At 43.1% G+C, this 72,089-nt stretch overlaps 2 protein-coding genes across 5 annotated transcripts; both read right to left on the bottom strand.

The window, feature by feature from the left end:
* Positions 1–46,375: 46,375 nt before the first annotated feature.
* Positions 46,376–53,467, bottom strand: hebp2 (heme binding protein 2). Of its 2 annotated transcripts, none has more exons than XM_080453714.1 (5): positions 53,381–53,467; positions 52,858–53,016; positions 49,661–49,799; positions 47,171–47,351; positions 46,376–46,830 (listed from the first exon to the last, which is right to left on the bottom strand). In XM_080453714.1, exons 2-5 carry the CDS (start codon positions 52,933–52,935, stop codon positions 46,644–46,646), a joined length of 585 nt encoding a protein of 194 aa, XP_080309840.1. In that variant the 5' UTR covers positions 52,936–53,016; positions 53,381–53,467; the 3' UTR covers positions 46,376–46,643. The 2 variants fall into 2 exon arrangements, with proteins under 2 accessions (XP_080309840.1, XP_080309841.1); XM_080453715.1 differs by having other exon boundaries at positions 52,858–52,965; positions 53,381–53,429.
* A 493-nt stretch (positions 53,468–53,960) lies between these two features.
* Positions 53,961–68,591, bottom strand: cmtr1 (cap methyltransferase 1). 3 transcript variants are annotated; one of them, XM_080454186.1, is made up of 24 exons: positions 68,153–68,591; positions 67,421–67,540; positions 64,970–65,121; positions 64,435–64,593; positions 64,097–64,189; positions 63,917–63,988; positions 63,377–63,471; positions 63,175–63,247; positions 62,886–63,084; positions 62,534–62,652; positions 61,483–61,579; positions 61,191–61,323; positions 59,846–60,025; positions 59,321–59,377; positions 59,037–59,094; positions 58,101–58,169; positions 57,861–57,992; positions 57,516–57,641; positions 57,131–57,222; positions 56,948–57,016; positions 56,783–56,830; positions 56,540–56,652; positions 55,514–55,622; positions 53,961–55,265 (listed from the first exon to the last, which is right to left on the bottom strand). In XM_080454186.1, exons 2-24 carry the CDS (start codon positions 67,536–67,538, stop codon positions 55,130–55,132), a joined length of 2,499 nt encoding a protein of 832 aa, XP_080310312.1. In that variant the 5' UTR covers positions 67,539–67,540; positions 68,153–68,591; the 3' UTR covers positions 53,961–55,129. The 3 variants fall into 3 exon arrangements, with proteins under 3 accessions (XP_080310312.1, XP_080310314.1, XP_080310313.1); XM_080454188.1 differs by having other exon boundaries at positions 62,886–63,081; XM_080454187.1 differs by having other exon boundaries at positions 68,393–68,591.
* Between the last annotated feature and the right edge of the window lie 3,498 nt (positions 68,592–72,089).

The following is a 72,089-nucleotide window of genomic DNA, read 5'->3' as shown; positions in this document are numbered from 1 at the left end:
TGTCAGGTCCAAGCGGGTCGAAAGCGGGTCGAATGGTCCGGGTCGAATAGTCCTGGGTCGAAATCTCTGGTGACCTTTTGGGACGACCGTTCCAGCTGCCCATGGAATAAATTGATGAAGTAAAACTCAAATGTTTTCGCTGCAGCTGCGACCTAATAATGTTGTTTTCATTTATTTTTGTTCACGTATGCTATTAAAATAATGCAGCTACTGCAGTATTGGGCCTTAACATGTGATTAAAAAATGTATGTATTTGGCCCCTCATATATAAAATAAATGTAAAATCTGATTTAAAATTGAAGCTTGCAGCTGATCAATGCGTTTCTGCGTTTACGTGTGGACAGGGATTTTTTTTTAAATCTTTGTCATGTGGCCAGGGATTATTTTTAAAAACTGAGGACTAAAATACCTGTTTAGAAAAAGATCCATATAAGTGTAGCCGGCCAGCAATCCTCGGAGCGTCCGTTCTCCTGGACAAGTCTGGGCTTAACCATGACATGCTTATTAAATGACGCTATAGAATAGAATCATTCATTTTATCCCGCAGGAGTGAGCTCTTCTCAGCACCAACCGTGGCCGAATTAGATATTTGATAGGTCATTTTTGGACAATTCTGACAGCACTACTAAGCACGGACATGCGCAAAGGAATGCATGTATTCCAAACAGAGAGGAGCGTTCAGAATAAGGTGTTTACATGGTCAATTCCAATTGGTATATACCGATTCAAACGGTCTATACCACCCCTCCTAACCCGAATGAAAATTAATTCGGGTCAGACTGGAATGGAATATTCTATTCCAATTGAGGTGTTTACATGAGCATTTCTATTCTGAATGAATTCATCCATTCATTCATTCCGAATAGAAGTGTATTCATTCCGAATAAGACTGTCCATGTAACTGCAGGTCGAGAGAGAGAGAGAGAGAGAGAGAGAGAGAGAGAGAGAGAGAGAGGGAGAGAGAGAGCGCAAACAACGGAAATAGATGAGATAAAGCTGTAAATCTAAAAGAATAATTAATTCATGCTCAGACACAGTACATCTAAACAAACAGGCAAATGAGTCACCTTTGGTAAAAAAAAAAAATATAAACAAGTGATAAATTACACTCATTTATTTATCATCATTTCTCCCCACAGAGTTGATCATTGTTGTCCTCTGTGAAGGTAAACTAAAGGGATAAACACTAATTTCAAAGGTATGATGATGCTTCTTTCTAAGGGGATAAACACTCAGGTATCAAAGGTATGATGATCGTTTCTTTCTTGTCACATCTTGTGTGAATGTTTAGGCTATTCTTTCAGTATGACTTTTGGGGCTGTTATTGACATGCATTACTAAGCTCTTTATATGTGACAAGAAATGCAACGTTAATAACTGTGACATCATACTGTCACGACTGCCACACCCACTCTACCTTTCTCCCCCTCTTTCTAGTTCTCTCATCTGATTATAGGAGTGGAGACAGGGGTGCAAGACAGGAGGCGGAGACGACCAATCAGGAAGTCTATAAAGCCAGGCTCAACTCTTCATGCTCTGCCAGATCATTAGTCTCTGTTCGACCTAGTCAGTCGCTTTCCACCTGGGCTAGCAATATTCTCAGTGTGTATCCTGAATACTTACCTTTCTCTCCTGTGCTTGTAGTGACCATCTGAACCCTGGAAGTCTGCCTCTGCTCTGCTGCGACCCTGTATCCACCACTGCTACACTCGGCTCCACTCCTGTATCTGCACCTGGACGTCTGCCTCTGCCATCACTGCTGGGATCCACCATTGCTTTATTCAGCTCCACTCAAACAGTATCTGAATAAATCTATATTCTATAACTGCAACTCCATCCTGTCTGTCTCCGTGTTTGCACCTGGGTTCAAGGAAACTTACAATATGACACAAACAGAGGCTCTGGTTCTTGGCAGTGGTGGATCCCGAACAGGCCTAGTGGGCCCCAGGCCCAGGGGCCTGGGGCCCACTAGGCCTGTTCGGGGAATCAGGGGGGGGGGGCCTCTAGAACAATGGGCCGACTGATACCCACTGTTCCAGAGCCCGACCCTTAATTAAATTAAAACGAAATAAGCCCCAATATAGAGAGCCCCCCAGTCCAAAAAATGGACTGGAGGACTTTCTCAAGGTCTATGTTAGAGAAAAATGGATATCAAATCAAAGCTAGAAAAAAAACCCGGATTTTTTTCTACTGCTTTTACCCGCTTTTAAACTTAAAGGCAGAATCAAACATCTCACCAAGGTGTATCACATTGGGTTTAACAAGTGTGGACAGGTTGCCACAGGGACACAGAGGGCATTTTAGAACCGAAGGGGACGCATGTGCGTTCCCAGTGTGTGCGCGCGCATCACAATTTACTTTAAAGGGACTACACCCCGCTTGATTTAGGCTCAAACCTTTTGAGGGACATAAACAATATGATATAATTTTTTTTTTTTTTTTTTTCATGGTGTAGATCCTTTAATGTGGTTAATTCAGTACAAAAAACTCCATGAAGTGTAGAGGTTTTTTCTTTTTCTGTTTTCTTCATCCCAAAGTGGGTGGGTGGGTGGGTGGGATACCCCCCCTGAGTATGTTCAAACCCCTCCTCCCCCCTCGTGCATCCCTGGGTTGCCAAGACCGTTAGTATTGTGATGGAGTGACCGTGAGGGAGCCAAACAGGACAACTTCCAGCTTGCCTTCATTGTTGCATTGTTGCAGCTGTACAAAGGTGTGTGCCATGCAACACTTGATGTCCTCAAGGCAGGTCATGAGCCTGACTCCAGAGAAAGGAGTGGTTGTTGGTTTCAGGGAAGATAAAGCTGTAAATCTTACCATATCGTCTCAGGTATTTGTTTTGATTGTATTGGCATTGCGTGAGAGCATACACAACCTTCAACAACATGAATTCATGCTCAGACACAGTACATCTAGTGGTCATACCTCCAGGCTAATTTCATAGAACCTCAATGAGTTCGGTAAAAACACGATAAAAAAGTGTTACATTACACTGATTTATCTGTCATCATTCACTTTGGTTTTCACCCCACAGAGTTGAAAGGCCTATTGCATGGAATATTTTCCAAGGTAGGTGATAAACACCCACTTTAGATCTTGTGTGAATGTTTTTTGAATGTTTAGGCTATTCCTTCAGTATGACTTTTGGGGCTGTTATTGACATGCATTACTAAGACCTTTATACAGTATGTGACTAGAAATGCAAAGTTAGCATTTTTTTATTGTACAACCTACGGTTCAAGAGTTATAGGCCAAAAGTTAAAGTGGGCTGTTGCATGGGTCCAGAGATCATATGTACCGAATTTTGTGAGATTTGGACACAATCTGTAGGAAGAGGAGCTAAAACTGTGTTTTGAAGAAAATTCTAAATGGCGGAAAATCTATCCAGACGCAAATGGGCGTGGCCTGTATGGGGAGCTGCGTCATGACCCAAGGAATCCAGGGGAAAAGATGTTTTGATTCGACGACCTACGGTTCAAGAGCTAGGCCAAAACGTAAAGTGGGCTGTTATAGCGCCACCATGAGGCCGGTTGGTGTAATTATTTTTTAAATAATTTTGCACTGGACTATGAACCTCCCCTCCAAGTCTTGTAACTGTAGCCCTTACGGTTTCTGAGATAAAAATACTTGAATGGGAGTTTTTTCATTTTCCCATTAAAGTGGATGGGGACATTTAATGCACTAATAAATCAATATCAATTAAACTTGTAATGGCAATTTTAACCTTCAATTTTTCCTATATTGCCCATTACTTCAGAGGAGTGGTGTATGGAGTGATCCATTTAATATTGCAGGGTTATTTCAGTGACTCTTTGTATTGTGGTTCTGTCTGTTTTCCCTTGCTGCTGGTAGAAACGGTGTGACTCCTCACCACCCTGTGTCCTCTGTCCTAACTAATCAGTGCACCTGTGACCCCTTAAGTAACACCCAGTGCTGTTCAAACTAGAGCCTGCCACCCAGTGTCGAAAAGTAATAATGCCAACTAAGAAATAATATACTACCATCAAAATGGCTCCTACACACCGGCCCCTAATTGTCTTAAGTGTAATGACACAATTACAAAACAAAACAAAACATGGGAGCCATATCCAAAGTCAATTTCTTTGGCATTTCTTCTATTTCTTTTTCACAATTTCTTTGCCAATTTCAAAAGAAAACATAGGCAAATAAAACAATGTGTAGGCATTCAATCTTTAAACTTAGGTTTTCAGTCTCTTAGGTTTCAGTCTCTTGGAGTAGACATATCTTTGTTATTTGTCTCTCCAAGATGTTGCTTTTAGTCTTTAGTCGAACTGTGCGCGTACAAGACCTTTTGTGTCAGAAATGGTATCCAATATTCTGCCCAATAACCAGGAGCCTCGTGGTGCAGTGGGATCAACCACCAGAACAATGTCACCTGGGGCAAAACTTCTCCTTGCTGTTGACCATCGTTGCCGTTCTTGGATTAAAGGCAAGTATTCTTTTGTCCATCGTTTCCAAAAGAGATCTGCCATGTATTGTACTTGTTTCCACCTACGTTTGAGGTACAGATCCTCCTTTACAAAGAATCCAGGTGGAAATACTGGCTGTGTTTTCAACAAAAGAAGATGGTTTGGGGTCAGCGCTTCCAGGTCCAATGGGTCATCAGAAGACTTGGTTATGGGTCGATCATTTAAAATTGCTTCTACTTCACACATTAAAGTTTGCAATCCTTCATCATCGAGCACTTGTTGATGAACAACAGAACGTAGTACACTTCGTACCATGCGGATCAGTCGCTCCCAAACACCGCCGTGATGGGATCCTGCAGGGGGGTTAAAGCTCCACTTTATCCCTTGCTGAAGCATAGCATTCTGGATTTTATCCTGATTCAAACTATTCAGTGCTTCCCTTAATTCTCTTTCCGCTCCTACAAAGTTTGTGCCATTGTCTGATCTCAAAGACAAAACTTGACCTCGTCGACAGATGAATCTTCGTAATGCATGGATGCAGGAGTCTGTGTCAAGTGTATGTGCAACTTCAAGATGTACTGCTCTGCTTGCCATGCAGGTGAAGATTACACCATACCTTTTAATGAGACTTCGTCCTCTCTTGATTTCTATAGGACCGAAGTAGTCTACTCCTACATCTGTGAATGGAGGCTTGTCTGGTTGAATCCTCTTCAAAGGCAAGTCTGCCATTTTTTGCTCTCCGACTCTCCCCCGCTGTCGTTTGCACATAATACAGTCGGTTATGATTTTTCTTGCAGCGGAGTTAGCTTTGATGATCCAATATTTTTTGCGGAGACAAGACAGCATATAATTTCTTCCTCCATGTCCGAGTTGTTTATGGATATGTCGTAACAATAGTGTGGATATGTGAAGGTTCAGGCGACCACCTACTCTCAGAAGTCCATCATCCAGCACTGGATCCAATTTGTACAAATGACTGCTTCTTTTGACATCTTTACCGGTTTGCAGAACAGATATTTCTTCTTGGAATCTTTGTCTTTGACTGAATGAGAGGATTGCATTTTCTGCTTGGCTAAGATCTTCAGGAGATAAGCACTGTCCACGAAGTGTCGCTTGAAAGACTTGCATCTCCTCTTCAACCTTCTCCTTTAATTTGACAGGATCATTTTCACCACTACTCACGGCAGTTTGAATGTCATTTCTCCTTCTAGCCAGTTGCAAGAGTGTGGTCTTCACCTTAAGAAGCCAAGCTACAGCAGTCTTCAGTCTCATCCATGATGAGAAGTAGTGGATTAGATAGTTGGTTGGGTTCAATTGACTTTTGACAATGACATTTACTGTGATGTCAGGTTTGATTTCTGGATCATTAGCAGAGATTGTAGATTCAAAGTGCAAGTTTGGCCATTCATCATTTGATCTACAGAGAAAATCTGGTCCTCTGATCCATTTTTTGCAGCTTAAGAAGCGATCTGCTGTCAGCCCTCTTGACGCTGCATCTGCAGGATTTTCCTTTGTGCTCACATATCTCCATTGTGATACATCAGTAGCATCCCTTACAAAAGAGATCCTGTTTGCTACAAAAGTTTGAAAGCGTTTAGTTTCATTGTTTATGTACTTCAGCACTGTAGTGCTATCCGTCCAGAAAATGGATTTGTCCAGTGGTAGCTGCAAGTCCTTTCGCAGCATAGTGTCAACTCTGACAGCCAGGACTGCCGCTGCCAGCTCCATTCTTGGAATTGTCATTTGTTTCAATGGTGCCACTCTGGATTTTCCTATTGTGAATGCAACATGCACTTCCCCGTTGTCGTTCTCCAGTCTTAGGTAAGAGACAGTTCCGTAGCCACTCTCACTGGCATCCGAAAAATGATGCAACTGCGAGTGTGTGACTTGACCAAAGTTCTTAGGCTTCATACACCGGTCCACTTTGAACTCCACCATTTGCTTGAGATCTGCTAGCCATCCTGTCCACTGCTGAGCGAAAACTTGGGGTATGGCTTCATCCCATCCAAGCCTCCTCCTGCAGAGCTCCTGCATCATCAGCTTGGCTGGCAGAGCAAATGGTGCCAGAAATCCCAAAGGGTCATATATTGAGCCGACCACAGACAAGATGCCACGTCTCGTGTGTGGCCTCTCTGGTGCAGCAACTGTGAACCTGAATACATCTGTCTCAACACACCAGTGTAATCCCAGGGCTCTTTCAACTGGTAGACTGTCCTTGTCCCAAGTCCAACTCCCTGAATTCCTTGGCTCTGTGCTCCTGCGGAACAGATGCCAAAACAGCACGGCTGTTGCTGATCCATTTGGATAAAATGAATCCACCCTTCTGGCAGAGAGCAGTCAGTTCTTTCACCAGTTGTACTGCTTCTCGCTCTGTAGGCATGGATTTCAAGCAATCATCCACATAGAAGTTGTTGTTCACTGTGTCCGACACCCCAGATGGAAAGTGGGCTCGGTTGTCTTCAGCAGTCTTCCTCAAAGTGAAATTTGCACAGCTAGGTGACGACACAGCTCCAAAAAGATGTACCTTCATTCTGAATTCAGCCAGATCTTGCTGCACATCACCATCAGGCCACCATAACAACCGCAGGTAGTCAACATGTTTTTCAGACACCTTAACCTGATGGAACATGGCCTTGATGTCTGCCATCAAGGCAAACGGTTCCTGTCTGAATCTGATGAGGACTCCAATAAGTGAGTTGGTAAGATCGGGACCCTGGAGTAGTTGACAGTTAAGTGATGTTCCTTTAAAGACTGCACCGCAGTCAAAGACGACTCTCAAGGTGCCTTTCTTTGAGTGATGCACACCATGATGTGGGATATACCAGAGCTTTCCATAGGGTCATGCCTATGTTCCCTCAGCCTTATGTTCCCTCAGCCCTATGTTCCCTCAATAGCCTACCTAAAACATTTTTTTCATCCAAATTAGGTCCTATGTTCCCTCAGCCCGATGTTCCCCCATCTCAAATTAGACCCTATGTTCCCTCAGCCCTAGGTTCCCCAATCCCAAATTAGACCCTATGTTCCCTCAGCCCTAGGTTCTGATGTGCCGTGATGTACCTGTCACTCTTGGTTCAATAAACCCTAAAGTCCAGTTTATAGACGACATACACAGAAATTACCTTTTACATGCGCAAGGCATCTTTATTGACAAACAAGGGAGATTCCCTCTATACTATGTGAATAAAAGAACAGCAAATTAATGATATTAAAACAATACGACCTGATATATCACGAAGGCAATTCGCTCCACATCTAAGTCTGCATGCAAACAAGCGCTCGGTTGAGCGCCTGGAGAATTCTGAAGTTCTTATCTATTACATTCAGTATATCAACGCTGTGGCTATCAAGGCCTGTCTTCTGACTGCACTCTATAAAGTAAAGGTTGACGGCCCAAGGTTCCACAATGGACCATCAAGCCCTCCTTGGGTACGAATTTAGTACCCACAACAACACAAGATTAAAATCTAGACAGTACTTTATAGAAATTATCCATTAGCATAACATACTTCATGTTTAAAAAAATCAGGTCCCATTTTTCTCTTTTTGAGTCATGTGAGCCGAGGAAAACCCTTTTCTTTGAAGGGGAAACTCTGAACTAGGCTGGGGCAGTCCCAAACCTACCATCTGGACATGAGCTCTTATTGGGGACAATTACATCATTTGATTCCATATCGCATTGCTAGACTTAGGGTCCCTCAGTGGGGCATTCCCACTGAGTTTTCCTTTACAAGCAACTATTCTAACATGTGTATTATTATTATTTTTTATAAAAAATAAAAAAAAATCTTGTAATGTGTGTGCATTTTTGGTTTCTTCTCCAATTCCTCTGGTTGAGGTGGTCACTTTTCCGAGCCCGGAGGAGGAGGTTCCGACAGAGCCCAAGACTAGGCCCCCCCCCCCAACCCATCCAGTGCCATTAACAAATGTACTTGGCACTGAATGAGCTAAGAGACGGAGGTCCCACTCCCGAGCCCCCGGGTCCGTACCCTCCTGGGGCCTGAGACCGGAGCCCCCCGTATTATACACAGGGGCCCCAACCCCCAAGCGCCAGTCAGATCCGTACCCTCCTTGAGGTCGAAAGTCGGGGCGTAGATATTGTGCAGGGGTGTTCTTCGTCAAGTTCAGCATGGGGGCCCAGGTGGCAATATAATGTTTCTGTGGTGTGTATTGGGATCACTCTGTCACTGCTCTCTTATCACTTGCCATTTGCGAAGGGCAAGACAGCCTATATTTAATGTGCCTAAAGCTGCCAGGGAGATCGCTACGATCAGATTATGTCCCCCAACATTACTATCAAAATCAAAATCAAAATTAATATGTATTCTGGGGTCGTTCAGTGGCCTTGGGCAGCATAGATGTACCCCATGAAACAATGGTATGTTCCTGTCTGGCTGAGAGTGATATTGGTACTACTCAAATTAAATGTGTAGTGTCCCTCCTTTATCTAAAAAAAAAATTGGGTGGGTGTTTGATGGTGAGTCTTTGATCTCTATCATATTATTTCCCTCCTTGACCTGACACCCGGCAGGGCACACAGCATAGGAATGTGCAGAGGCCAGGGTGCCACCCTCCTTTACCTTTTTTGACATACACAACAACACATACCATACACAAAATGTAATTGGAAACACAACAAAACAACTTTCCTGTGCTTTATGCACAGGTCAATTGACATTATTCTCGGGCTGTACAAGATTGTACAATTCTCTTCTGCAACCCATGACCTGTTTCAGAGAAAGCCAGAGCACAAAAGGAGCCAACACGCACACAGCATGTTTCCGTTCAGTTAACTAATTTGACATTGGCCTGTATAATTTAGTTTAATTTGAATATATATATAGTTTGATTGTGGCATTCTATTTAACACTACACATTACAACAGTTTCACTTCAATTTGGTTGTTTTCTCTGATTAAGCTATTATAGTTATTTTAGTCTATGATGTCACTATACATCAGATGTAATATTATATTACTACTGGTGAAATATTATTATGTGATCTTTTGAAACTTTAATCTATGCGAGTCAAAATCAGGTTTACTCTATAATATATTAGTGCAACTAATTGTTTGTTTGTTAAAGCAGAAATACATTTGTTTTAAATTCATCTAATATATATTATTTTTTTTATTGTGTCCTACCCAGAGCGATAGAAAATGTATTTGTTTACACATGTCGAGGCCCCAACAACAACGATTAGCAGTAAGTCAACCTTGCTTCAGATATTCCCACTTCTTGCTTAGAAAGTGTGTCCTTCTCCATGGCATAGTAGTTCCAGTGTCTGTAACAGATAAAAGTTTGTCACGCAAGCTTTCCCAAGGCTTGCTCTCTGGATGCCATAGGTGTCATCGGAAGTGAGTCTCGTGAACACTGCAGTTTGCAATGTTGGTGCCCCTCTGCCTCAGCATGTCGATCAGACAGAATTATAGGGCCTTCCACTGCATGTTTCCAGTTCATAGAAAGAAATGACCGTCCGCCAACCAGTGTTGCAGTCCTTGAATGTGAAACCAACCCATTTCTAAAGTCTGAGATAGTTGTAATAAAAAAATATAGATATACTAATGTAACAATACATAGAAGCGTTTGGGCTTTCTGTCCACTGTTACATTCTTAAAATCATTATAATAATAATAATTATTATTATTACTTATTTTAAATATAACCTATTTATTTTACACTTACACTCTACTTACTTCTCCACACGGTCAAATTGGCTTTTTTCTTTATTATTATTATATATATTTTTTTTACTGATATTCAGTTCAGAGTCAACAATCACTTAGAAGAACATCACCTTAGTGCACTTGCATGTTGTTTCTGGTCTGGTCACTTCTAAGAAAGTAAACTGTTGGTTTTTGGGATTATACAAATCATAGGTATACAACATATTGCAGACTGTGCATGAAATTTAACGAAAATAGCAGATCTACAAATTGATACAATTATTACGGATAACGCTTAGTTTGGTCACAGTACATTATTTCTGCATATAAGATCTGATCAGTTCACAGGGTCCCCCCTTTTTTTCTATAGTGCTGCGCCAGGCTCTCTCTCTCTCTCTCTCTCTCTCTCTCTGAGGGGAGTGACTCACTTACTGTATGGAAGCTATTGTTTTTTTCTGTTTTTTTTCCTGCAGAATTCTCTGAAGAAACTAATTTATTTGAACATCATATTTCTCTCCTCGCTTTTTTTCCTCTTTTTCCATCTTCCAAAATACCTGACTCCAATCTTTTAATCTAAGGGCTACCACTTAGTTATCTGTGTCCTTAATTTCTGGGATTACGAATCATAGTTATAGCGTATTTCAGACTGTTCATAACTCTAACAACAATAGCAGATTCTACTAGCACAATGAGTCACTATTGAGCTAGCCTAAACAGCCACGGTTTCCAGTAATCATACTGGAGTAAATGTACAATGTCGGCTTCTGAAATGTACACTTAAGTAGAAGTAAAAGTATTGAAAACTGGAACCACTCTAGTGAGATACAAAATGGGACCCTCAAAATGTACTCAAGTAGAGCACTTGAGTAAATATACTTCGTGACCTTGGCTTCCACCACTGAACCCCGTGCAGGCGGTTATCTTCCTTGTTTAAATTCCTAAGCAGGACAAAATCTCTAAACAAAATGCTTACGGAGCAGATTACACTATCCACTGACATGTACTTGGGTCAAAGTACCAAAAACAAAAAATGGTATCGGAGTGGAGTGAGACACCAACGTGAGAAGTGTTTAATAGGCAGCCTGTCCCCATGCACAAGTTTCCCTTTGAAAATAGCAGATCCACAAGCACGAAGTGCTTGAGATGAAATAGCTTGTGAGCTTGTAGATCGGCAATTTCCAAATGGCTGAGCTGTATGCAGGGCTGAAGTGGTTCTGCAGCAATTATCTACCACTTCAAAGTAACCAGTTACCAACGTTCTCAAGGTGTTTTGCAGGGGCAGAAGCACACTGTCTGCCTCTGAGATGTATGCAGTGGAAGTTAAAATACAGATAGCTGTAAGGGCTTTTTAAAGTAACAATACCTCAAGACTGTACTTAAGCACAAACCTGGACCTCAGGAAGAATAGTCTCCACTAAGGTGTAGACTAGTGGATGCTCCTTAAAAAAAAACAACAACAAACAAACAGACAGGACTTACAGAGGCCTTCATTCATTCGGAACACATACATATAACATACATATGAAGACACATATGACACACTGTAGTACTATTTAGGGGGCAACCCTAGGCTGCAGAGCCAGCCGTTCACGTCACCTCGCTCGGATGCTGGAGCTAAACATAACGTGCATGTAACCTGTAGTATTTTTGGGGTCGCCCCTTAGCGGCAGTCTCAGCTTAAACATAATATAACCTGTAGTATTTTCTTAGCCGCAGTCTCAGCTTTCACATAATATAACCTGTAGTATTTTCTTAGCCGCAGTCTCAGCTTTCACATAATATAACCTGTAGTATTTTCTTAGCCGCAGTCTCAGCTTTCACATAATATAACCTGTAGTATTTTCTTAGCCGCAGTCTCAGCTTTCACATAATATAACCTGTAGTATTTTCTTAGCCGCAGTCTCAGCTTTCACATAATATAACCTGTAGTATTTTCTTAGCCGCAGTCTCAGCTTTCACATAATATAACCTGTAGTATTTTCTTAGCCGCAGTCTCAGCTTTCACATAATATAACCTGTAGTATTTTCTTAGCCGCAGTCTCAGCTTTCACATAATAACACATAACGACACATAACGTACACAACTTAGGCTACACGCTATCTTCTCCCATGTACCCGGCGTGGTTTGCGGTTTAGAGATCCTAGTAAAGGCCACTTATTGTATTGTCTCAGTAAACTGTTGGATCATAGAATACAGAGAGACAGTGTAGTGTCTCAGTAAACCATAGGATCATAAAGTACACTGAGACAGTGTGGTTTTTCAGTAAACTATAGGACCACAGAATACAGAGAAACAGTGTAGTGTCTCAGTAAACTATAGGACCATAGAATACAGAGAAACAGTGTAGTGTCTCAGTAAACTATAGGACCACAGAATACAGAGAAACAGTGTAGTGTCTCAGTAAACTATAGGACCACAGAATACAGAGAAACAGTGTAGTGTCTCAGTAAACTATAGGACCATAGAATACAGAGAAACAGTGTAGTGTCTCAGTAAACTATAGGACCATTATGACTATTGTAAGGATATATTCATGCAGGCACACAGACAAACCCCCAGCACCTAGTGTAAAACTAATATTAGATAAATTCACCCGCACCGAAAACCAAAGCGTGAAAAAGTGGTAATTCGAGGTACAACAAAAATAAATCCATATATTTATATATATAGCCATGCATTGCTCGAACACCCAAGTTGGATCGTGGGTTATTCTAGAGGCCTTGACATGAATATATATATAAATAAAGACAAATAACTGATAGTAACAGCTGATAGTTAAACATCCGTGTAAAAAAAACGTCGGGGTGTCTCCGGTGGTCTCATAAACATATACAGAGACAGTTGCTGGGAGGATCAACTCGGTCCACCCAGCCACGCTAACAGGACATCATGGGGTATAGGAAGTACAGAGCCTAAGTATTACACACAAAGGTCATTCAATCTGCTGTTCTGTGGTGACTTCACATGTATGCAATCATATTTACACATTGTCTTTAATAATTGACCTAAATTTGGTATAATACAATTCACATATAGCACCGTGTGTACCCTTCCTGGGGCCCCAAGGAATTGTAGCACATAGTGTATGGGCGAATTGTTATTTGGATCTTATGGATCCAGCGGTCGTCTGGACTGGACAGGGTCACGGTCGGGGTCACCAGCTGATGTGCCGTGATGTACCTGTCACTCTTGGTTCAATAAACCCTAAAGTCCAGTTTATAGACGACATACACAGAAATTACCTTTTACATGCGCAAGGCATCTTTATTGACAAACAAGGGAGATTCCCTCTATACTATGTGAATAAAAGAACAGCAAATTAATGATATTAAAACAATACGACCTGATATATCACGAAGGCAATTCGCTCCACATCTAAGTCTGCATGCAAACAAGCGCTCGGTTGAGCGCCTGGAGAATTCTGAAGTTCTTATCTATTACATTCAGTATATCAACGCTGTGGCTATCAAGGCCTGTCTTCTGACTGCACTCTATAAAGTAAAGGTTGACGGCCCAAGGTTCCACAATGGACCATCAGTTCCCCAATCCCAAATTAGACCCTATGTTCCCTCAGCCCTATGTTCCTTCAGGATCACACATAGCCCTTTGATTGATTGATTGATATCTTTATTGATCATGAAATAAAACATATGTCACATGTAACACATACATCTGAGCCACCATAATCAAAATTATTACACAAAAAAGCTTACAGTTTGTTTCCATTGCGGTCCCTTCCATAATGTGTTGGTGAGGTCACCTGTTGGGGTCCTCTGAAAGGGGGTGCAATGATGCGTCTCGCCAGTCCGGATATTACGTTTGTGACGTCGACCCACCATTCACCGTACGCATTAGGCAATTTTAATGTAGGATAGGACACGTTTGATTTTATTTAATTTCGTTGGCTATCCCTTGGCCTTATGACAAGGGATAGCCTAAAATGTGTAGAATAAATACAAAGTTTCAACATTTTTGTCAACTAAAACTAAAACCGGCGTGTGATTCCAAATGCATAAAGATAACTGATAGTGGGGGGAATTATGTGAAAAATCATTACGAGGTGGATACAGGCATGACATTTGGCACACATGTAAACTGTAAACATGTAAACTCAACATCATGTGTGTGCATGTCTGTGTATGTAAGGGACACAGGGAAACTGTCAGAACCTTCCCTAAAACATCCAGGACAATGCTCCATACATCCCAGACTTCCAAACTGTGGAACATACACAGTGTGTGTGTGTGTGTGTGTGTGTGTGTGTGTGTGTGTGTGTGTGTGTGTGTGTGTGTGTGTGTGTGTGTGTGTGTGTGTGTGTGTGTGTGTGTGTTTGTGTGCTTATTTATCTTACTTTCTGCATATTCTTATTTATTTTACTGTCTGCATATTATTTTATTTAGTATTGACTCATGTGTGCCATTTGATGCTCTTACTAGAATGCCTCTCTACCCACTAAGCTACGGCCGCCCCAAAGGACAATTTGATATACAGTACTTCCAGCAACTACAGGCGTCTAATCTATAAACTGTAAACATAACAACATCATTTGGTGCAAATGTGTGTGCATGTCTGGGTGTACACAGGGAAACTGTCAGAACCTTCCCTAAAACGACGGTCCATAAGTCCCAGTATTCCAAAATGTGGAACAAACTCCCCTTTGCAGTTAGAACTGTAGACTCACTCCCAATTTTCTGAAGACATCACCTCAGACTCCACTTTAGCCTGTAGTACAGGTTAAAATGTAATTTCCTGTAGTTTGTATAGTTTCAATGTACATATCATTATTTTTTTATATATTGCACTGTGTAGACTGATGATAGGTTCTTGGTTGACCTATAATCCTATTACTGAGGCACTACACTTATTGTACGCTCTGGATTAAGAGCATCTGCTAAATGCCTAAATTGTAAATTTAGTCCACAGCGGGACAGAACGAAAACATACTCTCCACCTCCGGCGGAGACAATAACTAGAAAGTACTGTTCCTGAAGAAACAGTGTGGATCACTAAGAATGTTGAGCTGGTATTGAGTAGTAGTGTTATAGTAGGGTCATAATACAGTGACATCAGTATTATGACGTCACTAGAATGGCATTACCATTCACTAGAATGGCATTATGCATTATGACGTCACTAAATGGCACTTCTCCATTGAAATGACCCAAAAAACGGGGGGAATAATAATAACTAGAATGGCATTACCATTCTCTAGAATGGTATTACGCATTATGACGTCACTGAATGGCATTTCTCCATTGAAATGACCCAAAAAACGGGGGGGGGGAAATAATAATGATAATAATAAATAGTGAAGATAACATTAGTGTGATCGCTAAAGCGATCCCACAATAATAAAAACCAGGGAAGAAAAGAAAAAAAAAGAAAGAGAGAATGCAAAAAAGAGCCAAAAAAAGAGAACATCAGCATATGTACACGTGCAGGATATGCAGAGATGGTGGATGCAAAGAGGCAGGGGTTCTTTGCACGGCATAGGTTTGTGGTTAGGTCAAAACTGGCACATCTTCCATTTATCTGTGCATGTGAGACATGACATTCTGTGCCCACGTCTTCTCCTCTCGTGTTGTCCTCATGCAACCCGCAGACAGAGCTGTTAGTTTCTGTTTCACCAACATGCACAGCCCTCCTCATGCTGTAGCTGTTATTGCTGGAGTGGAAAAACATAAAGCTTCTTGTTAAATGGTTAAAAAGTGAATCCTAGATCAAGACTAAATAAATGACAACAATTAATTAATTAAGAAAAAGCTTTTAAGAAGACATTTAAAAGAGGATACTGAGTTTTCCTGAGATCCCCAGGCCGGGAGTTCAACAGCAGCATAAAGCAGCTAAAGCCCTGTATCACTGCTGGATGATCTAAGGCAATGCCCAGGCTCATAGGGAGCTAAAAGATCACACAAATAAGTCACAGCTTTAAAAAAAACAAGCAGTAAACACATTAAATTAATACTAAAACTCACATATAATCAATGAAGGGCAGCAAGGACTGGTGTAATGTGCTCACTTCTCTTGTGTGTCAAATAGTATGTGTGTCAAAAGCCTAGGAGCAGCGTTTTGTATCAATTGCAATATTTAGCTTTCTGATACCCGAATAAAGTGCAGAAAGGAGATTAAAGCATGGATGACCTTTTCTAGGTTTGCGGCAGTAAGGACTGGCCTGACTTTAAGATAAGAAGGGCCCAAAGGAGTGGTCAGCAAGTATACATGTGACAAAAATAAATGAATAATCAACCATAAAAGGCAAAAAATGATGTACCATTTCAATTTACAAACTTACAAAGCTTATTTATATTGAAACATCTCTCTACGTCGTCCTCAGACGAGCCCTCCATCGGCGTCCCCAGTCATCTCGGTTCTCCATACATCTGGCCAGCTCCTTTGTGCTTTCTGCACCAGCATCTTTTCTTAGTACATCCACGTAGGTAGGTGTGGGACGTCCTCTTGATCGATGCCCGTGTGTTGGTTCCCACAGTATGAGCTTTTTGACCGGGAATTCTCGGTGTCGGTGTTGATTCTATTTTGCTCAGGTAATCCACAAAATGTGGAATCAAGGTAATCCTGATTGTTTGGGATCAAACTGATCCCAATCATATGTTTTTATTTTGAACTACTCAAAATAAAGATTCGACCCAGATTAAAGCTTGTTGACCACTGCCTGTCATCAGGTTGGCCTTGGACTTTGCTTTCCTCATGGACCTAACTGTATATTATACCAGTACAAGTTACTTAAAGGACGGCAGTGGCTCAGGGGTAGAGTGGCCAGGTAGAGTGAACTGGAAAACCGCAAGGTTCCCACTTCCCAGTTCGATCCCGGGCTGGGGCGCTCCACTAGAGTTAGTGTCGAAGTGTCCTTGAGCAAGACGCTGAACCCCTAATTGCTCCCGATGAGCAGGTTGGTGCCTTGCATGGTTTCCTCCGCCATCGGTGTATGAATGGGTTAATGGCACAATCAATGTAAAGCGCTTTGGATAGAAGCGCTATATAAATGAACCATTTACCGTTTACCATTTTACTTTATGTGGACTATGTGACACTTTCTCACGAGCTCTCTCGAAGTTAGTACTTTGTCACTGTAACCTTTAGTTTTGGATCTAAGTATGGCAAACAATAATAATCATATACTATCCTAATGGATTGATTAGATGCTTATATTAACCACTTAAGCCCTATTTTATACTTCAGTCATATACGATTATGTCACACAAAAATAACTATCTACAAGCTCACAAGTCAGCATTGTGATGTGTTGTGTTCGTTTTAAGGATTTTTGCAATTAATGAACATTTCTGCCAATAATTACATGACAAGTGTCCTCTCGAGCTTTGCTTTACATCAGCCAGAACTGAATATGTTTTCGATTCGATGGTGGTTGCAGAGAGGCAGGTGTTGTTTGCAAGGCATAGGGATGTGGTTAGGTTGAAGGTTTCACATCTGTCATTTCTCAGTATTAAATATGATCTACAGCCTTCTTTGTGCCCACTTCCTCTCCTCTCGTGATGTTCTCTACACCACAGCAGACAGAGCTGTTAGCTGCAGTTTCATATGTACCAACACACACAACCGTTAACTTCACCTTGTCAAAACAAGATGGTGGTGCGACATGCACAGCGGCCAACTTCACTTCATCCTGTGAAAACAAGATGGCGCAGAGACAAGTGGACTTACATGGTCTCCACACAACGTTTTATTTCCTATACTAACAATGAGGGGTCAGTCTGGGGTCAGTCTGGTGTTTCCCAGCTGAGGAAAGACCCCAACCGAAAGTCAGAAAAATATTCTTCTGGCTGCTTCAAAAGTGTAATAAATCAACTTGAACCCCATCAATTTCTGATAGTTTGGACAACAAGAAAGAATGACATAGATGTCATGGTGGATGGCACAGGCCCCCCCCCCCCCCCCCGCAAAAAGAAAATAGCGTTTGGGGGTACAAAATCATGGGATGAAAAAAAAAAAAAAAAAGGAGGTCCTCGGTCCCCCCCCCTTAGGGATCCCTGGAGACCCTTGGGGGTCCCTGGGGGTGACCTACAGACACGGCGAAGGAAAACTGTAAAGCCACAGCCACGCATGCAAGATGTTGCACATGAACTCTGCAGCCGCACTGAGCAGAGATGCTCATAGGCCTGCGTCGTGCGTCGCTGACACACAATATTGTGAAAGGACGCATTCATGACACCGTCGTGGCGTCCATGGGACGCACTAGAGTTGTCACCAACAACAGAGAAAAATATAAAAATAATTCGCGATAAAATGATTAGTGCACGATAAGTATCGGCCCGATAATTATCGGTTCGATATCAGGAATAAAACCGATAACATTAATAATAGCTCCGATAATATATAATATTTGTCAACTGTGATCTGCATGGACTCTCGGTTAGACACCGTTGTACTGGAGAAGTATAACTCTCGGTTAGACACCGTTGTACTGGAGAAGTATGACTCTCGGTTAGACACCGTTGTACTGTAGAAGTATAACTCTCGGTTAGACACCGTTGTACTGGAGAAGTATAACTCGGTTAGACACCGTTGTACTGGAGAAGTATAACTCGGTTAGACGCCGTTGTAACTAGTTACCATTACTAGTTACTTCATTTAAAAGTAACTCAGTTACTTTACTAGTTACTTACACCAAAAAGTAATGCGTTACTGTGAAAAGTAACTTTTAAGTTACTTTATAAAAATAAAAATAAAAGGGCTCCCATTATTGCCCTTAATTTCAGTACTGTTATTGCATTGGAGAATAATACAATCTGTTGATCAACTTGACATGCATTTGCATCACTGAACTCTGCTAAGCAATGTGGTCTATACCAGGGGTCGCGCTATAGGATTGTAACCTGCTGGTCCCAATGTCCGGAATGAATCAAATTTATCAGACATCTGATAAAAAATACCAGTCATAATTATGTTTAAGCATTAATTACAATTAAGCAGGTGCGTAAATACAGCCTAACACTTAGGCCTACAGCATTATATTTTGGATTGAGCTATTTGAACATGAACCATGATGAACGAGTAATATACACATTTTATATACAGTAGCAGGGTCATCTTGCACAAATACATTAATTACCTACGCTACCATTTGCGCCTGGCAATCTCTGCTTCTCACCCATTGACTTGCATGTTAAATGATGGCGTTTCCCCTTAAAAATAAATGATCATTTCAGGAGCAAGAGCTTAAAAATCTCTTCTAAATCTAGTCAACAAGGCCTGCAGTAGGCTATGCACTGGACAAATATGCATGACATTATTTCAATAAACTAAAAACATGGGAAATGTTAGAGGGAGTAATAGCCATGGATACACGACGGTCGACTGTCACGACCGTCATGGATGAACTTCAACCTGGTGTTTGCACTTTCTCCATTTATGGCCCGTACATCTACATAAACGTTCATATTTCAAATATAAAGTGCTTATCCCATGGCGACGGAGGTTACATGTATATACGGGCTCTCAAAAGTACCTGTATCATCCGTATTGTTCAATAAAAAGCATTTTAATCTGATCGGTGGCCATTTTCTCCATGTGCTTTCAACTGAGTGACCCTATCGGTTGGTAGGTGTATTGCACTCCAATACATTCTGAAAAAATGGCCACTGATCGGATTAAAATGCTTTTCATTGAACAATACAGAATATACGGTTACTTTTGAGAGTCCCGTGCATAATGGTAATATCCGTGGCCATGGGGTAAGCACTTTATATTTGAAATCTGAACGTTTATAGAGATGTACGGACCGTAAATGGAGAAAGTGCAAACACCAGGTTGAAGGTGATCCTTGACTGTAACAGGACTTTTCATGTACCGCAGGGACTGCAGTAGCAGACGCAGTTAATAAATAGACGAACAAATGAATTAATATAATTTAACGTGCGGAATCCGAAACAGGCAGCGCTGTGATTCTGAATTTTGTTACGATTACGGTGATTAGTAGCCTATTATTGACACCACCTGGGCGAGTGAGTCATGTAACTTTCCTGGTTGCAGCCTTGCAGTTTAAGTGCAGATTTCAGCTTGGGAAAAGCAGCCTTTAACGGGTTTGGGTACGTGGTTCATAATCACCATTGCGTTATCGTGGTATTCCTACTACTAGTCCCAGAAACACACACACGCTGTTAAGAGAGAGAGAAAGAAAGAGCGAGAGAGAGAGAGAGAGAGAGCTTGCAAAGCCATCACAGCGGGTCTCCGCAACACAGACTGGTGTAAAGTCAATAAGTACATTTACTCAAGTACTCTACTTAAGTACAATTCTCAGTCACTGTTCGCCTCGCTGTATATATAATATATATAAATACTATATAAAAAATAACGGAGTAACGCACCATGTAGTAACGGTAACTGAGTTACTGAATTAGAGAGAGAGAGAGAGAGAGAGAGAGAGAGAGAGAGTGGAGCTCAGTGGTAGCCTGGTAAACACCCCCTCCCTCCGGAAATCTCATGCATTGCATTGCATTTGGTTTCAGGAAGGAGGGTCTGGGATTGCTCACAGAGTAAAGCTGCCCGAACCGCTGCGCATACGAACCAATCAGCGGCTGCTAGGGGCGGGATCATCCAATCACCTGCCTAGTAACTTGAAAAAATGAAACTCCGTCTGTCATCGATTCTGCGCCCGAAGTCTCAGATGCAAGTACGCTGTGAAACAAAATGTGTGTCGCAAGCTTCTTCCATTTGACGGAGTGAGGTTAGCTCAGTGGTGCTTAAACGAAGAAAATGTGCACAGAATATCATCTAAAACTATGCTAAATAAACCCCAAAAGAATATCAAAAATAAAGTCGGACCTTTATCTAAATTACCTTTATATTTATTGGACACTTAAATGTTTTAGGTACATTCTGTAATTGATGAAAATTAATTTTAAGGTGACATTTAAATGCTCTTAAATGAACACAGGATCACAGAAAATCACCTGAAACTATGCTAAATATGTCCAAAACATATCAAAAATAAAATCGGGACTTATTGTGGCTTAAATAGATTCAAGTTGACAAGTTTTGGTGCATTCTATAATTTAATAAAACATTCTGATGCCTCCATAGTCTGTCTACTAGTCCCTGTGACAACAATGGCGGCTGTTCAAAAAAATTCTGAGCAAAGAGGGGGCGTCTCCCTGCATGAATCCAAGTTGAAGCAACCAATCGGTGGACGGACATTTAATGATGACCTCATTTAATGATGACCTCCTACGGGAGGTGTTTTTTGGACATAGCATACCACACTTGAGCCTAAATAAAATAATCATATTTTTGTACTGGAAACACGTCTCTCCTCCTCTGTCCTTATCAAACCTGTTGTTGGGTATTTTAAACTGAATGTATGAGGGGAAAAAAATACCTTAGCCTTAATGGCAAGAAAGACAGTATAGAACAAGTCAGATAGGTTATCGTGGCGCTATAATAGGCTAATGTGAAAGCGGACACTGCATTCATGATTTGAGGCATTTTGTTCCAAAAATGTGTTTTGCTAAATTAGACCTGCTGGTGGCGCTATAACAGGCCACTGTGAAAAAGGTGGCATTTTTTCTCGGCCTAGTGGGAAGGTGTGCGCAAAATTTCACGGCAATTGCACGCTGCGTTGATGATTTGAGGCATTTTGTTCAAAACGAACCAATCCTGCAAACTTTGGAAGCGAATCTTAGCCAATCAGGATAGAATATAGAAAATCGGACAGATCCGTGTTGATCACATGACTATATAGATACTGTGTACCGATTTGCGTGAGGTTTGGACAAAATCTGTAGGAGTGATATCCAAAAATGTGTTTTGAACAAATCGGCCTCCTGGTGGCGCTATAACAGACCAATCTGAAAAGTTCGGGGCAGAGCTTCGGCTTTGGCATCCAGGGAGTGTGTGTGCACAGTTTCGCAGCGGCCGGGCTAACGGTGCCGGAGATTAGCTGTTCACAGACAGACACACGGACGGACAGACACACAGACGGACACACACACACGGACGGACAGGGGGTAAAGCATACTCTCTCGCCATGCCTTTCGGCCTGGCGGAGACAATAATAATGATAAGTAGTGAAAGCTCATCTGTCAATCAAATAAATACAATAAAATAAATACAAATTAAAGGGCCCCAGCATGATAATCTAGAGGGCAAGACCCCTACAGTGTTTTTTACAAACCAGTATTGTACTGCACATGGCTTATGAAACTATATCACATTTTGACACTACTTGCCTTTTACGTTGTGGGAGGAAACTGATTACAGAAAGATAAAATAATATAGAAGTGAGCAGTTACAGAAGTGGTCAATTTCATCATCAACTTTATGTTGAAATTTGTGGACCAGTAGATCATATTTCACACTAATAAAAGTAAATGGTACTAAATAGCAGTAAAAGTGGTTCTCTGTGTGTGTGTGTGTGTGTGTGTGTGTGTGTGTGTGTGTGTGTGTGTGTGTGTGTGTGTGTGTGTGTGTGTGTGGGATTCCGTTAGCCGGTATTTACCGGCCATTGACCGGTAAATACCGGACATGTTTAATTGGCCGGTAATTATAAACACCACCGGCCACCGTGGCCGGTTGGGAAAATGCTGTTTTTAGGCAATTTTATCATTTAAGCCTATTATTAATATTATTATTTGGATAAAATAGTTGTCTACAACCATTAATATCATAATCATTTAAAGTTTTTTATCATGATCTGACTGTGTGGTTTAATTCCGACAGCCTGTTATAGATTAGCCTATTCGTTGTACGATGGTGTCGGGCGTTGAAAATATCAGAGCTACAAGCTCACAGCACGTCTAAACGCGCCGCGTTGTGAGCTTGTATATCTGCTATTTTTGATACGCCACAACACAACTGAGAGACACAGCTGTGTCTCCTCCTACTCAGTGCTGAGTAGGCTGGTTCGCTCGGGTGTTGATAAACAGAACCGGTATTGAAGATTACTCTGTGTTGTAAATATTTCTGCTGGGACCTCTTCACCCAGGACAGTTACTCCGGTAAAAGAGCAGACGTGGACTCCAGAATTACTTTGTTTGTCTATATATAAAGATTTGCAGAAGTACATGGGAATGGCAGATTGGATCATGGGTGATGATATGAATGTTAGCAAAGGACTGTATTTGAGTGGTAGTTCTGTAAACAGAATAAAATAACAAATGTACAATCATTTCAACTGGAATTAATTACCACAATACATGAATTAGCTACATCACTAATAATGTATGTGAATTAACATGTAGTTATGATGTACAATTAACAGGGTAATGAAATTCCTTTACAATTAATAGAATGGCCACAACTAGCTGGCCAGGCTAGCTTAAATTAGCATGTGAGCTAACCAACCCAACAGCACAGAAATGCACACACATATGGCCTTAAAAAAGTCATGTACCCTACACAACATTCTCTGCACATAGCATTAAACATTAATACAAGTTGTGCAATACAGTAGTAACTTACTCTTCATGAACGCACTCATAAAATACAAGGGACGTGAGACGCTGCGGACCGTCTCAACGTGAGTTCAATGTAAACACTGAGGACCCCAACACTCGCAGGGCTACCTAAAAGCCTGACTGAAGTGGAAAACTTAGCTGCCCAAAAAGGTGCCTGAACAAAACAAACGTAACATGAAACTCAAGACAAAAGAGAAGGGAATTTATAACACACAACTGAGAGACACAGCTGTGTCTCCTCCTAATCACAATGAGTAGGCTGGTTTGCTCAGGTGTTGATAAACAGAACCGGGATTAACGTTAACAAAACAAAACAAAACCTACTTTTGCATATCAAGGATGAATGAAAATCGATGTAAAGCCCAAGATATATATTCATTTGTTTATACTGTGCGACGGTGTCGTGCAGGGAAAGGCTCTGGCGCAGCGTAATCGGAGGACTCGCCCCCATTTTTCAGGCGGACCAGCGGTTCTTGTATTCTTGTATTTGTTTTACTGAGGATAAGGGTAGAAATAGGTTTAGGATTAGGCATAGTTTTACTGAGGTTAAGATTAGGAATAAGGTTAGGTTTAGGCATAGTTTACTGATATGTTTAGGAATACCAGGCAAATACCTCCGGATTTTCCCCGGGGCGACTGTGTTTTGGGGCGAGCGGGCGTTTTGGTATTTGTCGTGCAGCAGTTCACTCAATGCATGCCCTCTTTATTCATTTCATTTTTGGCAAGCGACATCTCTGCATGATATAGTAGATCATATAATTTAGTTATCTATAAAAACAGGGACAGATTGCATCTGTGATAAAGTGGAAAGAAGCGCAGTTCTAATGTAACAAGGTGTAATGATCAGTTGGGTGCATGTATGCAGTGCAAACACGCATGTGACGTTAATTATAATATATGGCCGATAAATGTATTCTTTGGCCGGTAAAATATAATCCTGCCATGGTGGCCAGCCCCAAAAATGTGTGTGTGTGTGTGTGTGTGTGTGTGTGTATGTGTGTGTGTGTGTGTGTGTGTGTGTGTGTGTGACGGGACGTCAGAATAATGGGCTGTCTGAATAATGACATGGCACTATGCTAACACTTTTAATAACACACAGCAGCAGAAGGAAATGGACACAATGTATCATACATGTGGGTGTGAACTGTGGTTTACAATATATAGGACATCATTCGAGTCACACTCAAAAGTGTGGACTTGGTACAGTACGTTCTGCTGACAGGCTTTTTAATGGGTTAAACTGTAAAAATGCTTAGGGCTTATCAATAAATCATTATCATTCATTTTTCTAACTTCTATATAAAGTATGTGCTGGACTGGGCCTATATTGTTTAACTTCTCTGTTTTCAAAATGTTGTACTTTTTGTGACATGACATTGCCACACCCTCTTTTAATCCTATCCTATCCTATTATATATTAGGGCGCTTTCACACTATGGTCCCGGGTGCGCACCCCGGACCACATGGCAGATGTTGTGGTAGTGTGAACGTAGCGAACCGTTCCCCGTAACGCATCACCGTACCGTACCCGAAACCACCTTGGGAGGTAGTCTCGGGTCCGATTGCTGCGGAGTCGGGAACGGAACGCGGCAGTGTGAATCCATCCGTTCCAAGAGAAGGAAGTGGACTGCTAATCATATATCATTTATATATTTTTTATAATGACACATTATTTTAGCTGGGTTATACCTTCTCATAGTTCTACTTGAATGTTGACAAGAAATAATAATCCCGCTAGTGTTTGAGTAGCGCGAGCCGTGAAAAATAAACAAAAAACACATGTGTGGCGAACGTATTTATAAGGATAAATACACCAAGGATTAGTCTGTGACGTCACACCAAGGATGCGTCCGTGACACCAATATCATATTAACAGGCGACGTTACATTTCGAGGTTTCAAAGACCAGTGCACACACTGCTTTGGTTGTGTATTGTTGATCTGTTGTTATTATAACTCAAGACAACGTCAGGAACACAGTCAAACTTTATTATTCACTCTAGAGTGACTTTTCTTCTGTGAATGACATTCGCTCTCCCAAAGCCCCATAGTCAACAGCGCCCCCATGAGGCACATATTTACCATTACTGTTCAATGAAAATGGTCTCGAGTGCGTTAGAATCTTGGCCAGTGTGAATGCTGGCCAGCCAAGCGTACTCGGGAACAGTTTGATTCAAACGAACCCAGTCTGAAACCGCCCTAAGGAAACCTCGGTCATCAGTCAGTCTGTCTGTTCTGCATGTTTTTCCTCAGTGGGTTGAGCAATTGACCTGAACTTGCACACAGGCATTGACCATTAGCATATGCAGACAGTGACGTGGCCCGTTTTTCACATTCCCCAAATTTAAGCTGTTTATTAACGTTTTTGTGTAAACACCGGAGATTCAGAGTTTGGGCTATAGGATCTGTTGTCATGGTTACATGCTTTTACACCCATGACGCCAGAAAATGCCAGGACAGACAGACGCTGCCTGCAAACTTATAAAGGACTGTTTTAGGACGGCGCTTTAGATATCATCTTCATAGCACTAGCACGCAAACTGACACGTGCCATGTTCGAATCCAGGTTGTGTTATTAGCATGTCGGAATAACGGCGTAAACTTCTCATGGTTGTGGGTGGCAACAATTCCACATCGGGTCGTAAATGATCGGGTTGTCACACACACACACACACACACTACACTTCAACAGGATTAAATCAGTGTCCAAAACATAACTATACATACCAAGCGCATAACACAAAAGTCTGCATATAGTTTGTCTGCGCACATCGTGACTGTCTATAACTTTTTGAGATATCTTGCTAAAAGATATCTGATACAGACAGACAGACAGACAGACAGACAGGTAGGTTAATGAACAAACAAACGGGAGCAAAAACATCAGCTCATTTGTACTCTTCCGAGGGAACATAGGGCTGAGGGAATATAGGGTCTAATTTGGGAAGTGGGAACATAGGGCTGAGGGAACATAGGGTCTAATTTGGGAAGTGGGAACATAGGGCTGAGGGAACATAGAGCTGAGGGAACAGAGCTGAGGGAACATAGGGTCTAATTTGGGATGGGGGGGACATAGGGCTCAGGGAACATAGAGCTGAGGGAATATAGGGCTGAGGGAACATAAGGCTGAGGGAACATAGGGCTGAGGGGGAACTTGAGTACGCTCCCCTTTCCATCACTTCGATTCAGCTGGTCCACTGGCACCAATTCAGCATAGCCACTGTTTATCATATCTGTGAGGAAAGATGTGTATTCGTCATGGAACTTTTCATTTTTGTTGAACTTGCGTTTCAGGCTCTGGATGCGTTGCTCTGCGATACAACGGTTGTTTGGCATGATGGGATCTTCTTGTTTGAAAGGTAAGTTTAGGCAGTAATGTCCATCTTTTATCCTTGCTGAGTGGTTTACAATATCAAGGAATTTGACTTCTTCTCTTGACATTTCCTCTGTTTCTTTACTGGCTCTTTCACTGAAATCCTGATTGTACTGTTTGACAAGTAGCTCCTCTAGGTTTAGAATAGATATTCTATTGACAGCAGCAGCAGGGCAGCCATTCTCATCCCTGATGGTGTTATCACCTCTCAAGGGACCATACATGACCCACCCCAATAGGGTCCTCACAGCATATGGTCCATCTTCCTGGCTATTTACCACCTCCCAGGGTTCCAGTACGTTTGAGGCGTTTGTGCCGATGAGGAGGTCAATGCCAGAGTCTATTTCAGGTATTGTGATATGGTTCAAATAGGGCCATTGTGACAGGTCTTGTTGATTTGGGATGATATGTTGTGAAACGGGCATGCTTTTATGAGTAAACACATCAGGCAGTTGTATGAAATCATTCGTGTCCATTTTGGCTATTTCCAGACTGGTGATATGGTAACTGGACTCAGGCTTCACTTGGTTCATGTAGAATATTGTTTTTTTGTCCGGGAATGTTCAGCCTTCTCATTAGGTTTTCAGTGCAGAATGTGGAAGTGCTTCCATGGTCCAAGAATGCATAGGTTTGCAACACTGTGTCTCCCTTGTGGCTCTTCACCTGAACAGGTACGATTGAGAAGATGGAAGTTTCATCACCGGCCCCAATAGGACCACAGGTGTGAGGCGAGACGACAGCATTGTTTCCTATTGATTTCTGTTCTGTTTGTTCAATGTGGAGCATATCAGGATGGTTTTGTTTACATTTATCACAAGTTAGACGACTTCTGCAGTTTCTGCTTATGTGTCCTCTCTTCAAACAGCCAAAACAGACTCCCTTTTCCTTTAAGAAGTCTATCTTCTCTCTGTGTCTTTTCTTCATCATCTGTGGACACCGCTCCAATGTGTGACCACTTTTATTGCAGAACAGACAATAATTATGAGAGCTGATGAATACATCTTTCTCCAATCCATTTGACTCCATGGCTGTTTTTATAGGTGATAATGTTGTTGCAAAACTGCTTCTTTGACTTGACCTTTCTTTTGGCTTGATGATGGTTTTGCTAGTTGGGCTCCTAGCATCCTGGATGTTTCCAAACAGCGGGTCAGACAGTACTTTTACATGTCGTTCAATGAATTTTACCAGGTCTGAGAACTTAGCACGATGTCCATGCTTCTCCAGTAGCTCACATGCCTTGTTCCTCCAGTTCTCTCTGAGCTTGTATGGCAGCTTCATTAGAATGGTCCTCATGTGTGAAACGACATTCAGCTCCTCCATATAGGCTATATGTTCCATTGCATTGCAACAGCCTCTTAGGAAGAGAGAGAATGCCTCCAATCCTTTCACATCCTCTGGCTTAATAGCTGCCCAGTTAAAAACCTTTTCCATGTATGCGGTTGCAATTTTGTGCTCATTTCCAAAATGTTTTTTTAACAGATCTTTTGCCCTGTCATAGCCTTGTGATGATGGTAGATGTTGGCAGCTGCGGACCAGTTGTTTTGGATTCCCTCTTGTGTATTGTTCGAGGAAGTGTAGGCAGTCACTGTAATTGTCAGTCTTTCTTTCCACTCCTCTTTCAAATGCTCTGATAAACCCTTCATATTCTAATGGGTCACCATCATAAACAGGAATATCTCTTGGTGGTAAAGTGGAATACAGATTCTGTTTAACCAATAAAGCAGTTATGTCATTCTGTTTCTGTAGCACATTGAAAACATCACTTGCAGGGGGTGTAGTATGAATGACATGACTTTGAACAGCCTTTTTCCCATGAACCTGTACATTTTCAGTTTGATGTGTTATATTTTGGGTTTGAACATTTTGCCTGGGGAGAGAATATTGCATTAGAGGAGTCATGTAATGAGCTTTGGCAGATTTTTCTTGAAGTGGTTGTTTTGGCCTCACAACCTGTGGCTGGGAGGGAGGCATTGTGGTTTCCATTGTCACATTTATTTTTTGTTGATCAGGTAAGTATGTATTTGCATTGAATGTGGTTGTTTCCCTTGGAGCAGCAGCTCCTTTCTTCGAGTTTGTCCCACTTGACACTCTAGATGAATTCCTTGATCCCATTGTTTCCAGTATGTTTGCTTTTGCATTTGCTGCTGCCATTTCCAATTGTTCCTTTTCTCTTTTCAATTGTTCCTGTTGCATTCTGAGTTGTTCCTGTTGTGCTCTGAGTTGTTCCTGTTGTGCTTCAATTTGATGTTTTTTGTGTAAGGCAGCAACCTGTTCCATGAGAGCAGCCTTTTCAGCCTGAGCTATGATGCGAGCAGATGATGTTGAAGATGTTTTTGATGCAGTGGATTTGTGTGTGGATTTTGACTTTGAAACATTTGATATGCTGTCATGGGGTCCAATATCATCAGAATGTACAACACTCAATATTTCACCTTCAGCAGTGACCTGTGTTGGTGGTTCATTTTCAATAGTGATATGCATTGGTGGTTCATTCTGAGCAGTGACATGCATTTGCCGTTTCACCTCGGATAGCCACAGGTGTACATCCTGTACAAAACCTTTGAGAATATCAATTTTTGGTTGAAACCATGTATTTTGCCTTTCAATTTCCTCCTCAGGCAGGGGCAAAAACCACTAATGAGGAATGACTTTCCCTTGCTTCTCCACACAGATTGATTAATTCCTCCAAATGACATTTTACTGCATTTACATTTAATAGAATTCATGAGCTCTTTCAATGTCTCTCTGGATTTAGCAGCCTTTTTTACACACAAACATCTTGTCTTCTGACATTTTTCAATCATCATTTCCAAGCCTCTTGGGGTATGTTTGACAACTCTTTTTTCCTTTTCAGGATCCTGTCCAATGTCGCCATCTTGTGGCTGGGCATCGCCATTGCCCTCAGACATGATTGTTCATTCACAGTTTTCCAACAGCGTCTGTCTTCACAACTCACTCAGTAGAGCTGCGCAGGTGTTTCCAATCACCCTAATCGGCAGTAGCGTTGGCTGTGATACAATCCGTCCTTCTGCAGTGACGTCCAATTTTCACTCGTCCTTGTAGAGCGTCGTTTCTACTGAATGTAATGGCAATTTTAACCTTCCATTGTTCCTATATTGCCCATTACTTCAGAGGAGTGGTGTATGGAGTGATCCATTTAATATTGCAGGGTTATTTCAGTGACTCTTTGTATTGTGGTTCTGTCTGTTTTCCCTTGCTGCTGGTAGAAACGGTGTGGCTCCTCACCACCCTGTGTCCTCTGTCCTAACTAATCAGTGCACCTGTGACCCCTTAAGTAACACCCAGTGCTGTTCAAACTAGAGCCCGCCACCCAGTGTCGAAAAGTAATAATGCCAACTAAGAAATAATATACTAAAATACCAAAATGGCTCCTACAAAACTATACAACATATCTCTTAGCAAAGTACAAGCCTTAGAATCCCGATGAAGCCGGTGAATTTTTGCCTGGTAAACCCTCCCTCCGGAAATCTCATTTCCATTTGATTTGGAAATGAGATTTCCGGAGGGAGGGTTTACCAGGCTAGGTGAATTTGACATATGGCACGAAATTGGGAAAAAAAAACTGTGGGAGAAATAGCGCGCCAAAATAAAGTTTATCTAGAATAATGAAAGAACTAGACGCGTCGCAATTCTTTTTTCTCTCTTCTCTTTTATCCCTCGATTTTGTAACCCTTTTTTTTTCACCCAGTGCCAATTTGGTAAGTGATCCTGGGCACTACGCTCCCCCCACCAGCCTAGGGAGAACAGCATGAGAGCCAACTGACCTTCTTGTCACCTGACAGGGGGGAGTTTCCCTGGTTGGACGTAGCGCGTGGAAGGAACACGTTATTTCAACCAATTCCCTTCCCCGACTGACCAGGGGGAGGCAGTATAGTGACCAGGATTACTACATGTTTTTGTGAGGGTATTAACTACCCTAGGAGACACGGGGAGAACATGCAAACTCCACACAGAGTAGGCTCTTTCTAGCTGTGAGTAGGACCTTCTAGCTGTGAGGCGACAGCGCTACCGACTGCGCCAAAGACATCGCCTGATTGTCGAGGTCGGAGCGCTATAATATCAACGTTCGGCCAATCAAAGAAAAGCACACGCACTGGGAGGACGGGATCGACTCCTGCCCGAGCCAACTTTGTTCAACTGTGGCTCTGCTTGCTTGTAGCATATATACTGTACATATAATGTAACATACTCTTGTATTCATTGCATTGCGTCTGTCATTCTAGACTTACAATTGATGAGATGATCAAAGCATTAATAATTACCACGAGCCTCCGAGGGCACGTTGAGCCACGAGTTCAACGATGCTTGTAGGCAGCCAATAATGTAACATTAACATTAACCTGATCAAAGCAGAACAAGAGCTTTTACTGGCTGACTTAATGTTCCTGCATGGTTTCTTTCCGACATACAGCTAAACATTGTCCAATTTTATATTAAGTGTATAGCCTACATTATATTTTGGCTATATGTGATAAGAAGAAGAAGTGTAATACAATTGTAGAGTGTGATTGTGAACGCTTTCCCGTGTCGTTCAAACGTCTTAATAAAGTGTGCACACGAGATCCTTATGTTATTCCCACAATGACATCCTTATGAGAGCCTATATACTCACCTTTACGCACGGTGGATTTACTTGGATTATGCGATATAATAGCCTGTGCGACAGTGTGCGTCCATCCTATTCTTTATTATGGTGAACGAATTGATGCTATTATTATAATACTAATAATTATGATTATCGTTTTGTCCTTGTTGGTGTACAGTTGGTTCTGGTTGCAATGGATACAGTAGCTGTCGGGCCGGGCGCACAACGGCACAGAATGGCAACATACAGATCAGGCTCTCTCTCTCTCTCTCTCTCTCTCTCTCTGCTAATTCTCGACGAAAATCTGTGATTCTAATTTTCCTATGATCACAAGAAGTGAATATGTTTTTTTTCAAAGGAAATCAAAGGCTACAGCTTATGGAGCCAACATCGGTATAGTGTCCAAGCGTCTCAGAAAGAGTTTTCACCGCAACATAATTCCATTGCTCAGGAAATAAACAACGGATTACAATAATATAACATTCCCTATAATCAGTAACATGTAGGTGATACCTATGTCTATCAAATATGGTTTTATTGAAAGGCAATCAAAGGCTAGATCAAGCTTAGAAAGCAAACATCGGGTAATATCCGACGCTATACGGCGGTGCCTCGGTGCGGCTGCTGAGTAAGACTATAGGACACTCATTTATGACATTGTGCCATTTGTTCAACACTCAACTCGACCCCTGTAGTAACTACGAGGACCCCCTAGGGCCTAGGGGTCCCGGACCCCCGTTTTTACATCATATCAGACGGCAATTTATTTTGTTAACTCTGTCTTGCCTGTCTAAGTGACTCTATAGGTAGCCTACATTATATTTTGCTTAGTATAATGTTGACACTATGACGAACTCTTGTTTCCCCTAACCTAAACATTTTGCAATCGTGTCATTGTCATCCAAGTTATTGCTAGTATGACGAACTCTTGTTTCCCCTAACCTAAACATTTTGCAATCGTGTCATTGTCATCCAAGTTATTGCTAGTAATCAGTGGTGGAAAAAGTACTCAAACTTTTTACTTAAGTAAAAGTATCAATACCGCAATACAGAAATACTCTGTTACAAATGAAGACCGCATGTCTTACTTAAAATTCACGAGGATATGCAAATGAGCCATGCGGTCTTACTTTGCTTAGCCTGGTAAACCCCCCCTCCCTCCGGAAATCTCATCTGTTACCGTCATGGATGAACTTCAACCAGGTGTTTGCACTTTTCCCTTACTGCTTCATTCATCTACATAAAAGTTCATATTTCAATATAAAGGGCTGGCCATGTTAGAATTATGTTCGGGCCCTCAGAATTACCCGTATCCTCCGTATTGTTCAATAAAAAGCATTTAAATCCGATTGGTGGCCATTTTCTCATAGTTATAACGTATCGGAGTGCAATTCACCTTCCAACCGATACGGTCGCGATGTTGAAAGCTTATGGAGAAAAATGGCCACCAATCGGATTCAAATGCTTTTTATTGAACAATACGAAATGTACGGGTACTTTTGAGGAAACGTACATAATTGCAACATCCGTGGCCTTGGGGTGAGCAGTTTATATTTGAAATCTGAACGGGTTTACTCTATCAGCAGCGTGGTTTCTCTTGAGACAGGGATTGGCTGTCTGTGGATTCGGGGAGGCACTGTAGCCTACCACAAACAGCAGATCGCAGCATGACGCGTTGTCAGCTTGTAGATCGGCTATTCTCAGTGAATGTACCCCCCGGATGCTGGTTATAGTGAAAAAAAAGAAAAGAATAATAAAAAAAGAGAGAGAAAATCTCAAATAGATTTGTCGGACCCCCTGTACTGTAGTAACTATGAGGACCCCCTTATGAAGACCCCTGCTCTAGCTATGGTTTAAAACATATGTTTTAAACCATAGCATGTTACCCTAATATAATGTTGATACCCTAACTCATAAACTCTTTTAGTTATGTAGTGATAAATAGCCTACATCATTGTGAGCTTGTAGATCTGCTATTTTCAAATGGCTGAAATGTATATAGGGATGAAGTGGTACATGTATGTTCTGTAATAATAATTTTATTTATTTTTATTTTAACTTAAGTTTTCAAATAATTGTAGTGGAGTACAAGTATAATATTTGCCTCTGAGATCAGATTTAGTGGAGTAGAAGTAAAAGTACTGAACATTGGAAATACTTGGAAAACTAAGGGTTACTTACGTAACCCCGGTTTTGTAAATTGCGAACGAGTTGTTCACATATGGGAACAGCGCCCTCTGGCGGTGATAACAGAAGCTTCACATTAACTCCCTCAGGGCCAAACCTAATTTTTGGCCCGATGGGTCTTCCGTCGCTTTCCGGTAGCCCCCTCCCGAAGGTATTATAGGCGACCGGAATGCGGAAGTCGTTCTCTTGATACACCAGCTTCCTTCTGCCTACGGTGAAGCAAAAAGAAGGGTGTTTCTGTGAACAACTCGTTCGCAATTTACAAAACCGGGGTTACGTAAGTAACCCTTAGTTTTGCTACATTGCTCTCTCGTTGTTCACATATGGGAGATATAAACCCCCGGAATGTATCTACAAACAAGATACCACAAAAACCTGCCCCAGCACCTGGGCGCCAGGGCCACGCCCCCCCTGGGACGTGACCCCCTGGCGCCCAAGCCCCCCCAGACCCACCGGGTCTGGGGTAAGGAACAGGAAAAGAAGTGGGGCCCTGACAGACCTAAATCTGCCTCATAACTAAAAAGCAGGCACAGCCTGTCTATTCTAGTGGGGGGAGGGCCCTGACAGACCGAAGTCCGCCTTATTCATCTAAGGCCCAGACGTCGGCCAATCATACACTAAATTACAGGGGCATGAACAGATCCTACGGCCGTTCTATGCACCTACCCACCTTCAGGTGGAGGCCACACCCAGGACAGCGTGCGCCAGGGAAGACGCCGCCACGTCCAGGCTGTAGAACGCAGCGAAAGTCGAGGGAGACGCCCAACTCGCTGCCGTGCAGACGTCCTGAATGGAAACCCCTCTGCAGAGGGCCCATGACGTCGATACACCCCTAGTAGAGTGTGCTCTCAGTCCGTCAGGCACTGGGGCTCCCCTACTAGTGTACGCCAAGCGAATAGCCTCCACAATCCATCGGGAAAGCGTAGACTTAGCCACCGCTTTTCCCCCAGGCCCAGGGCCCAGGGAAACGAACAGCTGGCCGGGTCGGTCCCGGGCCGCAGTCCTCTGGACATACAGCCGCAAGGTCCTCACTGGACAGATACAGTGCAGCCTCCGATCCTCCTCTGAGGCAAACGGAGGCGGATGAAAAGCCACCAGCACGGTCGGTGTCACCACCGCCAGGTGGTTCTTAGGGATGAACGCCGGGTTGGGTTTAAGAACAACCCTACCGTTATCACCAGCGAACCTCATGCACTCCGGAACTACCGATAGGGCATGCATATCGCTCACCCGTTTCGCTGTTGTCAGCGCAACCAAGAGCACCGTCTTGAGCGTGAGGAACCTAGGTTCCACCGTCTCCAGTGGTTCAAAAGGAGGACGAGAGAGTGAGTCGAGCACCAGGACCAAGTCCCACGTGGGAAACAAAGCCCTGGAGACAGGGTGTTCCCGCAGGGCACCCTTCATGAACTGGCACACCATTGGTTGTTTTCCCACGGTTTTCCTACCGAAACCAACATGGTTGGCCGAGATGGCCGCCAGGTATACTTTGATTGTGGAGAAGGCGTTTCCCAGATCCAACCTATCCTGTAGGAAGGTCAGGATGTCTGGGACCGAAGCCTGGAAAGGGACCACAACCGGGGACCGGTCCAGGCACCACTCCTCGAACACACCCCACTTAGCTCCATAAACGGACCTAGTGGAGTGTGCCCTAGCGGCCTGAATAGTCGCTACCACCCTAGGTGGAAGCCCGGCTGCAGTCAAATTTTCCCTCTCACGGGCCAAACCCACAGATCTAGGTCTGCGGGCCTGGGATGATGAATCTCGCCCCCGCCTGCTGCAGCAGGTCCTCTCGCAGCGGGAGGGGCCAAGGCCGCTCGTATAGGAGGGGAGCTATCTCCGACCTCCAAGTGCCCCATGCTGGAGCCACCAGCAGCACCGTGAGGTCCCGGAGCCTGATCCGTTCCAGAGTAGGGTGGATCAGCTCCATCGGAGGGAACGCATAAAGTAGCCCCCTCGGCCACTCGTGCGCCAGGGCGTCCAACCCCAGTGGAGCCTGGCCTTTCATTGAGAAAAACAGCGAGCATTTCGCGTTCTCCTCTGATGCAAACAGGTCCACCCGGGGCCGCCCGAACCTGACCCAGATCTGGTTCGCGACCGCGGGGTGCAGAGACCATTCTGAAGCCTGAGTCTTGCCTCTGGACAGAAGATCGGCTCCCCTGTTCAGAAGACCAGGGACATGAGAGGCGTGGATTGACTCCAAGTGCGTGCTGCACCATAGTATCAGCCTCCGTGCCAACCCGTCAAAGGTAGGAGACTTCAGGCCTCCTTGCTTGTTTATGTAGGCCATGGTCGTAGTATTGTCCGTCTTGACCAAAACGTGACAACCGCTGATGCGGGGTCTGAAGTGCTTTAACGCCAAAAAGACCGCCATCAGCTCCAGGTAGTTGATGTGGGCCGCCCTCATACTGCGGTCCCACACACCCCTGGCCATTCTGCCCTCGAAGGTGGCGCCCCAACCTGTCAGACTAGCGTCGGTGGTTATCATCTTCCTGGAGATGATCCTCCCCATTGGAACGCCCTCTGACAGGAAGGAGACTACTTTCCATTGTTGGAGGGACTGTATGCACGCTGCGGACACCGTTACCCGGCGAAAACCCTGAGTTACCGGGACCCCGAGGGAGCCCACCCATCTCTGAAAAGGGCGCATGTGCAATCTGCCCAGGCGTATCAAGGAAATGGCCGAGGCCATGAGCCCCGCCGCCCTCATGCAGATTTTGTACTGGACCTTTGTACTGGTCCCAGTTGAAACATGGCTAAACATCTCAGAAAGGAAACTCTCCTCTCCTGAGACAAACGAGCCCTGAGAGAGACCGCGTCCAGCTCGATACCTATGAAAGTAGCGCGACGGGACGGCGTGAGCACGCACTTCTCGAAGTTCAGTGTGAACCCTAGGGAGGTCAGGTGCGACACCACTGTACTGGTGTGAAGACATGCCTCCTGATACGAGTCCCCACTCAGTAGCCAGTCGTCGATGTAACTCGCGATGCGAATACCCCTCTGCCTCAGGGGAGCTATCGCTGCCTGAGTACATTTGACGAACACCCTGGGACTTAGTGACATTCCAAACGGGAGGACCAGGTATTCGTACACATGACCCTCGAACTCGAACCGCAGGAATTTCCTGTGCGGTGGATAAATAGGGACGTGAAAGTAAGCGTCCTTGAGATCTATTGAGCTCCACCAGTCGCCCTGACGGACCGAGCGTAGTAACGCCGCCGCCGTCAACATTTTGAACTGAAAAGTTTTCAAATACCTGTTGAGAGCTCGTAGATCCATGATGGGACGTAATCCCCCCCCTTTCTTCTTGACCAGGAAGTATCTCGAGTAGAAACCGAGCCGGCTTTCTCCTGGTAACACTTCCCGTACGGCGTTCTTGCGTAATAGGGAGGCTATCTCCTCTCGTAACGTCAGCGCCGCTTGACCACTCGCTCGTGACAAAAGTACTTTGTCGGACATGGGTGGTTTTGTGGAAAACTGCAGCCTGTACCCCTTTGCTATTGTACGAAGCACCCAGGGGTTGGCGTTGCATTCTTTCCAACGCTCGATGTGTAGTGTTAAAGGATTGGGGGGGACTGTTATTGTATTCGTACTCACATGAGCCGCCATCTTGGCTGCACTCGTTGGCATGGCTACCGTGCTTGTTGTTACATTCGTGCTCATGGGCGCGGCCATTTTTGTTTTCCTGGCTGCGCACGTGGGACCGGCCTTCGCTATTGTCGACACGTGTCTGCAAGTGGGGGCCGCCATCTTGTCTAGCGACACGTGTTGAACAGCTGAGGCGGCCATTTTGGCCCCCCCCACTGTCATTGCGACAATAGTTTGACTTTGTCTTACCTTGTGGCGCCGAGGAAAAATTTGGCGTGACCCATGTAGCATGTGGCGGTTTTGGCCCGCCACAGGCCTTTGTTCTGTCCGGAGACCACCATGGACCCCCCTGGGGGGGGTCCGTCGTGGTCTCCGGCTCATTTTCATTTCGACTGTTTTCAGTTGCAAATTTTTGTTGGTCTTTTTTAAAACAGGAGCATGTAAAAGCACAACATCGGCAACAACAACAGTAGAAATAGCATGCACACTCAGACGATCTGCTGTGGCATGTGTATGTGTATTTTGCAAAACTTTTCTCTCTAACATATGCACACTCAGACAATCTGCTGCGGCACGTGAATGTGTGATTTGTGTTTTGCTCTTCTTTCTTTCGGTGCTTGGCGAGCGATCTTCTGTCGCATCTGCTAGCTCCTCCTCTTCCTCGGTGACCCGTACATGAGGCCCGAGGCCACTAGATACAGGCGCGAATCCCCCGTCTGAGGGGAGAGGGAACCGGGGGAGAAAACTTCCCTGCTTTCCACGCAGGGAGTGACAGTGTCACCGACGCGTCCTGGCACCGCGACCCTTGTTGGAGCCTCTCTGGCTGGGTCTGTTCTGTGGGGGGCGAGGGCGGTCGTCCTCCCTTCGGTCCCGCTGTTCTCTGGCAGCAGGTGGAGCGGAGGAAGACTGGGCCTGTCGAACTGGGCCCTCCTGACGATTCGGCGGCCTACCTCGGTCTGGCTGTCGTCCAGGACGGGACTGGGGTCTGGGGAGAGGTGCTCTGGATGGGGCTTGGATGCAGGACAATGCAGCCTCATCTTGAGCTTTTCGAACCGCGCTGCTCTCCTTCAGGTAATCCATGGCGCCCTGGAAAAGATTTCCTGGGGTGACTTTGAGGTTCAGCAGCTTTTTCTTGTCCTCGGGACCGCGGAAAGTAACATGGTCGAGCCATCGTGCTCTTTCGTGGGTGACGCAGAGCCCCAGCACTCTGCCCGTCCATTCTATGGTGTGTTTATTTAAAGAAATCATCTCCTGAGTGAGGCGTCGCATCTCGGCCAGCTGCTCGGGTGTGGCGGCGTCTCCCGCCTCGCTCAGAAGCACCTTCAGGGAGCCCTGCAGAAGAGCGGAGGCATTGAGAGCCCTGCCGCCCGATGTTGACGCCCTGTAGACGGCTTTAGAAGCCAGGGAGGCAGCGATGTCCTTTTCATTGGTGAAGATAGGGATGTCTTTCACCGTGGAGAAAGGTGTTTTCTGGCCGCGAGGCTGGCTAAGGCAGAGGGAGCTGGCTAGGGTGCGATCCATGGGTGGGGGGGGGCCGAGGCCCAGTTCACCCGCACCCACACAATCGATGTCGAACCGTAGCCTTCTGGGATCCGCGTCGGGGGCCGCGGGAGCGCTCCAGGACGAGGAGAGAGCCGAAACGAAACCCATCGCCAGTGGAAGTTTGCTTTTCTTGGTGATTTTTTCCTCCACTGAGTCGAGTCCCTGAAACTCCGAGGTGTTAATAGGGGTCTCGTTGATCTCGTCGCCTGGCCACTTGAGGCCACATCTGACGGTGGCTTTTTTATAGAGCTCCAGAAGAGTAATCTCACCTATTATGGCCGGTGGGGGGGCTGTGAGCGCCTCAGCGTGAACAAGGACAGTGTGGAGGGTCCCAGCTGGGGCTGGGGGGGTCGGGGGGTCGCGGTCCGTGGTGAGAGCGTCATCCCTGACGACCACCCCGTCCTCCGCGACCTTGTCAACGACCAGGTAGTCTCCTACGTCCTGCGACTCCTGCCGCTCGGCTTGGTAGGGAGTGAGGGCGTGTCATCCACCTCATAATCGCCGACCGAAACGACGCTCCCCGGGGTGGAAGAGTAGTGGGAGGCCGCACGGTGTTCGGTGTGGCCACCGGGTGGGGTGGGGGGTGGTTCGACGCGGGGCTCAGTAACATATTCGTTCCTCGGAGGAGAGCGAGAGCGGGGGTGTTTTGGTGGCTCCAGAGCCCTCGCGCAGCTAGCTGCTGCTGAAGCATGAGGCCGACGAGCAGCTTGGCTAGCAGGTGTGCGGTCCGCAGATCGCCGGGAAGCGAAGTAATGGCGGTCGCCGCCGCGCTGCTCCTCATAGTCCTCGAACAGGGGCCGTGAAGGAGGCTGGAAAAGATTTCTGGCCTCGTGGAACCGGTTCTTGCGCTCGGACGAGTTGAAAGACGCACAGTCGGAGCATCTCGGGTGTAGCTCGTAAGCAGCGTCCTCAGCGTGGGCGAGACCCAGGCAGGAGACGCAGTGGTTGTGTGTGTCCCACTCGTCCAGGAGTTGAGGACAGGAACGGGAGCCGCAGCGACGCAGGGGGTACTCCTGACGGTCAGAAACGGCGGTACGGCGTCGAGCCATGGAGAGGAGGTGGCGAGCTAAGCTACTAGCCACTAAGGTGGAAAGCTAAACTAGGCCGCTAGCTACTAGCGGAGCCAACAGGTGGCTAAGTTTAGCGTTCTCTTTTTCTTTTCTTTGAAGAGCTGTGCTTTTCCTCGTCTGGAAAAACACAGTGGGGAAGAGGGAGAAGAAGAAGGTCTGGGGAACTCTGTGGACCGCGAATCCTACCAGTCGCTATAGAGTTGTGATGACCCGCAGAACTCGTTCTTTTGTTTGTTGAAATGTTTGTCGATTTGCGAAGCTCCTTCACCGAAGGCAGAAGGAAGCCAAGAGAACGACTTCCGCATTCCGGTCGCCTATAATACCTTCGGGAGGGGGCTACCGGAAAGCGACGGAAGACCCATCGGGCCAAAAATTAGGTTTGGCCCTGAGGGAGTTAATGTGAAGCTTCTGTTATCACCGCCAGAGGGCGCTGTTCCCATATGTGAACAACGAGAGAGCAATGTAGCAAAACAAACGCCAGCCATGGATCAGACGGTCGTCTGTTACCGTCATGGATGAACTTCAACCTGGTGTTTGCACTTTCTCCCTTTTTGCTCCATACATCTATATACACGTTCAAATTTCAAAAATAAAGTGCTTAGCTCATGGCCACACATGTTACAATTATGTACGGGCCCTCAATAAGTACCCGTATTTTCCGTATTGTTCAATAAAAAGCCACCGATCGGATTAAAATATCAGATCGGTGGCCATTTTCTCATAGAGTTATAATGTACCAGAGTGCAATACACCTCCCAGCCAATAGGGTCACGTAGTTGAAAGCATATGAAGAAAATACGGGGGAAAGTACATAATTGTAAAATCCGTAGCCATGGTACTTTGAAGGCAGTAAGCTAATCAAAATAGAAAAGATTGTAACTTCCTCTTGCAATGAACAGCCAACTAATTTCCAAATGGACTGCAGGTTATGTAAAAAAAAACGAATACAATTACTAGATCATGATGTACCATGGAATGACAAAAGAACAAGCTGACAAAGTGTAAAAATCAATCAAATCAATCTTTATTTTTATTTAATCCTTTCTGTGCTGTTTCATCATGCTCCTCCTTCTTCCTCATCTAGGAATGGGGTCTGGGAGTTGGGGGAAAGATTTAACTGGTCAGTGAAACAATAAATCCAGGACCGAGATTTGCCGCTGCTGACGTGGGGCGGGTCCGGGAGTTGGGGGAAAGATTTAACTCGTCAGTGAAACAGTAAATCCAGCAGAGAATTACGGACCACAAGCAGTGAGTGCAGGACCGTGATTGGCTGCCCAGAAGAGACAAAGAAGTTACTGCAGGCTCCACCGTGCCCCCCTACGCGTCGCAATTCTGGGAAATTGCAAAGTGTGGTTGCGCCGACGCCGGTCGCGGCCGCCGGGACTCGAGGAATACGACTGGAGGAATACCGTCGGAGGCCGCGCGACGTGCGATTCGAATTCGGTGCCGATCGGATCCCGCGTTCGTGACGCGTGCCGTTTTGATTTGAGGAAATAGGCCCCTCCCACTAAAGAAACAGGCCCCTCCCACAAATGTAGCGCGCCAATTATATAGTCACGTCACTCCTGAGATCACTCGCGTTTAATTTTGAAAGGATTGATCCCTTCAAAAATCTGTTTTTTGCATCAAACGTTACGTTTTGCACATTTGTGGCGCCCCCTATGGATCAAAGTGGAAATGCTTTTGGGGATTCGTTGAGTAAACCACCCTTGACATGTGATTCAAATTTGGGATTGACCGGACGTTTCGTTCGTGATTTTTGGCATTATTGGTAAAACGGGCCCCTCCCGCTAACTTTGGAAGCCAATTACGGACGAACGGTAAGGACTATCAAATGCCGTTTGGGTATGTTTATTGCTACGGTCCAGAGATCATGTGTACCGATTTTTGTGAAATTTGGATACAATATGTGGGAGGAGGAGCTAAAAGTGTGTTTTGAAGAAATTTTTAAATGGTGGAAAATCTATCCAGACGCAAATGGGCGTGGCCTATATAGGGAGTTGCGTCATGACCCAAGAAATCCAGGGGAAAATATTTTTTCATTCTACGACCTACGGTTCAAAAGTTATAGGCCAAAAGGTAAAGTGGGCTGTTATAGCGCCACCATGTGGCCGACTGGTGTAATTATTTTATTATTAATTTGGCAATAAACTATGAACCTCCCTTCAAAGTCTTTTAACTCTAGCACTTACGGTTTCCGAGAAAAAAATACTTCGTGATTTCTGGCATTTTTGGTAAAACGGGCCCCTCCCACTAACTTTGGAAGCCATTTATGGACAAACAGTAAGGACTATCAAAATGCCGTTTGGATATGTTTATCGCATGGGCCCATTGATCATGTGTACCGATTTTTGACCTAGGAAATTTGGACAAAATATGTGGGAGGAGGAGCTAAAAGTGTGTTTTGAAGAAAATTCAAAATGGCGGAAAATCTATCCTGACACAAATGCGTCATGACCCAAGGAATCTAGGGGGGAAAATATTTTTATTTTACGACCTACGTTTAAAGAGTTATAGGTCAAAACGTGAAGTGGGCTGTTATAGCGCCACCATGAAGCCGACTGGTTTAATTATTTTTTTAATAATTTTTGACTAAATCATGAACCACCCCTCCAAGTCTTGAAACTCTAGCCCTTACGGTTTCTGAGAAATAAATACTTGAATGGGAGTTTTTTCATTTTCCCATTAAAGTGGATGGGGAAATTTTATGCACTAATAAATCAATATCAATTAAACTATGTAACCAATCTCTTAGCAAAGTACAAGCAGTCTGGTCCCGGTGAAGCCGGTCATTTTGACATATGGCACAAAATTGGGAAAAATAAACTGTGGGAGAAATAGCGCGCAAGAAAAAAGCGTTTTTCAGTTTATCTATAACAATAGTCTGGTTGCCCTAGTGGTTGCCTAGGGCAACCACACTAATAATAAAGTAGGTAGAGTACTATAGTCTGGTTGCCACACTAATGAACCATAGAAGGGCTGGGATTTGAACATGGAATCTCTGTGCTGAGAGGCCGACCTTTAGACCACTGCACCATCTCTCAACACTCCCTTCACATGTGTCTTCGTGCTTTTGACTTGCTTTTTTGTATTTTGGCCTTGAAAAATCTCTCAGCCACTCCCATAATATGTCTCTTCGTACTCTTGAAGTGTTTATATGTGAGCCTTCAGTTAGTAAAGTTGAAAAGCAATGAACCATAGCATAGAATGACTCGGATTTGAACATGGCATCTCCATGCCGAGAGTCTGATCTTTAGACCGCTACACCATCTCTCAACCACCCCCATTCTATGTCTCTCCGTACTCTTGAAGTGTTTACATGTCAGCCTTCAGTTAGTAAAGTTGAAAAGCAATGAACCATAGAATGACTGGGATTTGAACATGGAATCTCTGCACTGAGACACCATCTCTCAGCCACTCCTATCATATGTATCTTTGTACTCTTGAAGTGTTTACATGTCAGCCTTCAGTTAGTAAAGTTGAAAAGCAATGAACCATAGAATGACTGGGATTTGAACATGGAATCTCTGCACTGAGACACCATCTCTCAGCCACTCCTATCATATGTATCTTTGTACTCTTGAAGTGTTTACATGTCAGCCTTCAGTTAGTAAAGTTGAAATACGTCCGCATATAGAGCTTCATCATGTAACTTTACTATTCTACCCCGAATTTGTCTTTTAGTGCTTTTTAGTTATTATTTTGTAGTTTAGCTGGCAAAACTTGACAATTGAAACTCTCTGCTGAAAAACTGAGTATTACTACACCATTACTCAGTACATTTGAAGTTTATAATTTCACATTCAACTACAGTAGGTCTGGGACTTGAACATGGAAACCCAGTGCTGAGAGTTTGAGCATTAGTCCACTACACCATCACTTGTTTAATGTATAGATGTAGTCTTCTAGTGCTTTAAAGTGTTCTTTTGGACTGACCAGCAAAGCCCAGCTTCCCAGCTTGGCTTTGCACGAAGGTGAATTAGAGCTAAAGCCTGGCTTTAAAGGAGAATTCCGGACAAATTAAGTGTTATCTTTGATGTCTCGTTACTCACCTACCGATGTGAAAAGTAGCGTTCTTTTTTTTCATATATTCCCCTGTCGTCATTTTTTAAACCCCCTCCGTTGTCATAATGGGAGCGCGTGGCTAAGGGAAATTCGTCTATTATAACCGACGCAAAGTTGTTTTTTTCACTACTAGTATTCATAGTAGAGTCTCATGATAGTCAAACATGCGTTGAAACTATCTGCGAGGCTGCCGTCAATGGCGAACGATTTAACACTGGTTGCTTGTTTCTTCCAGAACCTGGCAACTCGTGTTGCCCAAACCTCTACCAAAGTGGTCTAGCAAATGTGGGATTATTGCCCGTCCTGTCACGGACCCCACTTTGAGAACCAATGCTTAACGCTTTTTGAAAGTCCTGAAAAAAAAGAAAAGACTCGCGCAACAAAAATCGGCAAGACACACCATCTCCAGTTTACTTCCCGTATCTGCATAGTCTCACGTCTCGCGTAGCTATCTGCGTGAAGTTGTTTTTGCTATTTTAGTTTATGCTGAAAAGTAACAGTTCTGGCCATAATGAGGTTTCCGCCAGACAATAATTATATTTATATTGTACATGCAAAATTGCTGCTATACGAGAACGTATTGTTACTGCACTGTTTCTTATTTTTATTTTCATTTGTAATAAAATGTCACTGACATCACAAGGTATTCTTCATTTTACGTATGGTCCAGTATATTATTAATTCATATCAGTCACTGTATTCCAGTGGGGCAAGGCAGCCTACTGAAAGTCTTAAACAAAATGTATAAAACACTAGAAAAAGTGCTCCTCGGAGCACAGGTCTCCGCCAGGTCAGGTACGTTATTGTGGCCTCCTGGTGGCGCTATAATAGGCTAATGTGAAAAGGGTGCCATTTATTCTTAGGTCTTTCACGGCAATCAGACACTGCATTCATGATTTGAGGCATTTTGTTCCAAAAAATTGTTTTGCTAAATTAGACCTGCTGGTGGCGCTATAATAGGCCAATGTGAAAAGGGTGGCATTTCTTCCTCGGCCTAGTGGGAATGTGCGTGTGAAAATTCACGGAAATCGCAAGCTGCGTGCATAGTTTGAGGCTTTTTGTTCAAAACGGACCAATCCTGCAAACTTTGGAAGCCAACCATAGGCAATGAGGATGGAATATGGGAAATCGGACAGATTTGTGTTGATCACATGACTATAGAGATACTGTGTACCGATTTGCATGACGTTTGGATGAAATCTGTAGGAGTAATGTAAAAAAAAAAGGGTTTTGCACAAATCGGCCTCCTGGTGGCGCTATAACAGGCCCATGTGAAAAAATTGGGGCAGAGGTTCTGAATTGGCATCCAGGGAGTGTGTGTGCACAGTTTCGGAGAGACCGGGCCAACGGTGCCAGAGATTAGCTGCTAACACACAGACAGGACGGACGGACGGACGGACAGGGGCGAAAACATACTCTCTCGCCATGCCTTTCGGCCTGACGGAGACAATAACCCTAACCCTCAACAGTGGGATAAAATCAATATGGTAACGTCTTATGCAAATGAGCCATGCGGTCGAATGTAAACAAATCGCTAGTGCAGTCTGGGTCTGTCATGACCATCATGGATGAACTTCAACCTGGTGTTCATTCATCTACATAAACGTTCGAATTTCAAATATAAAGTTTTTGACCCTGGCGAGGGTGGGAGTTGAAAGTGTGACTTCTGCCTACTATGGGGCTGCTCTATCTATAGCTCAGTCGGAAGAGCTCTTGACTTCAGACCACAAGATCATGGGTTCGAGTCCCAGCACAGGAATCTCGGCATCTGAGCAATCTGGCTCCCACGAGTGTACTATTTATTCCGCATTTTGCTGGTATCCCCTGAAACCCCTTTACTGTGTGTGTAGACTACAGGTAAACACATTTGAACATGAAGTTGATGATCAAAGTGACAGCTTCTGTAACTCACTCTCACACTCACACAGCTAGACTCCTGTAGAACCATGCTGTAAAAAGCTGCACTCAGTTCCATGTATATATTATATATCTGAAACATTTTAATAGCACCAAATGTATTGTATTCTGGTCCCTGGCACAAAATATTTCCTGATGGGGGTCCGCAGCCAAATAGGCTACATATTAATTTGGGGGTCCTTGACATGAAAAAGTTTGAGAACCACTGATCTTTTTAAACTGGAAGCGGTGACAAATGAAGCTCTTAGCAGGTTCAGCAACAAATGAAACTGTGTTTGCTACGTAGTGCCACCTAGTGGCGTTACCCTAACACACACACACACACACACACACACACACACACACACACACACACACACACACACACACACACACACACACACACACACACACACACACACACACACACACACACACACACACACACACACACACACACACACACACACACACACACACACACACACACACACATCTACTGACAACTAATGACCACCTCCACAATCAACTAAATATATTCCGCAAAGCTATCCTACTATTTTTCTGGTGCTAAAATCAGTAAAATTCCTAATTGCATTTCCTACAATTTCTTTTCATTATCATCTCAAAAGATTTTTCAAAACAATTTCAAAAAGTATCTGAAAATAGCAGATCCACAAGCTCTTTTCACTATTAAAGTGGTTAATTCACCATGTATTTTTGTACATTTGCATCCCCGGGGAGACGCCAAATGAATCTTTTGGGTCTCAGCTGAAAAACGGGAACCACTGTAAATGTCTTTACTCCTGTTCAGTCTTCTTGAGGATCCAGACCTCGTTTCTGCGGTTGGTGAGTTTGAAGGGGCTGTCATAGCCTGCTGTGTAGTAAGGCTTGTCTTTGTAGGGAACGCCGGCCTTCTGGAGACTCTCCAGGAGTTTCAGGAGCTGCTCACGCTTCATCTGCTCATTGGAGAAGCCCCCATATGTCCTGGAAGGGAAAGTGGGTATGGTTGGTATTGACTGGTATCTAAGGAATTCTAGTCCTTTGGCAACTTTTACGCTTTAGCTCTTTGTCATTTTGGAAATTAATTAGAAAAGAAAAATGAATGAGATGTTTTTGTTTGTTTCTTTTTAAATAACTGAGAAATGTTGAGGAATAATATTGCTTTGCTTAAGAGTATCTTAAATCTAAGTGAAAGTGGTACAAGAGAACATTGGATAACCCTAGTGGATAACAACTTATTGAGAGTCTTTTAGAGCTCTTTAAAAAGGTCCCTGTGACAATAATCCTAGGGACTTTGAGCCTTCTGCTCTACACTGTGCTGCACCTGGTGTAGGCTGTGAACTCGTCCCTGTTCTCCAGGAACACTTCAGGGTCACTGGGCTCAGGCGGACTGGCCTGGTGCTTCTCTGGGAGGAAGAAGGAGACCGTGAACTTAGTTTCACAGGCCGGGCCTGCTCCAGGCTCCACCAGACACGTGACAGGAGCAGTCATCTCCACACTAGCCTCTGCGGTACAAGAACACAAACATGCTGTTATGAACATGTATGGATGACACACAAGTAGGCCTGTAACTATCGATTCTTTTCTTAGCGAGGATTCTATAGATTACTTTTTCAATTAATCGAATACTTGAGAAGCACATTCATTTCTTTTTTTTAAATAGATAAAAGAAACGATTGCCGTTTTTTTATATTTCTGTGTTGTGCAAAAATAGTGGCGATAGCCGATCTACGAGCTCACAAAGGGTCACATATCTTTGAAATGTTCTGAACCTTGAATGACTTGAATATAGGAGACGATTATTAATAGATTATTTCATTAAATAAGTTAGTTCTATTAACTGTTGCACCCCATACAGACAAGAAAGCCAAATACACATGGTCCTGGTGCAGTAGGGCCCATACAGAGATAGGGGTTTAAATCTGTTACAAGACTATGTGTTTGACATTAAATCATATATCACCTATAAGCACACATTGATATTCCAGCTACTGTATCAAAAAGCCATACCTTGTAACAGCTGAACAGATGGGTGGGTATATCACCTACCATAAACATTCTGTGCTACTGACTGAGCCACAATTATAGCTACATTGTTATTCCTGATTATTTTGGCTTAATATTGCAATCATAACTAGTCATCACTAGTATTGTTAACAATGATTGTTTTTATGGAGAAATATATATAATTGTTATCATTTGTTTAAACTAAAGCCTTTGTTGCAGCTCAAATGGTATGTAATGGCCTCTATGATTTCATTGTTCCGCTATAAACCTAATTGGTTGTGCAATGCTCTAGTTATATTAAACTTAGGGCAAGGTGCAACAGCTAAGAAATAAGGTGTTTGAATTAATTGCCAAGTTTCACGATGACATCATTGTGGAGCATAAATTCACGATTTACACACAATATATGTAGACATTAATAACGCTTGTGTAAAGTACTACATAAAACAAAGGTCGAGTTTCTAATGCAGTCCAACAGCAGCAGCTGGAACATTGACGACACTTGTAGGGGGACAAAGACAAGAGAAAGTCCTAATTTTCCATTGTTTAAACAATTGAACATACACAAAACAGCTGTACAAAACTGACCGATATCAGTAGTTAACGTATTTTACTATAATTAGGTTCTAGATTAGAATGTAATCTTTTTCTGGGAGGCATCAATGCATGCATGAATGAATGAACAAAGACTCTTCTTTTAGTACTTAAAAGTAGTATGATTTTTTGGTAAAAACATAACGTTTTTTTTGTTTTTTTTTGTTAAAAAGTTAAAGCTCTACATTCAGATAGTAGCCATTGCTATAGAGTGTTTGTTCAGTAACAGGGGTCTCTCCAGCGCTTTAGTTAACAGAAAATATTTTTTTCAGGTGGGTTGACAAAATCAGCCAGTCAAGGGAGAGTACCCATTTATCAGCTTCAATTTGATAGTGTTCCAGTTCCAATTTTGTCTGGTTACTTCTTTGTGTCCTCACTTCCAATTTCACTTGTTTATCCTGTATCCTGCATGAGTTCTCTCTCCTGATTGGACAAAATTGGAATGGTGACCTGAACACACTATACACTATTGTAAAAAATAATAAAAAATATTATATATATATATATATATATATATATATATATATATATATATATATATATATATATATATATATATATATATATACACACACACACACACATACATTCATATATATCGCAATCAATCACTTTTAATGTGGAGCATGCGTGATAGTTGGTTTGACTGACGACTGAATTCAATAGATTCACAGAGCAATGAAGGCATGCAGCATTGATTGGTTTATATTTCATATATTTCATATACAGTAGTCCAGTGATTTTAAAAGTGGGGGTTCCAGGGGGTCCCCACTGAGGAACAGTTGAACCACTTTAACTCTATTTTATACTTGGGCTATTTCCGAAACATGCTGCCTAATACATATCAATTTGGGTGTCCTTGACATGAGAAGCACTGCTGTAACCGATGAGGGGGAAGAAAAGTATACTCCTCAGTGTTAATGTATCCACTTGTAACTTACAAATGGACCATTTGGTATTTATGTTGTACACTCTCACAGTTCATTTAGCTGTATGAACAGAGAGGCATAAACACTAAATAGGGAAGAGATCCTACTGTTTAGATCACTGGTTCTCAAAGTGTGGTCCGGGGACCCCAGGGGTCCCCAGCTAATGAGGCTACTTGAAAATAGCCGATCTACAAGCTCACAACGCATCGCCAATCAAAGAGCTGTGAGCTTGTAGATCTGCTACTTTTGAAGAAATATGACAAATGTTGGTTAGTGAAACTCACTGGGTTTATTGTTGCCTTGAATATAGCTAAAGAGCCTGCGGAAGCCAGTCTTCAAGGCTGCATCCCCCTCCATCCCACTCAGCGTGGTGCTCACCCATTTTGTAGCATGGTACGTCCGCACCTCATAGTCCTCCTGTCCCTAGAGAAACACACGTTTCATTTCATACAAATGTTGTAAATTAGTGCAGTGGTTCTCAAACGTTGTCATTTCAAGGACCCCTAGTTTGGTATGCATTATGTCAGTGGTTGTCAAACTTTTTTAATTTCAAGGACTCCCAAAATTCTGAGAGTGTACAAGTGGATTTATTTTGGTTCCACTTGTACGCTCTCAGAGTTACAGACATGTAAAAGGGTCTATTTGGAACCCCCTCAAGGAACCCTGAGGGTTCCGGACTCCACTTTGAGAACCACTGCATTAGGCCATGGACCCCCATTACACAGAGAGTGCACACATGTATATGTTACAGGGTGAATGGAGAACCAGGGTGATTGAAGAAGGCTCGCTCGTTTTTACCCACCCAGCAATTCTGTAGAAGAAACACTAGAGGGAGCCACAAGCCAGGCTTGTGCACAAGCACATATGGCCGCGACCACCCACACACACACAGTCACACACACACACACACACATGCGCGCGCACGCACACGCGCTCATGCTTTCAATGGACTGTTAAGATATTTTTATTGTGTTCTGCTGGCTTTTGTTTTAGTTTCTCCCTGACACACACACACACACACACACACACACACACACACACGCACACACACACACACACACACACAGTGATCCATGAAAAGAACTATTCTGTCCCTATCGGTTTACAAATCAAACGGCGCTGAGTCGACTAGTGGAGCGTCGGCCGGTCACCGCGGGCACTCGCGCCTGGAGGCGCGAGGGCGCGCTTCCTCGGCCTCAAGCTCCACTAAGTCGGCGCGCCGTGCGTGTGAACGCGTGTTCAGCGTTCCCCTCATAGATATTATGGTTCCCCTAACGTAGCTTCCTGGTTGCTATGTGGGGGGGAACAACAAAAGACAGGTCTCCGTCGGCGCATCAAAGCCCCGCCTCTCCGCGCTCTCCTTCTCCTCCTCGGAGGAGGAGGAGAAGGAGAGAAGGAGAGGACGGGACGGTTTAAAACGCGAGGAGGAGGAGGAGGAGGAGGCTCCTCTTCCTCGCGAGCCTCGCGTAATAACCCCCCGCCTCGCAGCGCCGTCCTCCTCCTCCTCCTCGCGAGCCTCGCTAATAAACCCTGTCTCGAAAAGCCCCGCCTCGCCCCGAAGGAGCCCCGTGCCTAAAAACGAGCGCTCTGTCTTCAATCACCCTGGATCTCCATTCACCCTGTGACATATACACTGAGTTACAGACCTACAGGTCTGTAACTCAGTGTATACATGTGTGCACCTACACATACAGGTCTCTAACTCAGAGAGTACAAGGGTCCTTTTGGTTCCTAACAATCATTTAGCTGGGGAGGGGACCCCCTGGAGCCCCCTTAATAGTGGGGCGGCTTAGCTCGAGATATCAGACCAATCGTTAATTTTGTTAGCGCCAAATTTGGTAGATGTGTTGATAGATATATTGGGAACAAAACTGGATATTGCGGCATTGCAAATTCACATCCTGGTGGGCGTGGCAGCCATCCATTATTACATTTTAAATTGGCTTGAGGGAGAGCCAGTTCTTCCATTACATTGAGCAGACATCTTTCCTAAATGCTTCCTGCACACTTGCTGTCTGGTCATCGTGGAGCACATCATATCATCTTCCCATGAGCTGGAGTGCATCTTCAAAGTCCTCAATCAGCGCTGCAACCTCAGGGCCTGCTACCAATCACCATGATTTAATGCCACCATGATATAATAATGTCATATATAATATGATAATGAAGTGTTGGAGATGAGATACTACAGAAGATTCATTGGTATCTCCTACACCCAACATGATGTCACCAACGAGGAAGTCCGGCAAAAGATCAGCCAAGCCATCGGCCCACATGATGACCTGCTTACCACTGTCATAAAGCGAAACTGAGGTGGTACGGACACATCACCAGATCCTCAGGCCTCGCAAAGACCATCCTCCAAGGCACCGTACAAGTGCTCCAGGAGACGAGGGAGACAAATGAAAAGATGGGAAGATAACATCGGAGAATGGACTCACTTGAAACTGAGTGAGGCAATGAGAGCTGCCGAGGACAGAGAGGGATGGAGAGAGCTGGTCAACAGACGTCTGTGGTGCCTCAACGACCCACCGGGGTTATGGAATAGGTGAAGGTGAATTAGATACTAAGAAATCGATCAACACATCTTGCGAGGGGTCCCCTCACACTTACATTACACCGCAGATCCGACTGTTATGCCCATATATGGACATCTCTGTATCTGTCAGTCATGTCCCTTTTATGCCCATATATGGAGATCCCTGATGTCATCAGTATATGGCCATACATGGGCATGCCCCCTTTTGTGCCCATATATGGAGCTGAGTGGGTTTTTTGCGCCTGATGCCATGACAACACATTGAGGTTAGACAACACACTCCATATTTGGGCGTAACTGCGATCTGCCCCCCCCCCCCCCACCGGAATAGGATAGGCCACTCCCATTTAGCCTGACGACACACACACGCACACTTGACCTTCTAGCAACATTTCAGCCTCCTAGGACAAAAACTCTAGCCATTAGAGGGTGGGTCAGGCAGCAGAACCATTTTGAAAAATGTCTGCCACTGCCACGTCCACCAGGGTGTGAATTTGCGATGCCCCAATATCCAGTTTTGTTCCCAATGGCAATATATCTATCAACACATATGCCAAATGTGGTGCTTTTATCACAAAATGAACGATAGGTTAGTTACGCCGCCCCACTATAAAGACCCCTGGTGGGGGGTCCCCGAACTGCAACTTGAGAACCACTGCCCTAGTGGTGAACGACATGATGCAATTAAGTAGTTTTAATACAACATATTTAATACAAACCTGTTCGTTCATGTTTTATAGCAGTTGAGCAGAAATTTGTAACTTATTCTATTTGTATGCACACTCTGACTGCAAGTTAGGCTAAGTTAGTTATTTTTTCTTTTTTTTTACTTATTTGTATCAGATCATGTGTCCACCTATTTATGCCGTATGTTGTAATGCACCTGGCTTGTATTGCACCTTTGGAAATGATTCTAAGTTTGTAGAGTAGACTTGTATTTACCTGACTCTCCTGTAAGGTGGTATACTTCGGACTCTGTAGTCCTGATGAAAACAGTGCTTGTCCCACCGTTTTCAGCATGTCTCTCGTTGTGCACGACGTACTCAAATACTATGTCCCAATAAAAAGTCAATGATCAACACATCACGGGTTATCTGGCCACTGCAATACAATATGTAGGGTTGGATTAATCGAGTTCAATTGGTGTTGCAAACTTACATTCAGAACTAAGCACTGACAAGATATTCTCATAATTAAAGTACGGTACAGATTAATTCAGTGATTCTCAAAGTGGGGTCCAGGGTCTCTCTGGGTTCCTTTAGGAGGGTTTAAATGGACCCTTACAAGTATGTAACTCTGACAGTGTACAAATGGAACCAAATGGAGCCGTTAGGGTTAGGTACCATTTGCACACTGTCAGGGTTAAGGGGGGGGGGGGGGGGGTCCTTGACATTTTAAAGTTTGACAAGCACTGGATTAATTTGTCATATTGTAACTTGCCGGTTGATGGATAAAATCGAATTACCTGTAAATGAATGTGTCCCGTACCGTCTATCTGCTCTGCTGCCTGCCTGTCAAATGTGTGGAACGCCTTTGTTTTGATGCTATCTCTACCGGTCACATGACATGTGTGTTACGATGGACATGTGTGTTACGAACTCGAAACGTCATTGGATGAACATACAAGCATTTCAAAATAGGAATACCCCCTTTTATAACGTCTGAAATGCCCAAAGAAACAGAAGTGAATGGTATTATTACAGTACTAAAAAGGCGAACAGACTGTCACTACTTAGGTTAATAAGCTAAAATGTTTTTATCTTTGCCTCATTGCCGTCTATTGGAATGTGAATGCACTATTTTGGCAGGGCTTTTCAGTCATCATATTGTACATTTCCATCATACATTTAATGTTTTTACATTTCCAATTCAGGACTGATGCTAATATATCATAATGTATTATGGTGAAATAATAAAATGACATGCATATTCTACATGTGGAATATTATAATTAATAGTGTTATTAGGCTGTTTTGTACATCCCAAACCACTTTACTGGGTGGAATTAGGATCAGTCCCGATTCCACCCAGTAAGTACACAAAGCAAAGTCAAAGACGTTTTGAGAATTTCTGAGCATCTCTTTTTTATTATTATCATTGATAACAAAGGAGATTGATTTCTAACTTTACAACTAAAACAAAACCACTCCTCATCTGCAACAAATGACTGACAAACAGGTTCAGAGGTCAGGCAAGGAGACGCATCAAAAACGTGAGAAGCCTGATTTATACTTCGTCGAAAGACAGAGTTGTGTACGGAGTACTGACAATAGCTGAACTATAAGCTCACAACGCGTCACAGATGCAACACATTGTGAGCTTGTAGATCAGTTACTTTCAGTATAAAACACAGTTGTACGATGGAGCATAAATTAGGCCAGAGGAGTTGTGGATCGAAATGAAATCAAGCCTTTTGAAAATGTCATATCACCATAAACCCATACACGCTCACTTCAGGGCAACTTGGTTATGGATGAATGTTGGTAATGTTAAGATGTTACACTTAGACCTCAGCTACAGAGAGAGCAGACAGGTGGAGAATGGAGAATAGTGGTACAAAGCAAACCAGTTACACATGAGAGGACGGCATGGGACAGATAAAGTCTCATCTCGAAGCAGTGGATGAGGAAAGCAGCCATGCTCGGGACCAGGGCAAGTCAAGCAAGTCTGTAGAGTGAAGTTGTGTGTAGATAGATACTGTATTTATGTATAGTGTGAAGCCACATTGGACACTCTAACCAGTAGTATTAATCTGCCGTCGGTTTAATATCTGTCTCTAATTAAAAATACAAACCCGTAGAGAGACATGATTTGGGGGACCATAAGAAAAGCAAACATGGACAGGATTCAGGGGACCATAAGAAAAGCAAACAGGAACAGGATGTGGGGGACCATAAGAAAAGCAAATGGGGACATGCATTCCAACATAATGGCAATGGCTGTCTGTCTAGTGTTGAACTCTCTTATGTGCCGACGGCCTTCTGTACATTCTAATTCGTAAAGCCTAGAGGTGACAGAAATGGAGAACGAGAAAGTTGTCTATCCAAGGCTTAGGGGGACTTCTCAAAAGACACAGCCAGAGACACAGCTCTGCAAACCATTCCTCGTCTTGGCTCCAAACGTTTCAGGACGATCCAGAATCAATCGTTACTCTGAGCCAACACGACACATTCTGTACGTATTGTACTGGTTCGCTTGGGATTGCGAGGGTCGCTCAGGGCTGGTACTTCTGGCGAATGAAGGAGAGCACATCGTCTTTGGACAGTTTCCCTTTATCCATCCGTGTCTGGGAGTCGTGAACTACAACCCCGTCTACCCAGGCCCAGAAGAGGCGCTCTGAGTGGCAGACGCTGAGGGAAAAAACACATACAGAAATAAAGGCAAAGGATCATCAGAGCAAAGGTCAGATATGATTATTATTATATATATCATTAACTAGCTGTTTAATTATGATCTTATGCTGCACTCGCCTAACCCTCATGGCCACAAATGATTGAAATTTGATTAATATGAACATTTCTAGATAAATCTCAAAAGGAGTAAATTAAATATTTTATGAAAAACAGACAACTATTTGAGCAGAGTTTGTGATACGTACTGAAAGGGAGCAACAGCACTGGGGTGCAGGTCATAGGTGGACTCCTTGGTTATCTTATTGAAGAAGAATTTCTTCTTAGAGTTCTTGCTGTAAGCCATAGTCCAGGGTTCTAATGGACAGAGGAGGTATAAAATGCTGGTTAATGCTGTTGACAGACATTACTAATCAAAACATTCATACAAGTAGTCGCACTCCACAACTCTACACAAACACGCATCCACAGAATGTAAATGTGATATTTGCTAAATACAATTTAATTTTACAGTCAACTTGATTATGATTTTTTTGGCCCCTTTCCTCAAGAGGATGAGAACGTGTTAGCTTCTAACAGCGTCAAACACTGTAACCAAGAAAGTGTGCACACTGCACAGAAACTTTTCAACACTTAGTTCCGACAGGAAACACTCATTTCTTTAGTTACACAGTAAATTGTTACCCTGGATGGGTAACGATGCAGCTGTAAAGCCCATAAACGGGGGTCAGACTTGGCTTGTATCCCCAGAGGTGAGTGTGTGACTGTTAAAATGAATTTGAATCAAGCTTGTTTATAGAACTTATGAATAAGTATAGTTTCCTTTGATTATGATTTTCTATTATACTGAATATTTTTATCTGAATAGTTCTATCTACCAGATCCCTGAAGTGCTTGTAGGCAAAAGAAAATGAATTATTGAATCGACATCAGAGCTGTCTTTCTCTTCATTGAAGTCAACTAGCTGTCAGCTGTCAACACAACGCAGAAACTATTGGCTGTCACCACTGTCAGTGATATACAAGAGATTCAACAAGGGTGTTATAAACTCTTTAGTCTAGTAGATTATTGACCCCAGTTACACTAGCTGTCAGCTGAAAACATTGTAGCAGGACTTTTGAGTGTCCTGCCAGAACTAGTAGGGAAATATCCATCCATCCACACACACACACACACACACACACACACACACACACACACACACACACACACACACACACACACACACACACACACACACACACACACACACACACACACACACACAAACCAACCATTGACAGTTTTGACGATGTAAAGGCCTGTGGGAAGGAAGTGTCTGTCGTCTCTGCCAGTGTAGGACAGACGAGGTACTCCTCCTGAGCTCTTAGTCACCTTCATCTCCAGTCTTGGTGAAGAAGACCAAACCAACAAGAAGAAGACGACATGGTTATGTCCCCATCCTCACCTCTAGGCTCATTTCCAGTATGAAGCTCAGTGAGATCTCGGTCTATGCATGACATCTCTCATCATCATACCTGACAAAGATCTTCTCCATCTCTTCCAGTCTGTACACCTCCTTCACTCTAGGTTATGAAAGAAAGGAGATAAAATGGCAAAATCTTTTAGTTCATGGAATTTTCAACAATTGCAGGAACCCTACAGAGTGATGTTAAAACAGTGGATTTATTTATTTATTTTACCTGATAGGGTTCATGTCTGGTCTGCTGGGTTTAGACACGGCCTTGACAAACTTCTCAGCCATCTGGATCCTTAAAAAAAATGGCCATCATTTGTTTGGTTGTGTGGTCACTGGTCAGTGAGTCTAAAGTTAGCTAAAATGCTTGTAAAGATTTGGGATCTCTACGTCCCACTGTCTTTTTTACCTTTGGTTGAAGTGCTGCTCTCTGACATCGGTGCCGTTGAGTACTAGAGCATCCAGTACGTGTACTGCGTTGATCCTTCGTTGGGCCTTGCCCTGGGGAGCAAACAGGTTACACATGAAGAAACACAGCCAGCTGCAATTGCAGGGTCAACTATTACTGAGTATAACTCAGTAATAGTCAAAACCATTCCTGTGATTCTACTGTATTATCGTCCAATATACTAGAGTATATTATCATCCAGCATGTTCCAATAACAGGGGCATGCTGGGTACAGAAATCTAGCCAGGCATTAAAAGGCTTTGATTCTCTTAAGTACTTTTCCACAACTGGTTACCGTGTCATATATATTCCTACCTACATTACATTTCCTGCACTCTCATCTCACCTCTCCCTTAAGCTCCTGGACAATTTCTACACTCAGCAAGGTCTCTCGGGGCAGCTCCAGCTTAAAGCTCTCAAGCTTCTTCCAGCGCAGAGGCATCTTACCATCCCACGTGTAGATCTGGGATTTCTGTACCAGGTAAAACATAAGAGGAGAGGGAATGGACAGAAACATCAGAAGAAAAGACTGGGTAAAATGAGAGTAAAATGGACAGTTACATACATTGGTGTCATTATTTGGTATTTGCTGCATTAACTTTATTTTCTTTTTAATCAAAAGCTTTTATTAAAGCAAAAATCTAAAAACAAGAAAAAAAAAACATGTCTTTTTGTGCCTATTAGGACTCACCCCAAGTGCTAGCAGGAAGATCTGTTCACCTCCTCCCACAATGCAGCGGTAGTCCAGGACGTGATGGATCTTCTCTAGCGTACTGGAGTTGAGAGGGCCGATCTTACTCTGGAACAACTCTACATCTGAACCCTGACATGGAAATTATGTACTATTTAAGCCAACAGCTCGCAGTTACAGCATCATTGCTGAGGTAACTCAAAAAAATATATATAATGCAATATCAGATGACAGACTGACCTTGATCAGCTCAAAGAATTTATTCTTGGGGTCTGAGGAGGCAGGAGTCACTCTGGCTTTATCAGGGACCTAGAAAAGGAGACATGCACAAATTGTACATAAGAGCTACACCGAGAGATACACTTGTGCTCAGCAGAGCACAGACTTCAGTCAAGGACAGGTGACAGTTTGTTTATAAGGTTGGTCAGTCACTGATGAGGGATTAACACATTGAGTGCCAGGGTCTTTTTAAAACAGGGTACAGTCGGTGCCTGGATTTTTAACAATTTTTGAACCTTTTTCAAGTAGTCACAAAATATTTTCAGTGATCACCGTCCTCAAGGTGATCCCCTCATTACACACATAGAGGTCTCGTACAATCGGGGGGAAAAAATGTAAAACATTAGGTAATCCGTTCCATAGTTGCAGCCAGTTGAAAATAGTCAAAAATACATATTTTAGAAAAAAAGTACACAGGAGCCGAGATACAGGCTTTTGAAGTCATAAGTTAACCAGGAAGTGGATTGGAGTCTAAATCTTCGAAAAATGATATCTCCTGGTGCTGAGAAGAAAAAAATATTTTTTCATAACCGTTTTTGGCACACAACGCATGGCTTCTCAAAAACGGTCCGGACCGTTTTTGGCACTCAATGTGTTAATTGTGTCTGAATTGTGGGCTGAATAGTGGTGCTTCTGGTGTTACATTTCCTTTTGGCCAATATAACTTCATGATGCATTATTGAGTACTGACACTCCTTTGGCTGGAAATGGACAACAAAATGGTGTGAATCAGTTTTTCCTGGGCCCAGGACCAAACTTTCCACCAAGAATTTCCTGCAGTGGTATTTAGCCTGGAATATGTAGCAAAAATGAGCTTCTGTTATAGGGCATGTTCAGGGTAGTATAACTATTATAGTGGTTGGTGTTACTTGTGTTTTTTCCCAGTTTCCCACTCACCCCCCAAAGCTTAAAACATTCCTTCCTGACGTCAGCTTGCCTGGTCTCAGAGAGGGCCCTGGAAAAACAAAGCAATCAATTATAAAATCAATTAAAACACAACGTCACATTATTATATCTCACACACACACACACACACACACACACACACACACACACACACACACACACACACACACACACACACACACACACACACACACACACACACACACACACACACACACACACACACACAGCGTAAAATTAAAAAAAGGTCAAGTAAGTGAAATAGAACAACTCACGGGTCTAAGACATAGGCATGAATCTTAGCCAAGGCCTTGATCTGGACGACACAGTGGCTGCAAGAGACACAATATCCCACATCAGTGACTGACCAAGTGAGAACTAAAGCTTCTCTGGAGTTAGGGCTGGGCAATTAACCAAAAATGTATCGACACCGACATTGAGAACCAATAACTGACTTCATCTTGCTCATGTACGTTAATCAGAATGATCGAATAGATTTTTTTAAATTTAGAACAGACTAATCGACTAAATCCATTCGTCATTCGCCACAAAAGCCCTGTTTTATACTTCGTTGTACAATGGTGGCGTGTAAAAATAGCACAAATAGCCGATCTACAACCTCACAGCGTGTCACACCGCTAAGCGTTGTAACCTTGTAGATCTGCTGTTTTAGCTATTTTTACATTTATTTTATAAACGCTTATTAATCGTAAATCGAGGCAAAAGTTTGAAATAATCGTGACATTTACTTGAAGTCATATGGCCCAGCCCTACTCTGAGCGTTCAAGACACATCCCTACCTCTCGTTGGAGTTGACCATGTGCTGATAGAAGTCTGTGTCCTCCTTGATAAGGCTCAGAGGCACCACCTCCATAACGTCGTTTTCTGAGTTCTTCAGATGGTTGAGTTTCAGGTTTACTCTGAACATGTAATCCCTCACAAATTCGGAGCCGGGCTTCAGTCCGCGGCACACTATGTACCTATTGGACGAAAACAGTGTGTGTTGTTTTATTCATGTACTGCATACAATGGTCTGTAAGAATGAAATGTTTATTCAAAGCAAAAGCCTCCACAACAAACACAATACAAATGTGTAATACAAATGACCAACATTGGCTCTAACATAAAACATAACAAGTCTAAAGGTCTAAAAGCACTGCTAGCTGCCTGTAAAGGTTGTCTACTCCTTACATTTTCCTGGCAATCTGCCATGATGATTTTAATAGCTTGACATTTGGCCTAAAGATGACGCTAGGGGAAGCATGGCATCACCATAATCAGTAGGGTTCATCATCCAGAGTGTATGAATGTACTAAACATGTTTTGAGGCAATCTGTCCATTAGATTTTGATATATAGTGTGCAGTTGAACATGTTGTCATGATACTGAATTTCTAAACTTTGATTCGATATCTTGCAAAATATCAATATTTGATACCATTTTTTATACCACGGGGGAAAATAACACTGAGGGCATTATATTTTTTTTTAATCAAAGGCTGTGTGTTGTTTACTGTATATTACAGATTGGTTCTAATCTTATCTCTGGTACTGTAAGAGAAATATCACCCTTTTTAAATACACATTTGTATTTTTCTCTTTAGATCAGGCCTGTAAAAATCACTAAATTAACTAATCTCTGAAATTTAAATTAATTGTACTGTGAGTGTGTGTCTCAAAAAAAGTCTGTAGCATCAAGCTACAAACAGCGCTCAACTACTGCTATCTTTGTCAACCAAAATGGTCACGGAGGATATGCTTTTGCCCAATGCCCCCTTTAATGAGCTTCTGAGCATAATGAGCTTCTGAGCTTACACATCTGGAGCAAATTAATTCACAAGCGGCACGCATTCAGCAGTGCTGACAAAAGAGCGGCGATACACACTCAGCCAGCTGACTGAATGAGAGGCCGGCGAGGCGGGCGGGGCTATTAGCCTACGTGAACACACACCGACTGCAACAGTGTATGCGTCTCTCAACCGCTCTCAACTCACTTGTGAGAGATGGGGGGAGCATACCGATAAATGATTTTTCTTTTGACAACACTAATGTACAGTATAAAGTGTGTTCATTTGTGTCTGCGTAAGGAGTTAAGATAGGATTGCATACACGCACGTACAGGCATTGGGCATTCACAAAGCCTTACCTCTCGGAGTTGGCAGGCCTGCTGGTGAGGGGCTTGAAGAGGGAGATCCTGTCGAAAGAGAGGTAGAGCAGGTAGACCAGGCCCACACAGAAGGGAGTGAACAGGTCAAAGGTCTTACACACAAAATGGCCACCTGGGGGAGACAAACGCCACTGCTGTGACTCAGTAGTCTGGCATTAATCAGCTAACATCAATATTGCATACAAAGACTAATAGCATGAATGACACAGGAAAAAGCTGGCAAGATGGACACAAATAGTTTTGCACATAGACAAACTTCAGACGTGTGTACCTGTCCTCAGTGTAGACATGGCGGTGAGGAACTGACAGAGCAACAACTGTTTGCTCAGGATCTCCTGAATGTTCTCCTGGCCCTCCACTGAGAAGCCCTACAAACCATAGCACAGACACACACTTATCACAAATGTGTCTGAATTGTCTAAATCAGTAGTTCTAAAAAATATGTATTTAACCCATTAAGACCTGAGGCGATTCTTAACTGATTCACTGCCAATCACGTAGATCTACGCGAACCTATTTAAAGCCGCCACGTGCCAATCGCGTAGATCTACGTGAACTTTCCAATTTGACCCAAAGAGCAAGGAGATATGATTTTTCGAAGATCTAGACTCCTAGCCACTTCCTTGTTAACTTCCTTGTACTCCTGAGTACTTTTTTTTTTTCAATGAAAAATCTCTGGCACTGGCTAAAAAAATATGAAAATACCTCTGGCAGTTAATGGGTGAAAAATGTTTTCTAAATCCTAACAGTTTTTTGAAAAAAATCAAAACAAAAAAATTCCAATATTTTTCAAAAATAGCAGATCTAGCACCGAGTGCCGCGCTACGAGCTTGTATATCTGCTGTTTATGAATAGCCAAAGAAATCTAAAGTGACACAGATGCGTTCCAGGTCTTAATGGGTTAAAGGACCCCCATAACTCTGAGCGTACAAATGGAACCAAATGGACCCGTTCCATTTGTACACTCTCAAAGAGTTACAGACCTGAACCCTGAGGGTCCCGGGAGACCCTACTTTCAGAACCCACTGTTCTAAATGTATATTTTGGTGTTAATCTAACCTCATATCCTCGTCTAACATCATATTCCCTTTATATGGAGAGATCAGGGCATGGTATGCTAAAAAAAACTGCTAGTGATTAAGCATGATCTGGATTCACCAACATCATTTTTGTGTACACATTTCCAGCACCAAGTAAGATCATTTCTACGCACATATTAGTGAATGAAGTCCAATGACTTGAATACCCTTTCCCTCAGAGTTTTAAGACATAGAATGGTTGAAGTAGACTTTGGAAGTTGGTGCATTTTGAGATGGGCGTACCCCATCAGCCATGAGGAAATGGAGCCCTCTCCTCTCTGTGCTCTCCAGGACAAAGTTCCGGAAGGCGCTCACATTCTCTGGCAGTGTGATGTCTCCATCCCCATCCACCCCGCCTTCACCTAGGACACGCAGAGTGGACAGAATTTAGACAAGATTGAGGACACTTCTTTGTTCAACAATTAGGTTTCTGTGGATATATATGTACATACATAACTCTTACATAAGATTATATGACACATATAGCAGTAATAGGCCTAAACTATCGAAGCAGTGTGTAAAACGCTGTGACCTACAGGCCATGTCTGCCCAACTCCCCGACCAGCCACCCCTCCACTGCCAAACAGCTGTGTACCGTAGTAAGGCTCAAAGAGTTCACTGGGTGCTGCATAGAAGTCTTCCAGTTTGAAATCGCAGGGGCCCTTTAGTGTCATGCCGAAGCCCTTGGCATGCCAGCGCCTCTTCCACAGTATGTACTCAGAGAAGCCCCCAGGCCCCGCACACACGTCACCAAAGTACAGCAGCTCACCCTCGCGATCCTTCGTCAGAGACTTCTGTGGGGTAAGAGAATCATAATCTTTTACAACTGCATAATTTTACCTTCACCCAAGAAAGTGGATACGTATTATTAGAAGTGAACTCACCCCTTGTGAATCCTTTGGGTTGGTGAACATGTTGTCAAAACAATGGTCCATGTTGGCCATTTTCATCGCTGCCCTAAATGCGATTGATGCAAAATATTTCGGTTACAGAATACCTCCGAGGAAGGATGCAGGCCAGGCTATTGCAAACTGCTTTGTAAGTATGTATGTAAGAGGTAAATGCTGTGTTTTATTGAGGACTTACCTGTTAAGGAAGAAGCCTCCTCTGATGGTCTCGTAGGGGTTAGAGCGTGTCCGTGCTCTCCTCATCTCCTCACCCTCCAGGTCATCAAACACTGTCTGAACACAACAAACACACATGGTGAGATGTTTTATCTTTATTTTATATTTTAAGATTCCTGGTGGAGATACTGAGTGTTATTGGTCAGTGTTACTGGCCAGCATTGACATGGTACCCTGTGGTTCCCACCAACAACCAGGAACCTGCTAAATACATACACTAGTGTGTTGTGTTGTTTTCTTTTCATTTCATAGAATAGTAGAGCAAAGGGAAACTAGTGGTGGAGATGGGAGAGAACATGCAACACAGGTCTCCAGCCAAACCAGGAACATTAGGACCATGTGGTCAACTTGTGTATGTGTTTTTAACTTTCAAATAAACCAAACAATCTGGTGTGCTACAGCACTATGTTGTGGAAAGCAATTTCTGTTTTTCTAATGCTGCTAAATAGTGCTAATGTATTGTGTTGCCGTGTGCTACGACTTTGTTTTCTTTCCTACTCACCTTGCATCTAAGAAGGGTGTGCAGGAGGTCTTCAGTACAAAACTCTGTCTCATCCTCAATCTTTAATTTCCTCTGCAAGTATTAAGCAAACAAAGAATGATAATTCAAAGATGTAAAATGAATATTCACTGGTGAATACACAACATAAGGTCTAAGAGTGTGGGTGTGTGGGGGGTGTACCGGTCCCAATTCCATCCAGTCCTTCAGCTCATCTGCATCTGGGATCTCAGTGGAACATTCTGGGAACCAATCAACTTTCTCCACAGCACTTGGCTGGAAAAACAAACGATAGAGAGAGAGAGACGGGGGGGACGGGGGGGAACGGCAGCAGAGAAAAAGAAAAATATACAAAAATTAAGAAAGCCAAAAGAAAAACACATTAAATGCTAGTTCATCGATATAGTTTAATATCACCACTGACTCAGGGCATCATGGCTGCGTTCTCTGATGATAAATGTATTGTAAACAATGTGCTTTGAAATGTGGTAGAGAGGGGTCATTATTGCTGTTCTACATACCTCGGGTTCGTCCTGCCAGTCGACATTGAGCTCCCCCTGGAAGCCCTGCAGTGTGAGGCCCAGACCTCTCCTCCCTCGCTGTGTGGAGGCCTCAATGATCTCCTTGCGCCCTTGACCATGCTTTCCCAGACCCTCGCCCTCACGGAAACCCATCTTGGCCTAAGGGGTGAAGTTGGCAAAGTGCAAGAGATTAGGGGACTGAGTGAGGAAAGGTCTTTTCACCTATGATGAATATTATATTTCATAATGCACAGTAAAATCTTCAGTACATTTGGGTCCATTTCTGAACTGTCAGAGTTACAGTAAATTACCACTCAGCCAAAAACTTCACAATACTTATTTTTTCTTTTTCTCCCACAATACAGTTATTTTAGAGTATATAATATAAACCCACATACATTTTTATGTTTTGGGCATATCGTTATAGGTGAACATTTTCATTTTCATTGGTTGGAGTGTATGCGCAACGGAGAGACAAATTCAAAGACAATTCATACAGCATGGTCTAAATTGGGGGAGGATTTCAGTACAGTACCATAAGTTTCTGTGACACGCTGTTGTACATGCCGAACTTTGAGGCTCCCTCAGTGGAGGAGTCCATGGTGGGGAGGCTGTGGGATGTGTTGGACATGGAGAAGCCTGGTCTGTGGTCCTCCTGGTCACTGTGGGAGTCACTTTGGCTGGAGTCTGCAGGACGACATGGAAATGACACACACACACACACACACACACACACACACACACACACACACACACACACACACACACACACACACACACAAGGAGAGGAGACACACGCAAACAAAAACAAAAAGTAAACAAAACATTACCTGACTTTCTAGGGAGGACCACAAGAATCCCTGTACCATACAAACGCTTCCCATTCATGGCCTTTAATGCAATCTTGGCCTTGTTAAGTATCTCAAATGTAATGTAAGCATAGAACTGGGACTTCAGGCCCTTTCTCTTTATGTGCCCTCCCGTGTTGTGGAGTCATCGAGGTGGCACTGCAAGTGGTAGTGCTGCATTTGTACTCACCTAATAATACATTGCTGAGACTTGGGCTCAGCTTATTGTCATCTAGTTTCATATCCATTTTAAAGTTCTGACAGAAAACGTGTGTTTAGTAATCTCCTTTTCCACGAGCTTGACACGGACTACATTCTCTGCGGAATGGGGCCTGAAATGATTGCAGGACTGAACATTATGTAAACTTCCTCCAGTGAGCACATAGGTATGGGGCAAACAATTGACAGGTGCGTTGCGATTGGTGCGGGGTAATAGACCCCTTATCAGATGACGTCACACTGATAAGAACCAGTTTGCGATGCAATGGAAAAGTCACTGCACTCCTGTGTGTAAAAATACATCCAATCAAACTTTCAGATGCTGTTTTCCTCCCAGTGTGGAGGAAGAATGCTTAGGATTTTTACTGTGATCTCTCGCTCTTGAAATATATAATCCTTGGTTTCTGTTGTGTGTAAACAATAATCTAAACCGCACTCTATGATCACGGCTGCAGCCCATCAAGCCTAATTTATGCTCCGTCCTGCGAAGGCGTCATGCACAGAGAACGGCCGAGAATAGCAGACCTCCAAGCTCACAACTAGCTAAGTATATATGTCTCGCTAGGGCGTACCTCACCAGCCAAAACACAAGAGGAAGTTGAATGAAATGAAACCAGCGCTCCCAAAACAACAGGTTTGTCGATCTGTTGGGAATTGATTACATGACACAGTCACCTGTGCGTCATGTCTCAATGTTTGTAAACAAATAATTGGTCTATAATCTACCATACAGATTGGTCAAAACATATTGTTTTATTCACTAAAAAGTTCTGGATTGCTGCTATAAATATGTAGCCTGGTAAACCCTCCCTCCAGAAATCTCATTTCCATTTGATTCCAGGAATGGAAATGAGATTTCCGGAGGGAGGGTTTACCAGGCTAATAAATATGCCCCCCTTCTTCTCTTTCTCCTTTCTGGAAATAACAAAGATGATGGAGCTTGCACAAAAACTAATTTCACCCACTTTTTTTATACCTGTAAACCTGTGATGTGACAATAAAACTAATTTCTTTTTTTTTAATCCCGCGATTTTGTAACCCTTTTTTTTCACCCGGTGCCAATTTTCTAAGTGATCCTGGGCGCTACACTCCCCCCACCAGCCTAGGGAGCCCAGGGCCGAGCTCATGCCTCCTTCAATGCATGAGAGCCAACTGACCTTCTTGTCACCTGACAGGGTGAAGTTTCTCCGGTTGAGCGTAGCGCGTGGAAGGAACACGTTATTCCAACCAGTTCCCTTCCCCTCCCCGCCCCGGCTGTCATGGGGGAGGTGGTATAGCGACCAGGATTAATTACTACATGTTTTTGTGAGGGTATTAACTACTCTAGGAGACACGGGGAGAACATGCAAACTCCACACAGAGTAGGCCCTTTTGCCAACCCCACCTAGGGTATGGGCGCTGAATCAGCATCCTCTCCATGCCGCGGAGGAGAGGACATGCCCCCAGTGCCCACAGCGTCCCCGGCGGGAATCGAACCCAGGACCTTCTAGCGTAGCGCGTGGAAGGAACACGTTATTCCAATGAGTTCCCTTCCCCTCCCCGCCCCGGCTGTCATGGGGGAGGTGGTATAGCGACCAGGATTAATTACTACATGTTTTTTGTGAGGGTATTAACTACCCTAGGAGACACGGGGAGAACATGTATACTCCACACAGAGTAGGCCCTTTTGCCAACCCCACCTAGGGTAAGGGCGCTGAATCAGTGTCCTCTTCTCCGCGGAATCAGCGCCGCGGAGGAGAGGACATGCCCCCAGTGCCCACAGCATCCCCGGCGGCAATCGAACCCAGGACCTTCTAGCTGTGAGGCGACAGCGCTAACGACTGTGCCACCGTGCCCCCCGTAATAAAATAAATAAAACTGATTCTTGCTCACTGCCTGGCTCACTTTTGTCTTTGGTATATACATTGGTTTTGTCTTACCTTGGCTGGCTGATTGCCGAGGTGAGTCCGGTGACTCTTCATCTGAACTGCCATCATCACACCGCTTCTTAGCCCCCAGCAGGGGCATTGAAGCCCCCTCAGCTTTCCTCTTCATCATGGCTGAAAGCAAGATGGGTAACACCAATTGAATGAGGTACAACAGCACGAAGAGGATGCAAGAGAAGACACAGTACAGTACAACAAAACTGTGTCAAAATAGATGACTTAATTTTAATATTAGATGGAACAGTGGAGTGCACCTTCTTGTAACATCAAAACCCAACAACAAAATGTTGCCATAACAATATTAATGACTATTGTCTCTAGTTTGAAGGCAGTGGAAATACCAATCTAGAGACAAATAAATAGATTGGGGCTTTCAGATTAGATTTTTTGCCTTGAGCTTCTCTCAAATCACAGCCAAATTTGGACATATGTAAATGGAGGAGTCAAACGGATTTCAAATATATAATACAAATAAATAATAATTAAGCAAACTACAACAAAGATATTATGTTCAGTGGATGCGTGATTCGGTGATTATATAACACTGCATGCATTGTGCACTCAATAATAAACTGGCAGGAGCACAGATTAGATAATAAGAATAATAGCACAAGAGTGGTGTCAGTTTCCATGCCTCATGTATTCATGTCGAAATGTAGCAGACAGTGGTCAGAGAGACTTAAGACACGTTAATATGATCTCTGGAGATAATATTCTAATATTTACCTCTTGTTTATTGTAGTTATCAATATGCAGCTACTCTAGTTATGGGTCATATGGGCCCATAACCACAGTCCAGGATATACTTTCCGACCAAAACACTCAATTCTTCACTTGGAATATTAACTAACAATGGGTGTGTTTCACTTTCCTCGCTAGTTGTCAGAAACGAAACTGAGCGAAGAGAGACTGCGCAGCAACAAGCACTGCTAGCACAGCTAGCTGTTAGCTAGTTGTTTTTATTACCAGCTTCGTGTGCAACTAATATTCTCCTTTGGGAGAAAAACAAGCGACATTCCGTCGACAGAAATCATATCCGTGTATTCATCCAGATTTTCCAGTCGCGGTTTTTATTAACAAGCAAAGAAAAAACATGAAATGTGTTTGTTTATTTAATTCAGCAGTAACCCCGCGTTCTATTTCGGAATCCTCGGTGATACGGTGGTCCTTCGATTCGCACTGGCGCAGCTCAATGACGTTTTTTGGTCGATGGAATGAATGGCTGTTCAAACGGATGCCTTTGTGTAAAAGACAAGTTGCTGATGACATAATACGTTTTGAAGCGGTGCAAAATTAGCCTGGTAAACACCCCCTCCCTCCGGAAATCTCATGCATTGCATTGCATTTGGTTGCAAGTACGCTGTGAAACAAAACGTGTGTCGCAAGCTTCTTCCATTTGACGGAGTGAGGTTAGTGCAAAATAAGAGTTTCTGCAATGGTTACACATAAAATGAGGCGCTTAAATTATAATCTTGACTCTCGAGGCTGTATGTAAGTTTCATTGATTCTTCATTTATAATTATTATGTTTTCATCATTTGTCTTTTTTATTTACGGTATTACTGTTTATTATTCCTGCAAAAATGTATGATTTTTTGTTGTTGTTCTTATAATTCATACTTGTATGTAAGACTTAACAATATTGAATTTGAGATAGAGACAGGTATAATACATAGGCCCCTCGCCCCCTCCCACTAATTCTGCAAGCCAATCACAGGTAAACAGTATGGAATATCAAAAAGATGTTCCATGTTTCTGCAATAAACAACAGTGACATTTGTCCATTTGGGGCCCCCTATGGGTCTATGTGAAATCACTTTTGGCTCTGGGTTGTTAGAGGCCCCTCAATGTGATTCAGATTTGGGGTCGATCAGACTTGATTTTTTTAATTTATTTTTATTTTAAGCCAATAATTGCCAATCGGTGTGGAATATATAAAAATGGGTGATGCATGTTTAATCAGGGGCTCAGGAGGTAGCGCGGCCGCTTGGGAACCGCGAGGTTAGTTCGACCCCTGCACATTGTAAAGCGCCTTGGATAAAGGTGCTATATAAATGCACCATTTAATCACATGATTCCAGAGTTAATGTGTAGCGATTTGTGTGAGTTTTGGACAAAATCTGTTGTAGGAGTTAAAACAAACTGTGTTTTGAAGAAAATGCAAAATGGCAGAAAATCTAGTTATGCAATATGCAGACATGGATGTGTGGCATATGCTCATACCACATCTTGCGTCATGATCCAAGGAATCCATATACAATTTTCATTATACGCCTACGATTCAAGAGTTATAGGCCAAAAAGGTATATCGGAGTAGTGTTATCTTATGGCCGATTTGAAACATTCGTTCAAGTGTCTTCCTTGGCCTACTGGCAGCGTTCACAGCGGTTTGTGAGATAACATTAAGCTCTGGACTCACCCGCTAACACAGACAAACAGGGGTGAAAACATAATCTCCGCCTTCAGCCTGGTGGAGATAATTAACACCAGTGCATGTCAATGTGCATTGCATGGCATGACTGTTGACGACAGTCACAGAAATAACTGAGCTTGGAGAATCCTTCCTGGACAATCCAATGGAAAAGACAGTTTTCGTGACTCTCAACCACGCAGCCAGTGTTAATCCTTGAATCTTATAAAGCACGCATAAGGGCACGGTCACACCGCACTTTTATTTAACCTCTGGGGCGTAATCTGCCAATGCTTTGTCAATGCAAATGCGTGGATTCATGGTCTTGGATGTTTTGACCAAGAGTGTAGCATAATTTCCAGTGGTGTAAGAAGTTCTCAGATATTTTACTTAAGTAAAAGTAGCAATACCACAATATGAAAATACTCTGTTACAAGTAAAAGGCCTGTGTTCAAAATGTTACTTGAGTAAAAGTACAAAAGTATTGGCATCAAAATATACTTAAAATACAAAAAGTTAAAGTACTAAAATGTTTGAAAATAGCAGATCTACAAGCTCAAGATGAGGCGTGTTGTGAGCTTGTATATTGGCTATTTTCAAATAGCCTATGTATAAAATAGGGCTAAAGTGGTTAATGTATGTTTTATAATATAATAATTTATATCTGCAAAGTAAACAGTAACTAAAGTTTTCGAATAATTGTAAGTGAGTAAAAGTACAATATTTGCCTTTGAGATGTAGTGGAGTAGAAGTAAAAGTACTGAAACCTGGAAATAGTCCAGTAAAGTAAAAAATACCTCAAAATTGTAAAAGTACAGTACTTGAGTAAATGTACTTAGTTACTTTACACCACTGATAATTTCAGAAACTAGCAGTTGAATAGCAGTAGTCATGACTTTGATAGCCTAATATCATTCTACACTACACAGACTGTAATAGAGTTTATAAAGGGTCGTAAATCCTGCTCTATGTTAATTAAAACTATTTGTAGTTAAACAGCTGAAAACCCAGTGTAAAAAGGATGAGACGAAATCAAAGGCAGACACAGGCTGGTTCTCAAATTAAAAGGTTGACATTGTATTAAGAGAAAGAATCCATCCACGAGGCACCGTACAGCAAAAATATCTCTCTCCCATTACAAAGACAGGCAATAGTATTTATACACAAGTTGGAGTCCGGACATCAGTTATGAGGTGGATCCTAACGATTGGTTAAGACCCTCAGACGTCAGATCATATCTGATGAGCTGTCAGGCATCAGGGTGTCATCATAATAAGTTGTTGTTCATCTTATAGTATCCTTGTGTACATCTTATGGTTTCATAAACAAGTTATCCCTTCGATATCATAGGACATGTGGCAGGTTTATCTGTGACAGGGTGACAGCTGACAGAGTACATTAGTGACGATGTCAGGTCATACAGAGATATAGGTCATGTACAGAGATACAGGTCATTAGGACATTAGATCACAAAGCGTTGACCAAGACATACTGATTGGAAACATATGGAGCCGGCACCAGATAGCAAATATGGAGGTGTTGTTGCTTTGTCATAGATGGTCAAGTTAACTCCAATGAGCTGTTATTGTATTCCTCCAGAGATAATCAGTGACCTTGGAGGGCCTGCGCTCTGTACAGCTCAAAACACATGCAGTCTCTAGAGGAAAGGAGAGACCTGATACTAGGATTAGTTTTGTCCAACCTCGAACTTAATAAAATCATAAGATTGGTAGGCAAACTTGAGTTATGCCAAGATGGCACACTAAAATAGGATATGAGGGCATATATATCAATATTGTCGACAAAAGACATAGTTTTAACTCTAACAAGTCCTCAGTTCTTGTGGACAAGATTGGTAGATGACGTCAAAATAATATGTAATTAATTAATTAATATAAGAAAACAGATACATGTAGACTTAAATACCTTTCTAAATTGTATTAAAGGACTATAAGGGCAAAAACAAATGTTTCTTTGTTCAGATAACATACACATTTTTTTTTTCTTCAAAAGGACTGAATTGTTTATTAATTTGGAAGCAAAATGGTTATATTTCATGAGTAAATAATCAGCGTTAGTAGGATGAAATCTTACATAGACTAAAGAATAATTAAAATGGTAAGTGGGTTCTATATGCTGTTAAATGAGAAAAATGACATCACCTCATAAGTTCCCAGAATAAGGTATTATAATTATGAACAGATCAAACCTTTCTTTATTTTATTTTGAAGGCCATCCCTTGGCAGGATCTGAT

This window comes from Gymnoscopelus braueri, assembly GCF_963280865.1.
Source record: "Gymnoscopelus braueri genome assembly, chromosome: 16".
NCBI classification, from domain to species: Eukaryota; Metazoa; Chordata; class Actinopteri; order Myctophiformes; family Myctophidae; genus Gymnoscopelus; species Gymnoscopelus braueri.
The sequence above is the reverse complement of the archived record's forward strand: the minus strand, read 5'-3'. Positions and strand labels throughout refer to the sequence as shown.

Coding starts and splice junctions, on each gene's coding strand:
- cmtr1 (XM_080454186.1), bottom strand. CDS start 67,538: ATGATGAAGAGGAAAGCTGAGGGGGCTTCAATGCCCCTGCTGGGGGCT. Junction 65,122..67,420: donor TCGGCAATCAGCCAGCCAAG/GTAAGACAAAAC, acceptor GTCGTCCTGCAG/ACTCCAGCCAAAGTGACTCC. Junction 57,017..57,130: donor GAGCAGCACTTCAACCAAAG/GTAAAAAAGACA, acceptor ATTTTTTTTAAG/GATCCAGATGGCTGAGAAGT.
- hebp2 (XM_080453714.1), bottom strand. CDS start 52,935: ATGCTGAAAACGGTGGGACAAGCACTGTTTTCATCAGGACTACAGAGT. Junction 49,800..52,857: donor CCACCTTACAGGAGAGTCAG/GTAAATACAAGT, acceptor GTGTTTCTCTAG/GGACAGGAGGACTATGAGGT. Junction 47,352..49,660: donor TCAAGGCAACAATAAACCCA/GTGAGTTTCACT, acceptor CTTGTACCGCAG/AGGCTAGTGTGGAGATGACT.